Source organism: Pezoporus wallicus, unplaced genomic scaffold (assembly GCF_028554395.1).
Source record: "Pezoporus wallicus isolate ANWC-B61680 ecotype Strahan unplaced genomic scaffold, APGP_CSIRO_Pwel_v1 contig_818, whole genome shotgun sequence".
Classification (NCBI taxonomy): Eukaryota; Metazoa; Chordata; class Aves; order Psittaciformes; family Psittacidae; genus Pezoporus; species Pezoporus wallicus.
Genome location: NW_026636248.1, coordinates 3,179,156 through 3,235,959, shown reverse-complemented (window position 1 = coordinate 3,235,959; position 56,804 = coordinate 3,179,156). Strand labels below are relative to the sequence as shown.

The 56,804-nt window shown below is 40.6% G+C and overlaps 1 protein-coding gene across 4 annotated transcripts; it reads right to left on the bottom strand.

Annotated features, from left to right (window-relative positions):
• Positions 1–9,086: 9,086 nt before the first annotated feature.
• Positions 9,087–38,689, bottom strand: ECI2 (enoyl-CoA delta isomerase 2). 4 transcript variants are annotated; one of them, XM_057399325.1, is made up of 11 exons: positions 38,495–38,677; positions 26,541–26,598; positions 22,077–22,239; positions 20,735–20,833; positions 18,896–19,087; positions 18,463–18,532; positions 16,526–16,628; positions 14,825–14,945; positions 11,511–11,600; positions 10,090–10,233; positions 9,087–9,316 (listed from the first exon to the last, which is right to left on the bottom strand). In XM_057399325.1, the coding sequence occupies exons 2-11, from the start codon at positions 26,549–26,551 to the stop codon at positions 9,161–9,163; spliced, it is 1,149 nt and encodes a 382-aa protein (XP_057255308.1). In that variant the 5' UTR covers positions 26,552–26,598; positions 38,495–38,677; the 3' UTR covers positions 9,087–9,160. The 4 variants fall into 4 exon arrangements, with proteins under 4 accessions (XP_057255308.1, XP_057255309.1, XP_057255307.1 ...); XM_057399326.1 differs by having other exon boundaries at positions 38,595–38,611; XM_057399324.1 differs by lacking the exon at positions 26,541–26,598 and having other exon boundaries at positions 38,595–38,689.
• Positions 38,690–56,804: the final 18,115 nt, after the last annotated feature.

Genomic DNA, 56,804 nt, shown 5'->3' with positions numbered 1-56,804 from the left:
TTGAGGACACCAGAACTGCACACAATACTCCAGGTGAGGTCTCAGGAGAGCAGAGTAGAGGGGCAGGATCACCTTCTGTGACCTGCTGGTCACGCTCCTTTTGATGCAGCCCAGGATACGGTTGGCTTTCTGGGCTGCAAGCGCACACTGAAGCCGGCTCATGTTCATTTTCTCATCAACCAACACCCCCAAGTCCTTCTCTGCAGGGCTGCTCTGAATCTCTTCTCTGCCCAACCTGTAGCTGTGCCTGGGATTGCTTCAACCCAGGTGTAGGACCTTGCACTTGGCATGGTTAAACTTCATGAGGTTGACATCAGCCCACCTCACAAGCGTGTCAAGGTCCCTCTGGATGGCATTCCTTCACTCCAGAGTATCAACCAAACCACACAGCTTGGTGTCATCGGCAAACTTGCTGAGGGCGCACTCAATCCCACTGTCCATGTCACCGACAAAGATGTTGAACAAGACCGGTCCCAACACTGGTCCCTGAGGGACACCACTCGTTACTGGTCTCCAGCCGGACATTGAGCCATTGACCACAACTCTTTGTGTGCTGCCATCCAGCCAGCTCTATCCACCGAGTGGTCCATCCATCAAATTGATGTCTCTCCAATTTAGAGACAAGGATGTCGTGTGGGACAGTGTCGAACGCTTTACACAAGTCCAGGTAGATGACATCAACTGCTCTACCCCTGTCCATCAGTTCTGTAGCCCCATCATAGAAGGCCACCAAATTGGTCAGGCAGGATTTCCCCTTAGTGAAGCCATGCTGGCTGTCACCAAGCACCTTGTTGATTTTCATGTGCCTTAGCATGCCTTCCAGGAGAATCTGCTCCAAGATTTTGGCAGGCACAGAGGTGAGACTGACTGGTCTGTAATTCCCCGGGTCATCCATTTTCCCCTTCTTGAAAATGGGGGTTATATTTCCCTTTTTCCAGTCGTCGGGAACTTCACCTGACTGCCATGATTTCTCAAATATGATGGCCAGCGGCTTCACAGCTTCATTTGCCAGCTCCTTCAGGACCCACAGATGGATCTCATCGGGACCCATGGACTTGTGCACATTCAGATTTTTAAGATGGTCTCGAACCAGTTCCTCTCCTACAGTGGGCACAAGGTCTTCATTCTCACAGTCCCTGCATCTGCCTTCCAAGACTTGGGTGGTTTGGTCAGAGCCTTTGCCAGTGAAGACCGAGGCAAAGAAGTCATTCAGAACCTCAGCCTTCTCCAAATCCTGTGTAGCCAGTTCTCCCGAGAGCTTCCGGAGGGGGCCTACATTCTCCCTAGTCTGTTTTTTATTTGCTATGTACTTGTAGAATCCCTTCCTGTTATCTTTAATACCTCTAGCTATGTTTAATTCTCTTCACAGGCATATGGCTTGTGTTGTGGGTGTCTCAGAGCTCATGGGAGCACTGTGGGATGCTCTGACTTCTCTTGCAGCTGAACTGCCAGTGCTGGGTGTTCCATTATGCACCTGCCCATCCCTCCGGAGTGTGAACACATTTTGAACAGCTATGCTCACATGCACAGTAGCTGGAAAGTTTTGTCACTTAAAAGCTGTCTGAAGACAGGAAGAAGGAGGTAGCCCTGGCTGAGCAATGCATGGGCTTTGAAGAAATAGGATGTTGCTGACAGCCATCAGGGGGAGAAACTGCGAGGTCTTGGTCTTCTCATGGAATGTAGTCAAAGACTTCATTCCTTCCATTTCCTGTAGCTGAGAGAACAGTGTCCCTCCAGAGCCTTCTGGAGAGAGATCGAACCCTAACTTGTGGTTATCCTGTTTTGAAAAAGACTACCTTTTGTAAAGACTAATGAATAGAGGGTCAGGGAGGAAAGAGGAATATTTTGGTTTCATGTCTGGGTATTAGATCCTCCATTAGTTTCTATTGATTACAGCTTTAACTTCATGCTTTAAAATATTTGGGCAAACCATCACTTACCTTTTCACTTTCAGAGATGCATTATTTTCTTCAGTTTCTTTCATTCCTGTGTGTTCTGCCCTGCTGAATGTAGTAAAGATCTTGACCATCATTGTAACCTAAGGGTACAGCTGTTGATACTCCATGTCACAAGAGGGGAAAGCAGTACTCCATAAGATTCATTTGGAATTTGCTGATATTTTGATTTAAGCATATAATAAATGTGGACTAACTGCTCAAATTATTTTTCAATGCCTACAAGCAACTAAAAATCAACTCTACTTCCCTCACTCAAGCACAAATGCAAGATTGGTGTTTTTATTAAAAATATCAAAAGCTGAATGTCACCTGAGTCATAGAATCACCCATCTTCTGTGCGACTCATCCACTCTATTGTCAAAAAATGTAAAAACTTAATGTGAGGTTTATCTAAAAAAATTCAGTCCTCTGCTCTTTACCTTCTACATGAAAATGGGTGTTCCCAAAGGGAACATTCATCCTTGTAGTCTACGTGAGCTATGTTCAGCTCCAAGGACTGAAACCAGTCCTGAGGAACAGACTTCCAACTGGACTCCCACAAGAAGGTGCATACCCAGTTTAGTTTCTTGTGCTCCTAGGGCCAGGAGAGGCTGGGGCAGGGAGAGGGCCTTTCCCATGCTGTTCCTACTGGATTCACAGCACAGTACGTATTTTTGCTTTTCCAATACACCACTTGCAGAACAAAGCGAGCACTAACATAAATCAAGAGCACAAAACACAGGTAACAAACTATGTATCTCTCACCTTCTGGGTTTCCCTGCTTCTTTCTAGCTGACCTTCCAGGTTTTGCTAAAGAATAGTTGCTATTGAAATAGCTCTGAGGTGACAATTTTAGAGCAATTCTGTCAGGTTTTAGTGTATCTAATTTCAGCATCAATAGCAGATAATGTAATCACCAGTAGAATCGCCAAAAGAAGATTCAGCAGCAGTAGCATGAGTGGAAAGGTGCTTCTCATTATTGAAATTCAGCCTGTTCATCATGAACAATCCAACTCACCAAGACATTCTTAAATCTTGGTGTCAGCCACATAATACAATACTCTCTTTTGGCGTCCAAAACATTCATGGACACACTGAGCAAAAGCAACACCAGAATAAACTGTCAGATGCCAGCCTATGCCCTCTCACTTTGATAACCCGGTGACTACTGCTTAGTACAGTGTTTCAGCCAATTCTATAACTCTACACTTGTGATTTAATCCAGATCACATTTCCTAGAATTGTTTATGGCAGCTTCACAGCAAAACAGCACAAAAACCTCACTAAACTTTAAATTACATTCACTACTCTTCAGTTACGCACCAAGCCAGACACACTAATGAAGGAAATTAGATATTGTTTGTCCTTGACATATACAAACTATGTTTTGTTCCATTTTATGATTGCAAAGCAGGGAGACTTCCAAGAAATTCTCTTCACTAACTGCATGTACTTAACTGTACCTTCTGCTATTTCTCCTTGTACAACAGTAGACCTTGATGAAAAATTTCACATTCTGTACTTGTACCACAAAAGAAAGGTAAAATCACACCAAGTTAGAAGAAGATAAGGAATAATGGAACAATATGATCAGGAGTTAGCTTCTGCCCTTTTGTTACTCGGGTACTTTTTAAAAAAAAGGTTTTAAAATGTCACTCAAGTCTAATCACTTTAAATGTCAAAAGGAAATAGAGCAATATTCAGCAGTGCTGTGAGACAGCAAAAATACCCCTTAATCAATGCAAATTGTAACAGCTTACAGATTGTTTTGTTATCTTCTTTTAGGTATGTTCTTACAGACCCCACCAAATTTCTGTAAGTACTTCAATTGGTAAATTTTTTAATCCATGCAAATCTTTTCCAGGTTTTTAAATTAACTTTTATAACAATAGGTAAAGGATTGCTTATTTCATATCTGTTGGATTAGTCGCACTACTTTTATCTAAAATGCCAGGTTAAAAAATACATTTGCAATAGATATTTTACTGAGTGAAAAATATGAAACCCTACGCATCACAAAAGGTTAATTAAAGTGAACATATGCTATCCTGGGGGATACAAACTGGAGATACTATCAGTTTACCTACATAGACATTTAGGGAAGGTATGTAAGTGAATAATTCAAAGGTCGGGTTGCAGTTTTCAATCTGCATAAACACTTCCTATACATTAGAACAGGTGGTGTATAAGAAAAGTAGGTTTCAATTGAAAGTACTGATTTGGTTCACACCAAGAGAAAGCTCAGTACTGATAAAAAAAACCCAGCCAAACAAAAATCGTAGAATGGTTTGGATTGGAAGGGACCATACTACTCCTTTAATAATGAAACCTGCATCAGACAGAGTATATAGAGAATCTGCTGAAGACACTGCACTCACTAACAATGGAGTTAATTAATTGTGCACTTGAATACCTACAAGCATCCTCAGGGTGTGTAACTACAGTTCAAAATAATATGCTCTAGAAGAGACTAAAGGCTTTTACTTGAACATACTGTTTGTTACCTCCCAAGTGCTCTCCCTTAACTTTAATGAAAACAAATTTACATCAATTAACAAAAGCCTTCTTAGTGCTCCAGTTATGAAACATATAAGCTGATAATTACTTGTTGATATTTAATTCAGATTGACAACATGTCTTTGCATGCATTGCCCTCACCTGTTCAGCCTGGTTGGATAGCTATGACATTAACTACTCAATTTAAGTTGATGTAATTATTAAAACATTATTTTACCTGCTCACTGCAATTTTGCTTTCACTATGTGTCTTTTTCCAAGCATGAAACATTATTTCTTTAATGATACTTTTAATTGCTAAAGTAAGGAAGATAGTTTTGTTTAAACATGAGAAACATATTTTAGAATGAGTGCAAGGAATACAAAATAAACCAGGATACCTCATTTATGAAGATAGGCTGACAAAATTGGGGCTGTTCAGCCTGGAGAAGAGAAGGCTGCGTGGAGACCTCATAGCAGCCTTCCAGTACCTGAAGGGGGGCTATAGGGATGCTGAGGAGGGACTGTTCATTAGGGACTGTAGTGATAGGACAAGGGGTAATGGGTTAAAACTTAAACAGGGGAAGTTTAGATTGGATATAAGGAGGAAATTCTTTCCTGTTAGGGTGGTGAGGCACTGGAATGGGTTGCCCAGGGAGGCTGTGAATGCTCCATCCCTGTCCGTGTTCAAGACCAGGTTGGACGAAGCCTTGGGTGACATGGTTTAGTGTGAGGTGTCCCTGCCCATGACAGGGGCGTTGGAACTAGATGATCTTAAGGTCCTTTCCAACCCTAACTATTCTATGATTCTATGATTTGGCAAACAAAGTCCACCTCTGTTGTGCTACACTAATTTTCAGATGACCTAAAATCTAACAATAGGCCTACTGGAAGTCTGTAAGGTTTCTGCAAAAAGAACAAACCAATTTGGGATATAGTGAATGTGAAAACACTTCTTGGAAATTATCACCTAGTTTTTCATTTTGATCTTTTCCCAGAAAACTGTTGCAATCATCTGTCTATTAGTTTCAATGAGCTGAACTTGGCTTTTAACAACATACCTCACATATTGTGTCTGCATTTGAACAAGATGGGGGTTTTAGATAGGGAAAAATAACCGGTAAAACTAACTGCAGTAGTTGGAGAAAAGAAGTGGGGTTTTGAGGACACATGAAGAAAGAACTACGTGCCAGGAAAAAAATAATATTTTCACACTACAGTAACCACTCTAACAAAGGATATCTTCCTACAAACCTTACTTATATTCTCAGCACATGTCTCTAACATAATATAGGTGCATGTAAACTTTGCACTCATGAAAAGCGCTGGTTCATGGGCTTTGCAAGTCCCAGAAAGCACATCTCAGCCCAGAGTGCAGAGCTCAGGGCATCCCTGAGGAATGACTGGAGGGCTCATGCAGGGACAAACACAGCACTGCATCCCCTCTGCAGCAGCACTATGACTGACCCTCTGCACGCAGCTAGGCATTCCTTCAAATGACACTTATACCCACCTGTGGCAGACTAATAGACATGAGGTCCTCATCAGCAACCTACCAGCTCTCAACATCACCTTTGGGTGGCAATGAGAGAAGGCCTGGAAAGAGCCTGTGTGTTTCTGTCAGAAGAGGGACTCTTCCACCCTTTGATCCAGAGAATAGGTACTACCTGACAAGCTGCTAGAGTTTTCAGTCATACAGATTTATGTTTTAATCCCCAAATTTCAGACAATATGACAGCAGTAATCTTAGCCTTTTTGCTCCAGCCCTCTGCAAACCCCAAACTGATTGCTCTGCAAAGCTCTGCAGGCTTTGCTGCCAGTTCTGTTAGTGCTCATCTTGTGCTGCGTAAGCTTCTCTATGAGAAGGTGCTGAACTGCTATCACAGGTGTGTCCCACTGCAACTAATTAAAGTGATATCATGTTAAACACTCTATAAAACCTGCTTTCAACTGTACATGTTACCTATTCCACCTACTTAGGGCTAAAACATATTGACACTACATTTCACCTATTACAGGCGACAGAGTTAATTTTAAAGGTTGCTCTCTTGCAAATCAAAGAGAAAACCTAAAGCTCCAAGAAATCTTTGTGAATGGAAGTATTTGGTTTTGTTTCTACAAGATTACACATGTGCATGACCGTGTGACCGTAAGCACCTATGAGAGTTTGTACGTGTGGGAAGCCTTTTAAGAATGGCCAAGGTTTAGAGTTCTTCATCGTAAATTCTAACTTGTTTGAAAAATTTTAGAAGTCCATGTTTAGATCCGAGGTCTTTTACATAATGCTCATGGAAGCATTCACATTCAGCTGGAACAAGGAAGGGGCACTTTAACACAGCAGTTTTTATGGGATATTTACAACTGAGCTGTACATTCAATGTTAGAAATATAAAAGCATACAAAATACACTTGATGACATAGCTCACGCGCTTCTAAATCTACTAAAAGTTAACATTAATGAAGAGTTTTAAGAAGACTGAACAAATGTTTAATGAAACATTAAACAAATGTTTAACCCTGGCTATGTGATCAATGGCCACCATTACGCCACTGCCACAGTGCTAGAGTACCCCACAGAAGCAGTTCTGGCACATGTGAGCAGTGTGGAAAAACAACCAACAAAAACAGACACGAGAGCCACAAATGCCTTGGCAAGACAAAGTCATCTTGTACTCTCCGGTCCTCTGCGCTGCCCCCAGCCCAGGGGCTCCCCTGTGCCAGGGCCACAGCTCTTGGCCGCTTCCTCACCTCACGCAACTGCCGCCATTTTGCAGCCAGCACCGAGCCTCACACCTTGGGGTGCCCTGGTAATGCCTGCTCAGAGCCAGTGTGGCCCCGCCAGCCAACCTGCTGCCTCAGCATGGCTCCTTGCCCAATGGCTGTCCCATCCACAGCAGGGTGCACGTAGGTAGGATGGTAGAGCCTGCTGCCACGCAGGGCTGGGGCATCATGGTGGCCCTGAGCTTCCCTCGCCTGCCAGCAGTGCTGTCCTCCCCCATACATCTCTGCCCAAGTTTCTTCTCCCATTGTCACTCCTGTCACCATCCCTTGAACCTCAGCCATCCCTCAAGTCCCACCAACCCTGCAGTGTGTCACCCCACAGAGACATCCTTCCTACCACCACCATGCTCTAGGGGCTTGGGTCACATCCCCTCTCCGGGCACAGGGAGGGAAGGGGGAAGAGCCCCACTGTCCCTTGGCTGTTTAACATCTGCTGGAAGCATGCCCTCCCCTTTGTCCATGTTGTTTCATAATAAGACATCATTTTGCTTCCCCTCTCTTTCCTGCAGTTAGATCTAAAGCTGGTCTCAGGTCTCCCTGGCAGACTTGCCTTCTTTCTCCTCTCTACCCCTCCCATGTTTCTGTTGGTCCTGCTTTTGCCATCCTCCGTGTGTGACAGCAGACTTGCTTTCACTGGTAATCATGTATGGCAGCATCAACTACCACAGTTATGGTTAGCCCATCAGAGAGTTAAAGGAGAACCCTAAATATATTTAATACCTCTGTAGCATAGCTAAATGATGCATACCCATGCTTCTCCTTCTTTCTGCTCTGATCCCTTTCTGTTTTATTTTCCCAGTGGTTAAATCCCAATGGCTAGGTACCACATAGGAGGCAAAGTCTGGATTTTAAGACCTGCTTATTGCTATGTGAGGCGGTGCATGTGCATGCCTGTGCCCACGTGCAGGTGACTTTCTGGCAACAGCACCACAAGCCTCAACCAAGGCACAGTGATGGCACCCAAAGCAGTTTGCTTCTGGCAGGAAGCTGCTCTGCTGCAGCAGCTCCCAATACCTGGTGCTGCTGGCACTCACACCCAGATGAGAAACCAGCATCCACCTCAACCTCTGCTGCTATATACATGCCACTGCTCTTGAGATCAGAGTCTAGAGTACTGAAATTAAAGATATTTTTTTTTCTTCACACTTTTCAGCTCCTTGTCATTGAAAGGACATTTTCTTGACAAGTAACTGCTGTTTCTCCATGATCTCCTTTTGTTGGCATGAGCTTCCAGCAGCCTGCCCCTGTCCTCTGCAGTGCCCGGCACACCCTCTACCAGAAGACATCCACCAATAGTGGAGAAATTTTCTCTTCAAAAATAATAATTTTGTTAATTTAACTCCAAAATAGCTACAGCAAAAGGCTATACTATCTTTGGTGGGATTTTTCTGGGTAATCTAAAGCAATTGGTGGAAAAACCTAGTTATGTTTAGAAGCATAAAAATCACAACAAATATCTTTGAGAATCTTCAGGTCAGTCAAGAGAATAGTTTTGTAAGACTATTAAATCAATACACCCTGAGGAACTACTTTCCCTCTCACTGAGGATGTTTAACAGAAGGAATAAGAATCAGCACAACAGCAATTGAATACTTCCATTTATTTCTCCATTAATATAGTATTTCCTTCCCCATAGATAAATAAAAAGAATCATTATAAGACAAGTACTGAAGAACTATCAAAATAGAGTGCAATTGCTTCTTTCGGAAAACAATCTGCCTTAGTATTATTTAGAAATATCACTGCTACCTATAAGGTAATGAACCTCTTTTACCCCAACCTGAATATCCATAATGGATCCAAGGTACATAACACTGTGTTTTAGCCCAGTACTCAGATACATACCACATGAAAAGGTATAAGAATCATATTATTGAAGAGAAAGTTTATTAATGGTAAGGGCAGGTTAAGCCACTGCCAGAAGGTGAATTATTTTACTGGTCAAGATTAGAGTTTTGCTTTCTTCTGAAAGAAGCTGACAATAGCATTTATACATTCATCAGACAACCATCTCTCCTTCAGGACTTCACACTCTTTACTGTTGACTGCATGGAGCTTCTCCTTTTCAATACTTCGTAATAGTTGCTTTGACACTGCCAAGGTCTAGAGGAGAAAAACAGGAACATTAGGAAGTTCTGTTTTCTATACTGTTTCATAAAATGGAATAATAAACACTTCGGAATTCAAACCAGACTGTATTAACACTGCTTTTTGTCACCTTTTTGTCAGAAGTAATTATTGCATTTGATCACCAAGACTGCTAATAAGGTGGAAGTGGTTCAGGGAAAGGAAACAGCAGTCCATAATCAGGAGAGATGGGCTTAAGAAGTGAAACCTGTTCAGCTATTTGCAGTGCCAAATGCAACCTACTTTATCAGCAGCTGGCACGAGTGTCTCCTCTTGTACAATGCAAAGTAATATATTGTGACTCATATAGTTTTGCAAAACCTAAACTAGTGAGCAGAATGACTGAATTCAGCAAAAAGTAAAGCCACCCAGCATCATCTTGAGCACCCACAGAGTGCAATTAATATTGTAGACGCAGTGGTAAGGCTCTTAAAACTAAATCATTGCCAAAATAAACACCTCAGAGGAGACATCCAAGGTGTGCACACAGACTGCAGGAAGATTAATTAATTAGTTTTTAAGGCTTTTCAGCCACTGTATACAGTGCACTGTCTTAGAGTCAGCCAGGATAGAAGAGAAGCATCTGCTCTCCTGTAGCAGAGGGACAGATCTGTGCTTAAAGGAAAATATACTGAGCCCTGTTATTTCAATTAAGGACAAAGTAAACCGAGAAAGAAACAAGATAAGTTTGGCAGGAGGATTGGGAATGCTAGAGGCTTACAAGGTGGAGGAAAATTTAAAATACTGACATTTGGGGGGAGGTCTGCATAAGCTTCTAATCTTGCCCAAACTTCCTTCTGAAAAGTGCTCTCGGGGAAGACTTCAGTCACAAGTCCCTGGGCACAGGCTTCTGCTGCAGTCAGCTTTTTATTGAAAAGCAAAAATTCATTCGCCTATATAAAGAAAAGCAGAAAGAGTGATTCAATGAGACACAGGACTTGAGCAACCTGACAGAAAAAGTACAAGCTTCCAAGTCACATTTATTTTACTCTTGCTCATTAATATCTGCCCTCTGAAAAGAGCAGCACAGAATAGATGAGGCTAGAAGGGATATCCACATCCTGTTTAGTTCAAACCCCCTCTTCAAGGAGAGTCAGCTGGAGGAGGCTGCCCAGGGCTGTGTCCTGTCAGGTTTCAAGTGTCCTCGAGGACACCTCCCCTAGGATAAGTACATTTCCCCAAGGATGAAGACTTCACAGCATCTCTGCACAACTTGTTCCCATTTATCACTACCATCACTATAAAGGTATTTCTTAATGTTCAGATGGAATTTCCTGTGTTTCAGTTTGTACCCCTTTCCTCTTCTCCTCTCAAGACAAGATTGGGCGTTGGTCAGCAGAGGGTGAGCAATTGTGTTGTGGCATCACTTCTGTTTCCAGAGTTTTACTCCTTCTCTCTTTTTATTCCCTATGACTATTGTTGTGGTTATTTCTATTACTATTATATTTTACTTCAATTATTAAACTGCTCTTATCTCAATCCCCAGGTTTTATCTTCTTCCATTTCTCCTCCCCATCCCACCCAGAGTGGGAAATGAGCAAGTGCCTGTGTGTTATTTAGTTGCTGGCTGTGGTTAAACTGCAACACACTTTTTGTAGTTATTATAATATAGTTTCCTTGTTTCTGGAGTAGGCAGAGCAAATAAGAGTATGGACAGAAAGCCAATCTATGTTAGAACATATTAGAAAACAGAAGAGGTCTGGAAGTAAATATATAAGTGGACTGCTTCACACTCACATTTGGAGGAATGGTTGAATACAAGTTTCCCACATGATTGGCAGAAGCCCTACAATACTTGCTCCCTTGCCTGAGAAAGGCAGTCTACCAAGACATTTCTTACAACAGCACTTACTTTCTTTTTCACATCATTCCATCCCATTGTTAGACAAAAGATGCAACCTTTCACCATACAGAAATTGTCTCAAGAAGGTGGAGAAAGCCATGAGAAAAAAAAACCTTAACCAGTTTCACAGTATGGCTTTCGAAGTGGTCACTGCTCTATTATAGTGCCTATTCTGACATTGTCATCGCATTTCTTGACCTTTGGTTCAAAAGCTGCAAACAGGAGCTTTCTCTGAGGACTCTTGCTGTGACTCTACTTGCTCTTACAGCTGGAGGATACCAACACACAAAGGTCAGATGATCCCACATAGAGTGCAGACATTCTTACCTTAGCGAAGCCCATGATTTTTGGAAACAGGTAAGAGGAACATCCTTCTGGGCTCTGTCCAAGTTGACTAAACGGGCTGTGAAATGTAGCCTGGCAAAACAAAACGAAATAAAAAACCGAATCAAGCCTCACAACAGAGCTTAAGACTAAAGTAGTAGGATTTAGTTTTCATTGTAAAGTTTCTACTGTGATGGAGTTTACAAGAAATACATTTGAACTGTTACCACAACAGGCTTTAAACACCATCCACTAACACTGCTTCATCCTCTCAATGTACACAAGATCTGACTTTGTATGTGTAATTCACTTCCCTTCTCATAATAATTGATGAAATTACCTTATTTGAATACAGTGCTCAGAGAAACTAATTTGCATGTGCAAAATCTGAAAAGTTAAATCCATAGCTCAAATAACTTAAAAAGCATTTTGCTTGCTGAAGTAATACTACATTTACTCTACTCCTGAAAATTCAAGTCACTGAATCTTCTTTCCTCAAATGTTATGCAAATTTAAAAAAACTTGTGGCAGAAATGCAGCATGGGATCACACGAAACAGTCTCATAATTGCAAGTCAGCACCAAACTACAGAATGTTGTTCTGACAACTCGTATCAACATTAAGCAAAGAAACGTTTGTCTTTATTTAATTTTCATTTAAAAACATGAACTGACACAGAGTGCAAAAGTTGCACTGTAATAGAAGGTAATAATCTCCTGCTGTACTGCAGAGGGCCATACAGTATGACAGACTAATAGACTTCCTAGCAAGAAAGCGGTATTTATATCCTTGTAAGAAAAGATTAGACAACATCTGCCAGGATACAGGCTAGTATTGGTCATGCTTAAGCAAGGGGAGATTAACTATACTGAACTGGTGCCCCATGAACTGGAGCAAAACCCAGCACAGAAGGCAATGCTAACTTACCACCCAAAACACTGATCTGTTGTCAGACTGGGCTGTGCAGTGTGGCTATGCAATGTGGCTGATAAAGACCTGCTCTAGGAATAGATGGCTGAGAATAAAACCAGATCCTGGATATAGCAAAGCTGGCCACTTCAATGCCTAAGGCACTCCAATCTATGAGAGAATGTGAAATTGAGTATTAATTTGTACGAAAATGACCTTACTGCATGGGAGTTCACAATCCTGGAAAGGGAAGAACAGAGAACAAACACTTCTGAGAAGGTGTCCTGAGTTCAGCAGTAGCAGTCATTTTTCTCCTCAGTAGCTGGTACAGTGCTGTGTTTTTCACTTTCAGCCTGAGAATAATGCCGGTAACACCGATGTTTTTAGTTGTTGCTAAATAAGGTTTTCTCCAATCAAGGACTTTCTGAATCTCATCCTGTCAGGGAGGATGGGAGGAAGCAGAGACAGGACACCTGACCCAAACTAGCCAAAGCAGCCAAACTAGCCATTCTATACAACAGCACATCATGCCCAGTATAGAAACTGGAGACAGTTACCCTGAAGGCCCAGATCCCTGCTCGGGTTGGGCTGGGTATCAGTCAGCAGGTGGTGAGTGGTTGTATTCTCTTCCCTTGTTATTTCCCTTACCGTTATTATTATTGGTGGTAGCAACAGTAGTTTGTGTTATACCTTAGTTACTGGACTGTTCTTATCTCAACCCGTGGGAGTTACATTCTTCCAATTCTCCTCCCCATCCCTCTGGGATGGGAGGAAATGGCAGGGGAGTGAGCTAGCGGCTGTGTGGTTCCGAGTTATCAGCTGGGCTTAAACCATGACAGAAGGCTCCAATAAACTTGAAGTTAACAGTAAAGTTCTCAAGAAGACTAACCTAAGCAAAAGGCTAAGTCAGACCCTGCAGAAGTCCCCACAGACCTGCAACTAAGGGCACAAGCAAAACCTGTCCTAGTGCAGGTAAGAAAAAGCAAAAACTATGTCAGACAACTAAGAATGAAACTAATAAGCATGCAGAAAGTAAAAACAAACAAAAATAGGAAAACAAGGCAAAAAAAAGATACATTTTCCCATGATAGCATATACCAAGTATATGACATGAACAAGTGTTTAATTGGCAACTCTAAAGTTAGGGATCTGGCTAGTAGAGCTGATGACAAGTACATAAATCAAATAACATTGTGGGATGTCAAAACAGTAATACAGCTGGCAGAATGTGGAAGAGTTCTGCTGTACTTCTCATCAGTAAGATGCTGGAATGATGCATCCAGTTTATACCACTATGCTTAAAGAACAACTTGAAGGAGCCTAGAGGAATGTGACTGCAGGCCACATGAATAAAAAACAAATGAATTGCAGCTGTTTAGGTAAAAAGAAAAAGAAAAGGAAAAGACAGAGTGGATGTAAAGCTGAGACATATCTAACAGTCTAAGTACACTGATGGCTAAGCGCACTTACAGCTGTTGTAAAGGAGAATGAAAATTGTCTGTTCTTTAGATTCAGAAAGAATAGGTTCACCCTGCAGCAAAGAAAAAGATCAGATGGGAAGGGAGGAAGAGGGAGAACTCAACAACCTCCTAGCAAAAGATCTAGGAACCGGAGCAGACTGAATAAATCACGCACATTATACAAGCATATCTGAAGAGTGATATGGTCCCAGCTGATCCCATAATGGTGCAAACAAAAGGTTTTGGTCCCTTACAACTCAACTGCCTTTAGTCTCATAGCAACAAACCCAGTCCAGCAGGGATTCCAAAGAAAAATCTGATACAGCGCTGAAGCAGGAGTCAAAGTACCACCCATTACAGACATCTCTTGCAACAGGCAGCTTGCCTAGAATTAAGACCTTGGGTTAAATTTATCTGTTTAATAACTTTATATAAATGAACATCAGAGAACATAAAAAATAAGCCATATAATGGGATTTTGTGCTATGCCTTAATATAGCTTTTGGTTATGCACAAAAAAAGAATCTTAAAAAGATTCTTAAAAAGAATCTTAAGTTGAATAAACAAAAGCTTTTCTAAACTTACCTTAGAATTAAGATTAGATAAAATGCCAGTTTCTGCACTTCCATAGTAATCCCACACTTGAAAGGGGCCTTACAACCATCATTTCACATCAGCTATTCTTTACTGTATTCACTAACACAGTAAAGAGTTTCCAAGCTGGAGTCAGTAACTTGATAACTGTAACTATGGCAGGGAAATTCCGTGCTTGTTAACCACTGGATGATGCACCCCAGTGCTAGTAATTAATATAGGTGTTCCTTGGCATAATATAAAAATACTTTACACCTGCGTGCTCTTTTCTGTGAAATTAACCCAAGCCAAATAATACTAGTTACAGAAAGAGGTGTAAAGACTGCCTTGGGATCACCTATGTAATGTACTTACCCTGTCAGAAGCGTAGATAACATCACACAATCCAAGGACCGTTACAGTGATTCCAATAGCTGGGCCATTTACCACTGCAATCAGTGGTTTCGGAAAATCAATAAATTGACCCACGAACTCTCTAAAGCAAAGGAAAGAGACGTCCTTGTCTTCCATTAAATATAAACAACTTTCAAAACATGTTATTAGATACTGCATACCCCCCCCCCCCCCCCATGAGCCAGATTCTATGTAGCATGTTTCTGACCATTTTCCAGACAAATTCTGACAAGGTAAGATCTGAAATACCTGCATTTCCTTACCAACTAAGAATCAAACACATACATGTCAGCACAACTCTCCTAGTGCCTGCCATCAAGTTATGAAAGTGCTGTCCTCTTCAGCTACAGTTACGGAATACAACTCACTAACAAGAACAGTCTTTTGACCTGTCTATCCATCTGATTATACAGCCATCTTAATCCCACCCATGGGATATCCATTCCCATCACAGACTATTTTACAGTGAAGCCCCAGCAGGCACAAAAATTATGATGCTACCACAACGCAGAATTGCCTCATGCTGTTCTGCATGGGTTTGAGAAACTGTATTTTGTTTCACTTATCAAGAAGTGCAAAACAGATCCTCAAAATACAGCATTTTTTAAAAGTTAACAATGTGGTAAAACTCCACTTCCCTGGCATCACTGTGCAGCAGTTGTAATAAAGCACCCTGCTTGTGTAGTAGTAGCAGTGTAGCAAATACAGTCTTCTCACAAGAGCAAGATAAAAGACCATAAACTACACGTGAGACTATGCATTGTACCTAACACCCTATAAAACACTGCAGGCTGGAACACTTGCCAGATGCCACTGAATAACATCTTTGCAGCAGATTCAGGCTGCATTGTTATCACTTTGTAGGGGCAACTGTGATCCACAGACAGCTGGCCTAAGTGAAAACTGCAAAACTGAGTACTCTGCTTGCAGTTCATCCTTAAAAAATAAATCAAAACCATTGTTGCTTTTTATGTATTTTAGAGTTTCCATCAACTGCAAGTGCTTGAGGAAGCAATACAGCTTGCGAGCATCTCTCAGATGTAATCATCACATAAAGAAGTAAAAGAGAAGACAAAATCTGGTTAAATAGGGAAGAATTGAACATGTTTGTCCCAAAAAAGCATTTCAATCTCTGTGTGAAGTGATGCCCCTGATTTCCTTGGCAGCAGAAAACAAAGTACTTTAACAGGTAGATTCAGACTCTAAGATGGAACAAGCTCATTACACTCAGTCTCTATTCAAAGTAGTCTGACACTGAAGGTATTTTGGCATGACCTGCTAGTGTAGACATCATTGCATAGTAACAAGAAAGAAAAACCCCACAAATTTTTCATTGTAGCATACAAACTATACAGTCAAAATTGTGCTTTTGTCATTCTATCTGCATGTATATTGGGGACTAAAAAATAAAATTGAGTCTTTAGCATCATTGTACTTAAATTTTGCAATATTCATCTCATTTCCTCATTTATTTAATATGATTAATACCAATTCTCCCACATGCTCTTTTTGTTTATGCATACGGCGAGCCCTCAGAGTCATCTAAATGGATGTATTGTAGCATAACTGTGTCCCTGCTGCCATGTTTTCTAATAATGCCCGCAAATTACATTTTACCCATTATGGTAACATATATATATATATGAAATCAAGATGTTCTACTTGAGTAATGCTGCTCCATCATCTGCCATCTTCTTCATCTCACCAGGCTGGACATTAGTAAAATTATTCAGATCATTTCCACTACTATAGTAGTCTCCATTTCCTGCAGAGAACACATGAATAAATACACCAATGGTTTCTGAGTAGGTATGAGAAGCTTCCATTTATTACATTTACAAAAGCATTTTGTTCTAAGTATCTAACATTATTATGTAACTACAGGGATTGTCTCAAAGTATACACACTACCTTAAAGGACATCTACAGTTTAAAAACAAGTTTTGACAATTCACTGAAAAACAATGGGTAGAGAGCCAAAGAATATTAAATCTGAAATATTTGAGAGGGGGGAGGGAATTTCTTTTTTCTGTAACATTGTCCGAGTGAAAATATTTTCTTTCCCTGCATACCGGTTCAGAGATTTTTTTCTGTCAATTCACGATCATTCATGCAGTAAGATGCGAGAAACTAGTGGGGTTTTTTAAACAGGAAGATGGAAATGTAACTTTAAGCATCTCCTTTCATCCCTCTTCAAACTGATGAAGGTATCAAAATTACACAAAATGACCTATTTAATATGTGGCAGAAGATTCATGGGGTTTATGACCAATTAAGGTCATTCTAAGGATAAGACTGACAGCATAGAATTGATATTATTATACTGAAAGGTAGATTCTTCAGAAAGAAGCAGATAGCCTGTTAGTGAATGTATATGTCAGTTTGAGGCACCATCAAAAAAACAAGGAGTATTTAAAAGCTAGACTGCATGATTCGTGTAAATCATTGTATGTTCCATGAGGACATTCACAGGACAGGACCTTGCACAGGTTAGCACATCCACTACTTTATGCAGTGATCTTACTACGTAAAACAGAACTGAAAGGCTTGTGCAGAGGTGTTTGCTATTTAGTCCTAGCTATACATGTGTTAAACATTCCAGTTGTGTCGACCACCCTTCTCATTTTGTAAGGACTGTTGTGCCTAGTTACTGCTCCTGAAAGGAAATTGAGCAAACTCACACCTTGTGTTCTAAGGAAAGACAACCACGGAGAAGACTATGTATGCAATTACCTCAGAAGTAATGAATAAACAGGCTTAAGCACAAATTCACCTTGCTTACTTAGCTTACTTACACTACTTAGCTGCCAGCCAAAGCTCAAGCTTTGGCTAATTTCTTAAATGCACACCTATCTGCAAAGAGGATGTGCCAGATAGGCAGTGCATGCCCTCAGCCTTTCTGTCCCTCCCACCTGCCCTTGCCATAGTCAGCATCAGAGATGGAACAAACTGTCCTCTAGAGAATCCCAATGATATGTCCCTAGAGCAGCTAAATGTCACAGACAGCTGAGTTTGGGCTTCCATTTCACCCTGTTGAGCAGTCATCTAGCTGCACACATCTGGTGATTGCAATGTATGTGGCTGGGCCAGGTTGTAACTTGCCTGACCAACCCTTTTCCATGGCAGCCACAGAAGTCAAACCACCTTTTTTTTCCAATGATCACAGGTAAACATGCAGTGTAAACTCTGCTTGCCATGCCAGTGCAGGACTTGAGGGACTTGATTTTAGTATGTTCCAATGTATCACAGGATGAGATAGAGTTGACTAAACCCATACCAATTAACTCTAAAAACAGTAATGAAGATGCTGTGGAGCAGGTATTTCAGCTACACAAAGTAATAAAGCCCTTCAGGAGTATTCCATGTCTATCTTCTACATCTCAAAGGTTTTGCTATAACATCAAGCTTGCTAAAGAATTTGAAATACCACCTTGAAAGAATATTGCCCAAGTACTTTGGAAAAATCTTAGGTCTATATTAGAGGAAAGAACTTCCTCAAATAATTCTATCTTAGTCTAAATACAGGTAGATAGTTCATGTTAGTACTGTACTTTGGCACAATATAAAACAAAACCAAGAGAGGAATGTGAAGTGTCATACCAGTAATAACTGCTATGGTAGAATCATCTTTTCCAGCTTCTTGAAGTGCTTTGATAATTTCTCTGTACATCTGTATAAGAGAAAAAATAAAAATAAAAATCAAAGTACAGTCCAATCTTGTATCCACAAAACAGGCTAATCTTCCTGCAGTTTGCCATTTTAATTTAGTGCAGACTGTAATCCTATATTAAGTTTGAAAGAAACCAAAAGACACAGAAAATCCCAATCTGTAAAATTTTAGCTGAATGGTTTCATTATATACTGGATATTTATTCCTTAGGTTATCATCGGAGTCAAGATACTAAGCCCTCAAAATTCAGACCACCATGCTTCAGTCAGCTCTGCTAAACCTGTAGTACTGATTCTTTAAACACTTAAGTCATTTACCCAGTAAAGAAAAAAAATATTAGTCCTCCCAAGTTAATTTCTTTACCATATGGTTGATGGCATTTTTCCTATCAGGTCGGTTAAACATTATCTTTGTGATCTTATTTTTGGTGGTAACTATTATTGTTTCATAGCCATCATGCCTGCCCTCTTCTGGGGAAACTTCTTCCTTCTGTGCAGCAGGTTCTGCAGAGACCAGACTTGCGACAAGTTCAGCATATTTCTGTCTGGCATCATCCTGTAAGACAAGAAAAGGAGAGGGGGAGAGGGATGACAAAAAAACCCCACACGAGATCATCAAAAGCTGAAATGGAGACATGTTTGTTATACTATTCATAAAATGGGTACCTGGGGAGTCAGGGACAGGGGTGGGTGGGAAGTGACACTGTGCTTCAGGACAAAAAAACAAGCAAAACTCAGTTAGAAAGCATTCTAATTAGGGAGAGAAGGGGAAGATGCTGTGTTTAAACACTACAGATCATGCTTAAAGTTATCTGGAAAGCAGCAGCCATGGATCTGCAAAATAAAAGTACACATGCCAAGAGGATGACATTTATTTTATTGGAGAAGTGCCCCCATCCACAGCTGAGATTATCAGAGAGATCTTTATCATATTCCCAGCATTTACACATTTCCATGGGTCCTTTGTTTCTACTTTGCAGTTGGTCATCTCTCCAACAAAATGAAAGTTTTTATTTTAGAACACATGCCGCTGAAAACAGGACTGCTGAAATGGGTCTACTGCATTTGAAGACAGTAGCTTTCATTTAGCCCAAACACAACATGCAAAAGCCTGAAGAATCCTGCCTCTGTACTTCTACAGTAAGAAGCAATTTAAAAGAATTTTGAATTTTAAGTTCTTGGTTGTTACAACCTATTTTCTTGAAAGAATAATATACTTCAATCAACTCTATAATTCATGATCTGTAGCAAGTGAAATTGTCTATTCCTTCTCCACTATAATTTCCAAGAGGAGATTCTTTTCTGTAACTATTTCTTGGCTACTCCTAAAAACTGCAAAGCCATCTCAAGAAAAACCCCAACCAAACAACATAAAACATACCCTAGAAACCATAAAGTAGCAAAAGACTATGTTACTGAAATGAAGCAAGCATGTTTTCTTTTAAAAGAAAAAGAAAGCAAAACCCCCTCGTGATTAAGTAATACCTTTTACTGATCTCAGAAACTACTCCTGAACAGCAGGCCTAATGCAGCAGTAACACAGCTGGTTTGTAAAGCTTATGCTTTCTTCACTTAAGAGTAGCAGAAGAAACTGTGGTAGCTATATATAATGTCAGACTCTACCACAGTCTGCACGAAGAAAAGAACACTTATGCAACTTTGTATCTTTATTCTTCCTGCTTGCTTCATTTAAAGTAGACTTCTCTAAAGGTTATGAAAGGTATTAAAGATGTCAAGATACACTGAGAAAGAATGAAGAGAGGCTCTCAATATTCCATTTTTCCCTAGTCTTTCAGAGGCATAAAAGACCAGCATTTTAAAATGGCGAAGTTATCAATATGCTGTATTCACAGATTTGTCCTTTGTTGTAAGAACTGAGAATCTCAATCCATCTTTCTTAAAGAGAACAGCAGAATAGAACACAAGGTGAAAAACAACCTTTTTACTGGAAGTCACCACACACATAAGATCTCTTACACTGACGGAAGCTGACAGTAATATAGAACTAGGCTTACACAGTAGAAAAACCTCCTAAAAATTGAAGCAGTGAAATGACTGTAGAATACAGTGCAAAATATTTTGGCATCTAAAGCAGAGCTACTGAAGCACCATGCAGTATGTTTAGACATCAGGCATTCACTTATAGACCAGGCACTTAAAGGTAATCTAGAAAGCATCTAAGTGAAATGATAGGTATTATCACCTGAGACAAATTGCCAAGAGAATTCCATGCATCCCACTTGGCTTTCTTGACAAAGTCCAGCATACCTGGTTTTGGAGCATTGCAGGGACCTTCAGTAGCCTGAAAAGAGAGTGAAACAACTTTAAACCTTTGATTAAAGTTCAGATGCCTTGGTAGAAAAGCTGATGACTGGTCAGGATACATAAATTCATCTCTGATACAGAAGGCATACCTCAGGTTTGGGCAATATTCAGACAGTTCACATAGCATGAAGTTTTCAGCGTCTGCTATTCCCTGACACCTGGTGCTGGGCTTTCAGAACCTAACCAATATGAGATGCCAAAACACCCACGCATGTTAAGCTCTCCTATCTCAAAAATAGTGGAAGTTTCCTACTTAAAAAGAAAGTTAAAGACTTGCAACCTGTGTGAACAAAGAAAACATTGCATAGGATCTATTAAGTTGGATCTTACTTCAAAGTTGGTCCTATTATGAGCCAGAGTAGTAGACCAGTTAAACTGCAAGAGTCTGAGCTATCCTCAAGTATTCTATGATCAGTTTTCCTGGAAAGCACACCACTGGAGAGAAATATTTCAAGTAGGAGGCAGAAAAGAAAGCATACATTTATGACCTCATTATCACTAACTAATAAAACTACCTGGAACAGTCAGCTGTTTAAGTTTTTATTTCAAGGAGCAATTGATTGCCTTCTTCAGTATAACAAGCAACAGCCTGTACTGACCCCACAGCCAATCTTGACCCACAATTACTTCCCCAAATACCAGTACAAACCCCACTAAGGACTTGTGGCTGTTTCTACAAAGGTCTTCCTTTCTGTAGGCAACAATAACGTTCACTCAAAGTGTGGAGGTACAGTTCCTCCAGGTTTAAAACCAACCAACCAAAGGAGACAAAAAAAACCACCACACCCCTACAATGACCACACAAAAAGAAAACAACCAAACCACCCAGAAATCAACCTGTAGATGTCAACACCCTTATATTACAGGCCCAGCTGACTGACTGTAGATACAACAGATTTAAGAGGAAGCACAAGGCATCTTTCCAGAGGTGTGTCAATATATGCTATTTGGAAAGCATCACACAATGGATGCAATTTGGTTCTATTTCTTTGAATAAAGGTTTCTATTCAAAGCATGATTTATAAAACAGGTTTGGTTTCCCTCAGAATTTAGGCAGAGTTTGAGGGGCTGGCATTTCAAGAACAGAATTTGAGCACCTGAAATGGAGAACTTGTTAAGGCACAATACATTTGAACAACCCTTATTTTAAGCAAATATTTCACAGGTCCATGTTTTCGTATTACAAATGCTCCTTCCAAAACAAAACAAAACAAGCCTACCTGTTTAAACAAAGCATATAGCTTCAACTTAGTTTCATTCCCAGGATCCTTTTTCAAAAGCTTCAGTTGTTCTTGAGCCTTTTCAAAGTCTTTCTGGCTGACTTGCATGGCGGCTGCAGTCATGTGCAGGTGAACCGTTGGAATGCAAACAGCTTGTGTTCGCCTGTTAGTAAGTGGCATGAAAAAACCCATTGCTTAGTTTTTGTGTAAGACTAGAGGAGAAATGAACACGCTGCTTTTTAACATGTTTAAAGTAAATTTAAAACATAGTATTTGTACCCACACTGATCAAAACAGCAACAAGCAGCAAGATACTAAAAGTCATACAGAAGTTGCTTTAGAAGTTTGATTTAGCTGCCACATAATTGACCTTGGAGAACATGATGCTCTCTGCCTAGTATATAAAGTGCTAGATTTAACATTGCTAGATGACAAAGAAACTATGCAGTAATATACCAAATGATCATATTTAGACCACTAAATGGTACTAGTGGTAAACTAACCTTTTACTGTTTCTGGAATAAATCAGAGCACTACAGGGTATAACTATGACAACCAAATAACAAACAGAATATTTTTATTGATTGTTTAAATCTCATCCCCCTGTACTTGGCACTGGTGAGGTCACACCTTCAATACTGTGTTCAGTTTTATGCCTCCCACTACAAGAAAGACAGTGAGGTGCTGGAGCGGGTCCAGAAAAGAGCATGAAGCTGGTGAAGGGTCTGGAGCACACGTCTGAGAAGGAGCAGTTGAGGGAAGTGGGGTTGTCTGGTCTGACGAAATGGAGGCTCAGGGGGGTCCTTATTGCTCTCTACAACTACCTGAAAGGAGGTTGTAAGGAGGTGGGTATTGGCCTCTTCTCCCAGGTAACAACTGATAGGACAGGAGGAAAGGGCCTCATGTTGCACTAGGGGAGATTTAGATCGGATATTAGGAATAATTTCTTCTTGCCAAGCACTGGAACAGGCTGCCTAGGGAAATGGTGGAGTCACCACCCCTAGAGGTATTTAAAAGACCTGTAGATGTAGTGCTTAGGGACATGGTTTAGAGGTAGACTTGGCAATGTTAGGTTAATGGTTGGACCTTAAGATCTTAAAGGTTTTTTCCAACCTAAAAAACAGCTTTATATGTCTATGAATTAACCTGAGTATATACAGCCTGCTTTTCAAGTCGTGATCTTCTATCTCAAGCCACTTCAATCTGAAAGCCCCATTCTCCAATCAGGGCAGCATAAGTGGACACTAATTTCAAAATGTACTTTGGTAAAAGACTGGCTGTGAAACAGCCTGCAAACACTTTGGCAGGAGGGGGAGTGGGAAAAGTGGTAAAATATTCTGGGAGAACAGCTTTCCACTAGGAAAAAAAAAAGGTAATTGCAGAAAAAAAAAAAACAAAAAAAAAACAAAAAACCCAACTTGTAAAAGCAAGTTTACTTCAACAGTTTGGAATCAAAAGCCAAAAAGTCTGATAACTTTGGCTTGTTTCAACAGGAAAAAAGTATGTTGTCTCAACTCTTTTTTCCTAAATTGCAACACAGGTTAAGCATTTTTACTATTTTTAAAATGTTAGCAGTTTACATAAAAAAATTCCATAAAAAAAACCAAACACAAACCCTCCTCCAGCTTTCCTCATTCTAAATTACAGGCACAGTTGTCATGTTAGAACATCATATATGATAGATTTCATAATCAGTCAGATTTGAAAAATTAATGATTATCTCAAATGCAGACTGATAGAATCCTTAATCATTAATTCGTGAACAACTCAGTTACAGAGCCATCATTTAAAAGTCATACTTAGCATTAAAATTTTACTTTTTTTTTTACACACATAATGCAAATTTTAGAGAAATTCTACTGCTTGTTTTCAAAAATAACTTCATTGCTCTTCTTAAATAAAACTTATTTTCTGTTGCAAGCCTAAAAGTTGCAGGCAGATAGTGTGAAGAATGCCAACTGTGCCCAATTAATTTGATTACTCTTACATTTCATACAGATAGAAGGTTTTAGTTGTCTTGTAAAAAAAGTATTTGTAACATCTATTGGTTTTAAGTCCTATTACAGATCTTCTGTGTTAATAAAACCCAAGTTCCTGGTATCATGGGGCTACTGTGTTTGAATGACAGACATGGAAAGAATATTTTCTGTTATACACAAAAATTCTTTCATATAGAACCAATTCCAGATTCTCCTTCAAAAACTTATGCTAGTAAAAACTATCTGAACAATACAAAATGGAATAGGCTCTCAAAAAGGGCTATAGGAACAGAAAGTCTTTTTACTTAAATTGAGCAGCTGTAGGCCTTTATTAACAAGAAATGCATCCAGACAAACACCATTAACCAGCTGCCAGTTTCACTAACATTCAAACTGATGTGTTCAGAAAACTGTGTCAGAGTTTAACAAGTTTATCCCTTAACCATCTGGGAGGCCAAACTTGTGGACTTCATCTCCAGCAGCAAAAAAATACCTTGGACAGGAAGAAAATGTACCTAAATAGTTACAGACTCAAGTTTTTTTTTAACACTGAGTTTCTTTGATTTGTCTATCCTGGAGTCACAGAACATAGTGGTTACTTTCAGATCCTATCTTCAAACATGTTCTTAAAGTCACATTTACAGGAAGAAGAAAGCGAGAGTGCAAGAATCATAGAACAGTTTGGATTGGAAGGGACCTTCAATGGCCATCTAGTCTAACCCCCCTGAAATGAGCGGGGACATCTTCAACCAGAGCAGGTTGCTCAGAGCCCCATCCAGCCTGGCCTTGAATATCTCCAGGTATGGTGCATTCACCACCTCTCAAGGCAACCTGTGCCAGTATTTTACCATGCTCATTGTAAAGAATTTTTTTTCTTCATGTCCAGCCTGAATCTCCCCTCTTTTAATTTAAAACCATTGCCCCTCATCCAACAGACCCTGCTAAAAAGTCTCTCCTCAGCTTCCTTATAGGCCCATTTTAAGAACTGAAACACAGCAATAAGGTCTCTGTGGAGACTTCTTTTGGGTTTGGTTGGGTTTCTCCCTCCAATTTTGCTAGCCATCTTTGGGTTTATTTGAATGCTGCTGTTCCCAAGATTATCTGTGTATCAGGTACAGTTTTATTTGCCAGTCTAGGCAGTGACTATACTGAAGTGGATTCAATGCTTAAAAGGGAGATTTGGGGTTACACCATGTTTGACAATCAAGAATTCACTCCCGCTTGGCTATGGTCAATATTATAAATAGGCTTTAAGAATCTTTTTTATACAAGATTTCATAGTGACCATAAATTAACAAGAGTTGAGGATGGGCAGCTGGGGAGAGGGGAATAGCATATCAGGCAGTCTGAAGGTATGTACACACATTTCCTACAGTTAAGGGGTTTTAGCATTTAGCTAGTCACAAGTACTCTTCCTTATTAACGCAAAGTGAACAACTAAGAAGAGGAACAGAAAACAATTAGCTGAATAAAAAGTCTGATTGGGGGCAAGTGGAACGATCTTTCAGTAAGTCCAGTCTCAGAGCAACTTTGCTTTGCTGTTTGGTCATATCCAGTTTTAATTCTTAACTTACTTCACCCAAATATTTTGTAGCTATCTATCCACTTTTAACATTCCATCTTTGATTCTTCTTTTCCTCCTTACCTCCTGATTTGTGATAGGAGATTGTGCAACTTAGCTGCTTATTGAAGCCTGGTTACAAGAAAAAACCTCTTTCGCTTTCACTTGCTGCTTGCAGCTTAATTCTCTATAGGATAGCAATGATTCACTCCTTGCCATCTGCTTTCTGATCTCTAGAGGACATTTACTACGCAGTGATGATCACCAGTTGCCAACATGCTAAGGCTAAGCTGACTGTTATTATTTATTAAGGATGAAAATGCAAAGGGAACATAAAGCTATTTCACATTTTGTTCATCTTAGGCATTCCTCAGAGGTATATATGAGTATCAGGTAGGAACTCCTTTACCCGAAGTAGACCACAGAGTGAGGACGTAACTCACTGCTACATGTCAGCACACACAACAGCACTGCCATCTCTGGGACTGCACAGTGATGCCATGCCAGAATCCTGAAGACTACAGGGCAAGAAAGGCTGTTGTAGCACTACAGGTATAATTTGTTGCCGTTATCTTGCAAGCCCACTGTTGGCCCTCTTCACATAAACACCTCTTATACTGATAAACATTCAAACATATAAGTAAGATTTGAAAAGTCAATTACACTGAAAGTAGCTTCTCACTGATCATATTAGCAAAGACTACAAAATTTGGTAAAGACAGGACCTTTCATTACTGTGTAGTTCTGTCGCTTGTATAAGGACTTTATGGACTTAAAAATACCAAATTTCCATAAAAAGATGGCTGCTCACTTTCCAACTTCTAAAGCAACTTAGCAGTTTCTTCATTAAGAATACACAGAAGCCAGAAGATCTCAGCACAGAAAATATCAGACATGCTCAGCAAAAGAAAGGGATGGATATACCTGAAATCCATCTTTCATTTACTTAAATAAATGGTTTTCTTTAAAACATTAGTAGATCCTGGGGAAATAAAGCACAGACAGAAGCAGTTAAAAAATGCATTAGGATTAAAAGCAGCGGGTGGTGCTAGAAACATGTGGGTTTAAAACTCCAGACAGAGCTGGAAAATGCTCCTTTCACATTACTGTAACCAGCTTTAGAGACAAGGAAGAAAAAGAACAGGAAGTGTTGTCAGACAGAAGCCAGCAGTACATTAAACTGCCACTCGATGGATCTTGGAACACATGCTTAATAGATGATGTATCTTTTGTACATTCAGTGTAATACTTCAGATAACGCATATGACATCTCTTCTTTGCCACGATAACTACCACTAGGTGCTGTGATCTTTTTTGCTGCTCTTTCCACACATTCCTTATGGGGAACAGTGAGCAGCACAGTAACTGCCTCTTGCCACTTCACACACACCTGGTATGAGATAATTATAAAGTGGCAATTTTTCTTCTGCTCATGTTCCATCTTAAGAGAAAATTTAAGAAAATCCTGGTTTGCTGCTGCTGAAGTGTTTTGGGTTTTTTTTATTTTTTTTTATTTTAAGATAGGATACGAAGCAATCAATGCCCACAAACCTCAAGGTGCCAAATGTTTGGTTATAACCTAAAACAAGCTTCTGATTATGTGCCTCTCAAGAGTCTCTGCTAAGAGAAGACAACATATATTGCCCAGCCCATTACTATTTCCAAGGAACCAGCCAGAGCTTCAGCTGTTCTACAGGGCTCAGGAGCCTGAAACTTACTCAGAGCACTTCATCTGGTCTGCTCTGGCACCAGCAACTGCTGCTCTGAAAGGCTGCTGCCAAGTAAAGCCAGGGTGAAACCAAATGAAACCTCCTTGCTCACTGTCCTCCTTATGCTGGGCCACACACATCCATAGTGGAGGAACCATGAGCCTTCCCTAACAAGGTGACAGGGTAGTCCATGCCTACTGGCACCTGGCCATGGAGTATTCTCGCTCCAAGCAGAGTCTCAGGCTTCAGACCACCCCAGCTTTCAGTAGCACTTCTCCCATCTTGATTCTCCCTCAAAATTACACTGATTTTTCTCCCCAGAGAAGAAAGGGATCTGGAGAAGGAATAGCAACCACTGATCAATAGTTCAGCTACAGCAAGGGATGTAGGAACAGAGCTGGTGGGAAAGGTTGCTACCTTTGCAATTGTGGCAGCTGTTAGGAAATGAAGCATGTGAGGGGAACTGAAACCAGTATTTAAACTGTAAACATGAGAAAGTAAGTGGACCATCTAGAAAACGAAATTCAAGCTGACACTCTGACTGCTCTTATTTCCTTCCCCCTCCCCCAATACTTTATATCAGAATCTTTAAAAATAACATTAAAAGGAAAAAGATTGATAACCAAATAACAATGACCAAAGCATTAGCAGTAACACTACATCATAGCTTTCTCTGTAACTTAGAAATAACATTACAATTTTTCATATTCACTTGCAGTATTTTCTGCATGCAATAAATCTGTACTTCACTGTATTTTGATGAGCCAGAAGAAGCTACTGTCTGCGCTGTTAACATAAAAACCATTAGAAGTTTTAATCTGCAGGTTGCCCAAGTCATCATTCTTCATGCCATTGGTGATATGCTACTGAAACCAAACAGCTATTTACCTACACAATAATGTAACATAAAGGATTGATATATTTTCACATAGCCCAAGCACTTACACAGCAATAAGAGCTTCCCCCACTCAGCTGAAGGTGGAAAGGCCTAATGTCAAACTTCTGTCATACCTCTCAGTCTTCCTATCTGCACAAGCTACCTAGAGCTGAGCTGGGAAGAGACACCTGGCAGTGCTAAAGCAAACTGAGCAACTGTGGCATTTTTGGAGCAACCACTCCTCCACTGGTGTTAGACAAAAAAGGAGTGGTATGTGAAGGGTGGATGACTAATTAATACAGAGATTCTGTGAGGGAGGCCTTCTGGTTGTAAAAGCCAAGCAACCCTCTCTCTTTATGCTATCCTGTTACAGGCTTCTTCCAAAGAAGATTTGACTAAACACACTATTTCTTATCATATACTCTTTTCAGGTTGTTTCATTTTTGTTTGGTTTTAGTGTTTTGTTGTGGTCATCTTTTTCTCTCCCTGCAGAATTATGTTGGTTATCATGGATGTCTATCAAACGACTATGAAGTCTGTTACGATATCTTGTCAGACTTCTAGGTGGAAGCAGTATCCTTGTAACAAAGTTAGTACAACTTACAAACAGGAGTTGGGTAGTATGTAGTGATAATGACTTACTACAGAAGCCTCAGCTTGACAATTTTTACACTAATGAAGTCAAATTACTTCAGCTATTAATTTCTAGTCCTGTCCTTTCAAGTTTCTTCTCTTATACTGGGAAATGTGGAGTAACAGTATCTGACAACATGAACATCTTCCTTTGTAACCTCTGTCATCCTGAAAAAGCCTGCACCTGCTTCCACTACTCTCTCCTGTGAAAACTTCTACTTTCACCTCATTTGTATGCACCTCATTCAAGATCCTCTGCTATTTATTAAAGCTAAACTAATTCAGAACACAGGCAGATGAAATTAATCTTCATTCAGAAGATGGATAAGCAGAGACTACCCCTACCAATTTTTGTCTGTTCAAATTTCTGTAACTGATATGTTTTCTAATATCTAACACTGACAAAAGATGAAAACACAGTTAAAATAATTGAGTTGCTCCTTTGAGTTAAAACCCAAACCCCAAAGTTTTCATGACAGTAACTTTGAGAGCTTCCAACCAACAAGTCAACTAACTTGCATGCAAAGCAGTCTGTACTTCACAAGTTCACAGGCTCACTCTGTTAAGCTCTGCTTTGCTATCACTTACTATCATGCTCTGTGGCATCAGCTGAATAGCAATCCAAGTCAGTAGGTTGCAGCAGGCTAGCATTAGATTAACACCAACTTAGCAGCCAGAGTGATTTTATTTCTTCATGCAGCAAGAACCGGTGCACACATCTGTTTGATAAAGCGAGGCTACTCTTGACTTGGCTACTGCAGAGACCTATTCAAACAAGTGCCTCACCTGTTAGACCAAAAAACAGTAGAATCATAGAATAGTTAGGGTTGGAAAGGACCTTAAGATCACCTAGTTCCAACCCCTCTGCCATAGGCAGGGACACCTCACACTAAACCATGCCACCCAAGGTTCTGTCCAACCTGGCCTTGAACACTGCCAGGGATGGAGCATTCACAACTTCCGTGGGAAGCCTATTCCAGTGCCTCACCACCCTAACAGGAAAGAATTTCTCCCTTATATCCAATCTAAACTTCCCCATTTAAGTCTTAATCCATTACCCCTTGTCCTATCACTACAGTCCCTAATGACTAGTCCACCCCCAGCACCCCTATAGCCCCCCTTCAGATACTGGAAGGCTGCTATGAGGTCTCCACGCAGCCTTCTCTTCTCCGGGCTGAACAGCCCCAACTTTCTCAGCCTGTCTTCATACCTAAGAAAGTCTCATCAGCACCAGAGTTATTCTCCAAAAATCAATGCATCTGTTTCACGTGGGGAAATAAAAAGTTTCATTAATCATGGTGATAACATGGAGGTGTTGATGACTCAGTACAAAATTTTCCTAAACACCAAGAAAACAAACAAAAACCCCCAAACAAGAATACCCGTAAGGAAACAACTACCCCTCTCATTCTACCAGCACAGCCCCTGGTGATCCTCCATTATAATTTAGTTACTCCACACTAACTACAACATATTGCTGTCAGGTATTAGCAATGCTTCTAGTGTTCTGGTATTTCCAGTATCTCTAGCTAGCAGAAAAGATGAGTGCAACCAATTTACTTACTGCTGCTTTCATAAACAGAAACAAAAATGAATGTCAAATTACTTTCTCCTTTACATTAGAACATTTCAATAGTTCTTCTAAACGCAAGTTTGGGATATAAATCCTTATCAGCTTTTACTATTTTACACTCCTACGCTGTTTTGACATATAAGAACTACAGGGTAATGATGTGTCTGTTGGCAAACTGAAGTGCTGAATCTCTGTTGTTTAGTGTAAGTGGCTCAGCTGTGCTTAAGACTTTTTCCAATATCAAAGAATAGCTAAGAATCAAAGATCTAGATTATCATTCAGAGCTCTAAATCAGTCTGCTCTTTATGCTCTATACAGTCACAGTTAATATTCTCTCATCACAGCTGCTAGGAGGGAAAATGGCATTGTTTCCCAAAACCTTCGCAAGTGCTCTCTTTCAAGCAGACTTATCTGGACATGGTGAATAACTATAGTGTGACAACTTCCTGTACATCCTCAGTCCATGTAAAATATCTCTGCAAGCAGGAAGATTCATAGACATCCTCTCAAACACATTTGAAGTTATAACCATGAATTTTAGCAGAAAAATGTAGAGCTGTGATACTCATACATGACACTTGCCAGGAATCACTAAAAATTTACTGTAGTATTTGGAGGGCAGCAAACTCAAATAGGTTTTTTATGCATTCTTATCCAAGGTGACTCTAACAAAACAGTCATGAACAAACACCCAAAATAACTTTGTTGCTAATGGAGAAAGGTAAAGGCTACTTTTATTTTGCTTCTGAAGACAAATCTTGTTGACTGTATGGACAGCAAAGTAGTACACACATCGATGTTAATGGCTTTTGGACAAGTAGGCAGGTTTACGACAAGGACACAACCAGCTGCTGGAGTGTTCTGGGTTCAGCTGCAGCAGTTACTTTTCTCCTTCTTAGTAGCTGGTACAGTGCTGTGTTTTTGACTTTAGTCTGAAAACAACACTGATAATACCAATGTTTTTAGTTGTCGCTAAGTAATATTTACTCTGATCAAGGACTTCTCAGTCCCTCATTCTCTACCAGTGAGGAGGGGCACGGGAAGCCAGGAGGAAGCAGAGACAGGACACCTAACCCAAACTAGCCAAAAGGGTGTTCCATCATGCCCAGTATATAAACTGGGGACAGTTACCCTACCCAGAAGGCCCAGATCGCTGCTCTGGTTGGGCTGGGTATTGGTCAAGCAGGTGGTGAGCAATTGTATTGTGCATCACTCGTGTTTATTGTTTTCTTTTCCTTTTCCCCTTTTAGTTCTATATTCTCTCCCTTTGTTATTTCTCCTAGCATTCTTATTATTGGTGGTAGCAGTAGTGGTTTGTGCTATACCGTGGTTACTGGACTGTTCTTATCTCAACCCATGGGAGTTACATTCTTTTGATTCTCCTCCCCATCCCTCTGGGAGGGGGGCGGGAGGGGGTGAAGGGGGGGAATGAGAGAGCAGCTGCATGGTTCCGAGTTACCAGCTGGGCTTTAACCATAACAACTAGAAAACCACTGACACCCCTGCCAGTTCAGCTGAACCAGTGAAAGGAGACAAACAATTTGTGTGAAGTATACTTTCACTCCAGAATCCATGAGACATGGATACAAAGGGTATGGATACGAAGAACACCGAACAAGCTGTATGACAATAACAAAGCAGTATTTGTCAATGGCTTATCCTGTCCCAATCCAGAATTCAGATAATTTAGAATTCAACAAACAAGGTCTAAACGCAAAGTAACACACTTGGTTGTTTTGGCACTATTTCCAGCACCCACCACCAGACAAACCTACAGATGTCCTGTGAAAACCTGAGCAAATTTACATGACACAAACCTGATGGTAATTTGCATTTAGAGTTAAAGTACTTGCACACATGCAAGACTGGCAACAGTAGCCACTTATTTGTACTGCTAGAGTCAGCTAAGAATCCACAGAATACAATTAATCTAATATTAAAGAAATCATTTTTATTCCAACTTAAGAATGGAATCCCCTCTACTCAGCACTGGTGACACCACACCTGGGTTACTCCATTCAATCCCGAGCTTCCCAGTGCAAGAGAGACATGGACATTCTGGGAAGAGTTCAGTGAGGGCCACAAAGGTGATTAAAGGACTTGTGTATGAAGAAAGACTGAGCTGGGGCTGTTCAGCTTACAGAAGAACAGGCTCAGGGGGATCTCAGTAACATATATGGCATGTTTTGCACCGAGTTCTGATTTCCTGTTATTCAAATATTTTTAATTTCTTTATACATGCAATGTCCCAAAAACATTGCTAGAAATAAACCAACTTCTTGCAGACTGCTATGCAAGAATGAGGTATATCGGTTTTGCTCTCTTCACCAGATCACAGTTGAAGACGGAACATAACTTGCACAAGGACAGAAGTACAAGGGAAGAGAGAAATAAGTAGCTTCTTAGAATGGTACTATTCAAAGACAGTACCATGTACCCCAGCAAGAGCTCAAAGTTCCTAGCACCATATTAAATTAAAAAACAGCCAGACATTTGAAAATGTATTTTCTTTCTCCTCAAGAAACTCATAACTACATTTAAAAATAAGGGTAGAAAGAAACTGGTTGCTCATGTCAAGTGGGAGCTACATGAGAGCCCACTTTGCTAGACTTGAACAGCCATTCTCTCCAAAATTCAGTAACAAAAAGAATAGTTAACTACCACCTTACTTGAATTCATATTATCAGATTCTTTTGAACTCTGCAGCAAAGCTGCTGCAGAAGCACCTAGTGATCACTGACTTCAGCAGGCAACACTGAGAAGGTCACACCAACTTCAATGAAGAGCTGCTTCAAAGCAAATTAACAACAAAAAGCAGTGTTCCAAGCCAATCCATCTTCAAGACTTCCAGACACTTTGGCTTGATATTAGCTGTGAACTCTCAAATTCAGCTCAGTTTCATACAGTTAGTGAGCTTGCTGCTCCGGATTTTGTTTTGTTGATTTTAACTGCTGCATGTATGTCTGCTCAAAACAGTTTAAGACTGTGTTTAAATAAGGACACAAGTCTATTATGACACTTCTCTGGACGACTGCTCAATTATTTCACCACTACGTTTTCTCTTTTAAGCCATATTGGTAAATCAGCATGTGTAAACAAGATGTAGTAACTCAGTATTTGCAGAAAAAGCCTCCCATTAAGAGATTTAATTGTTCATTTTCCATTAACTAGTTAGGGTCAGTAGTCAAAAGACAGTGGATGAATTTACTCTTAACAGCTATGTTTCAGAATCCCAACCCTTAAAGAAAAAAAACAGAAATTTGAAATTCATGGGTGGTATGAAGATCCCTTCAGAAATACTCTGAAAGTTACCTTTCCATCACAATGTTAGGGGAAGCTGATTTTACCAGTATTCTGCAAAAGTCAAACTGAGCAAGGTTTCAAGAAAGAAGGCAATTTTTCTTTTAACAAAAATTATTGCTCCTTAAAAGATAAAGAAAATACAATGAGATCTCTGAATTGTGTATTGATCTGCACCAAGAAATAATGACCAAGCTTGGGGGCAAAACCAAACAAAACCAGGTTTAAAATCAAAGCAGTTATGTACTGTGCCTGATTTTTCTGGTGATCTAGCAAGGATCTGTGGTCCACAGATAAAGGTTGTGCAAGACAACTTGGCTCACAGGCATCAACTAGAGCTAGAAGCCTGGTTTGAAAATATAAGCCCAGTTACCTCAAGCAGGAGGAGGAGAGCAGAGTACTTAAGACCTACATGATCCAGCATAAGACAAGCAGATCTGATAAAGAAATCTGTCACAAGAAAAAAAAAAATGTCTGGCGGATAGAGAAGAGCACAGAGCTGAGCAAGCAAGCTAGTACAACCTCAGACACAGCACCAAAAAAAGCATAACTTAAGAGGCTCTGAAATCAAAACACATGAAAGAGAGCAACAGGAAGTAAAAAGCATATTCCACAGGGCCCCACAGTGTAGGATCAGGGTATGTGTTTTGCACTATGGATAAAACACAACCCTATGCATGGATGCATTTCCTACATCAACATGCCAGGAGGTGTTCCTTCCCAACTGCTAGAAGGTGGGGAAGTTGGTGGGCAGATATTCAGGAGGCTGCAGGGCACCTGCTGCCTATACCACACTAACACTGGCAGAGAAATCATACCCAACTCAGGCAAGCTCTAACAGCTGGGCAAAAGTTTCAAGCATAAAGTAACTTCTACTGCCAGCACCAGAACTTTTGGTACAAACCCACAGAATAACAAGTACTGTTAGCAAATAGATTTTTTAAGAATATATTCCGATAGGTTACGTGAGAGCAATACTACAAAAATCCAATCCTCCTCCTTGTAAAAGGGAATTGGACTGGGACTGACAGTCAGTAGAAAAGAGAAGGAAAGCAGCTGCTGCAATACAGAAATAGCACCTGGCAGCAGGAAAGTGGGTGAGAAGTGAAGAGGCAATAGTGTCTTGTGCCTTCCAGCCTAAGAAATCAGAACAAAGACACTAATATTTGTATGTCTGTACCAAACTACAGCTATCTGAACAGGATTGACAGAAAGGAATAAACATTTTCCACTACAGGGTTACAAGGCAGACTCCCTCTAAGGCCAATCAGCTTCTCATGGCCAAACCTGGAAAAAAGAAACAGGCCAGAAGAAAGGATACCACCAAACTTACTGGTCATCTCCAGGATGATAGTAGGCTTAAAGATGTTTTCCACAAGGCTTACACGCGCTCTGGGTGTGCTGACATCTGCCATTATTCCCAAATGCAGGAAACTTTATTGCATATCTGCAGCAGGGGAAGACTCTGTTTACATCCTCCTCACATATTAAAAATGAACAAACAAAACTCCATGATGCAGTCAACAGACCTTTACCAGCAACAAAGTATTTTACAGAATTACCTGGAATACTGAGCCTCTTCTCACTGACAGAGGCCCCAGAACACAGCCATTCAAGGAAGCCAAAAATAATCTCTCAGCTGCAAGAGTTCAGCTCTTCCTCCACCCTCAACAGAGGCATTTGTCCATAATAAGCACCATTTCACAGCAAGACAGCTCTGCCACCACCACGAACCCCCCCGGCTTTTCCCACGACCTACACCTGACTGGCTTAGTGGGAGAGAAGGCAAAAAAAAGAGCTGTAAGGTCTTCAGTGACAAACAGGAGGCAGAGGAGGAAATGGAAGGGTTATAATGTCCTGCTTTAGCCATCAATGTACCAAAGGGCCCTTGATAAAATGGCCAGCGAATGCAACTGCACTACCAAGCAAAGGATAAGCAATTCAGGGAGCAGATTCCATTAATTCCCAGACACAAGCAGAAAAGGGTTGCAGAAACTGCAAGGACTGTTGCATACTGTTCTGGGACTTAATAATACTTGAGTTCCTGCCATGCAGGTAGTCGGTAAACATGAAGATTTGTCATGAGACAATGAGGAGAAACCAAGAAGAGATTTGGGATGCTATTCAAGAGCCAGGATGGAAGCAAACTCAAACCCTTAAGACTGCTGCCTCCCAAGCTGAAGAGTAGACACTGGAGTAAAAATAGATTTACTGTAAACAGGAAGTATTCCAGGTATAGGCAAAGACCAACAAGGCTACATAAGCAAGGACAAACCAACAGCTTAACAGAAAATTAACTGGTTTTCAATCCACTTCAAAGACCAGCATTTATTAGTGCTCCTCTGAAAAAGGCTCTTTAGAGCTGCTGAGAAATAAAAGAACAGCTCATGGACAAATTGTTCTTGTCAAGATCTGACCTCCTTTACAGTTGCTGAGATAACTATATCAAGGAAAACACGAGGAAGTTAGGGTGTGACTATGCTACTGTCTTGGTTTTGATCAGGAGTGCTCTTGGAACAAGTCTAAGCTGTTGCCAATTCCATTCCCCTGGTTTGTGCTGTAGAGCTGTCCTGGCACATGCAAATTAGATTCCTTTCTAGATTAGATGAAATCACAAGATGCCTTCCAACTACTGATCAGCATTCAGTGCTAGGATCATACTACAACCAGCCCAAAGGAATCCCTGAAACAATTATACCATGGGATGCAGCTTTCCAAGCAGCAAACATTCCGTGCCCAGTGATCTGACTTGCCTTATACACAGATATGGCCTCACAGCAGTAGAGTTGTGGGTCTCCCACTTCAAGCAGCTGAACGCAAAGTGTCAAATGGCTACAGCCCTGGTAAAACTCTTTGAACGTCCATTTGTGTCAGCATTCCACCTCCTCAGACAAATTCAAAGTTGGAAAAATTACATATTGCAACAAGGCAGGATGAGATACTGACATGTGTGAGAAGAGCCTGCAGAACTCACAACTTAGTGTCTGAAAGGACTAGGAATGTCCTGCTGAGGAGGGAAAAAAAAGCAAAACAAAAATCAACAAACAAAAGCTGCTGAGAAGGCAAGAAACATTCTTTCATTATGCACTTCTATTTGTGTAATTTTTCCTCCCCATTACCCATTAGTAATATAGTTTTATGACCTTACTTCACATACAGAATCTTGCTGTTTCAAATACATCTGACTCCACTAGCCTAATGATGTCCAGCAGGTCAGTCTTTTACATGTTCTCCAATTTAGAATTGCTTCCCCTTCCTCTCACTGTAACAACTTAGCTGTATGAAATTAGTATTATTTATCTGTAGAAAACTTGCCTAAAGCATTCTCTTTTTGAAATAAGGGCAGAAGTCACACTGATCATACAATTCATATTCTCTTGGTTTCTCCCTGTATCTTAAGATGTTCAAGTACGTATTTCAAATAATTTCTCACAAAGCTTTGTGAGAAAAATGTTACTATTTAATGCATAAATTACCACAGTTTTCTGGTCAAGATGCACTCATGCTTAATGGAAGTACTGGAGTAAAAGCATTTCTCTTATGAAAATATACATTAAAACAATCAAATATGCATGTTGTTAACAAGCAGGGTATCCCAGGTAGTATCTATTGGTATGATGATACCTGCTTCACTATTTTGCTTAGGAACTTGCTTACCAAGTACACTTAACATACCAAATGCTTACTCCTCTTTAAATATTAAGCTGGTTTTGATAGAGAGAGGAAATTCCACAAATCAACACACTTTGCAATTCTTATTCATACATAAACAACTTTACAGTGGAATTTCCAGTTTAACCATTTTCAACAAAAATGTCAATCCTGCCATTCTAAACCTACTTGCAAGTCAAGCCATCCTTTTGGCTTTCCACAGCCTACCTAACACTGAAGGCATGCAGCTGCTGCATCATACACTAGTGCCCATAGCACTTTATTTGGAAACAGCTTAAGAGCAATATGTGATAAAGACACACCGCGGGAGAAATTATGTGACTATCTGGAAAGCTGTAGTAGTCTTAACAAGAAACCTTAATTATCCAGATATGAAATTAAGCTTGTTTTTTGGGGACTGATGAGGGGCAAAAAAAGGCAAACAAGAAAACACAGAATCATAGAATGGCTTGGGTCAGAAAGGACCTTAAATATAACCTAGGGTCCAAGCCCCTGCCATGGGCAGGAACACCTCCTTCTAGACCAGGCTGCTCAAAGTCCCATCCAACCTATCCTTGAATACTGCCAGTGATGATGCAGTCACCTCTCTGGGCAACCTGCTCCAGCACACGTTTGACCCCATATTTCAGTATGGTTTCAGATACTTTATCCCTAAGCCTAACCAACAGTTTCTTTGGTGGTTAAACATCTGCCTCAGGAAGGCATTAATTCCGTATTTCCCACTCCAACAGTGTACTCACACACTGAAAAGGTGGTTGGCATGGCTGGAAACGCCCCCAGCTCAACAAGAAACTTACCTCTCTCAGCTCAGGATGAGAGCAATGTCGCACTCTGCACATTAACCAGGTCCCTATGGGCTGCATGAAGGCTAACGCAGTCCATCAATACTACACAAGGCAGGAGAGCCCCGAGTTTCCACGCCGGGCTCCCGCGTGACAAAGATGGGACTGCCCAGGCCTGCGGCAAGGCCGGCCCTCCCGCAGCAGCGGGGCACTCGCACCTCAGCCCAGCGCCGGCGGTTCTCCCGACTCCGTGAGGTGCCCCACCGAGCAGCCCCAGAGGAGCAGGTGAGGGCTGCTGGGAAGCCACCCATGGCTTGCTGCCGGCCACTCACCCTGGGAGCACAGCGGCGAGACAGCAGCTCACAGAACGGTCCCTCCCTGGTGCAGGGCAGCGGAGAGTCTTGCCGCTGAGACGGTGCGATCGGAGCTCACCTTATTTCGCAGAGCGGCCGCCAACACAGCCTCCGGACGAAGGTCAGGGCCGCAGACGCCATGGCGGGGCGGGAGGCTAGAACTAAGGGCGGGAAGAAGAGGGGACGGCAAACCCCGCCCCGCCGGAGCAGCCACGCCCTCGGCTTGAGGGGAAGCAGCCCTTAGCTCGCCTCACAGGGAGGTTGCCGCCTCCATCGCCGCGGGGAGGCTTGGCTGCTGCTGGTGGTGGCTTCGCTGAGGGGCCTCGGTGGGAGTTAGGAGGTGAGGGTGTCAGATCTGCTCTGTCGTCTCTTAAAGCAAAACCGTGTGGCAGTGCTCTGTAGCCGAGCCCTGGAAAATGCACTTTGGGGTCAGAAATGGGACAAGCTGTCGTTGGGCAGCAGAAGTCGCTAGGGTGGTCTCCGAAAACTGAACGGGTGTGAAACCAGAGCCTTCATGGGCCAAAGTCACAGACTCGGCTTAGCTCTACAAATGCGCTTTGTAAGGGACATCGTGTTATTAATCAGGGCTATTAATTGCATTACTTATTTTTGCGTGTTAGGGGGCTCTTAAAAAGGTTTGTATTGTTTTCCCACACGAATCACCTGTTAGGCTGCTGAACAGCCCTGCGCCTGTACCTCGGTAGGGTTGGTGCTGTGTGAAGGTGGAGTAAGCGTTAGGGTCTGCCCCCTCTAACCGAAAAGATACCACTACATACTGCTAAGCGTTTGCTCTTTCAGCTTCAGCTCCTGAGGGTGTACTTAATTTTTCCTTGCCGATGTTACTTGCTACGTGAAAGACGGTTTTGTGTTTGTTAGGTGCTGGGAGGATCTTAATGATTCAGATAGTCAGCTCTGTTGGTTTCCTTTCAAAACACATCCACTAGAACAACCTTTTAGTCCTGGGGGTAGGGGGGGGGGGGGGGAGGTTTCTTGATTTGGTTTGGGGTTTTTTCCTCTCCCCAGAAGTAAATGCATGTAGAACTCTGAGTTCTCCCTCAAGAATAACTGTTTCAAAGCTGTTAGTGAACTGTGGGGTTTTCCTTTCTTAAATACTTGATTACAGTTTTCCAGAAGTGTATGTATCCATTAGAGGCTAGCAATTAGGACAGCACTTTTCTGCCCTCATACTGGGAAGGTCATGACGTGTTACTCTGGTCAAATTGCACGTAGCTTTTTTCTAACATGGCCTTGGATTCCAAGTACAGGTGCTCTTATTTGAACGTGATATGCCTTGTGTTTTACTTATGATTACACATCCAAAAGCCTAGCATTTCTTCAATTCAATTTTCTTTGCTGCATCTTAAGCTGACCTACTTAAAAGAGATATTTATTTATATTTTAGCCCCTCAGTGGCAATTTCCTCCTCTGCTACACAGGGCTGAGGGCTGTGAGGTGAAATTAACTCACTTTTGTAGAAGCCTTTGAAAGCACCCTACAAAAGGTGCTGTAGTGAATGCTGTTGTGGATCTATGTCCTTACTTAGCCCTAATCATGCAAAAATCACAGCTTTTAAGTATGTACCTTGTTAGTCAGCAACAGTATTTTTAATGCATAAAACCCAACTATGGTCTAAATTTTGCTCTGAGATACAGGAATGAGACTTTCTGTGAATTAGAAAGAGGAGAATTTGGCTTTAAAATTATGGCATTTGTTTTGCCAGTTAATAACACTTTTCTTACTTAAACCTTATGCACACAACAGTTTTAGTCTTGGAGTTTGAAAAGGCCAGAAAAAATCATTACAGAAATGTAATATAATGAATGCCAGCTGAAAATTTAGTAGTATTGTCCTTACTAATGTAATGAATCTAGAGAGGACTCTCTAGGGATCTCATTTAGTAAGTTGCTTCAGATTTATTGTTTGCCAAATGAGTCCCTAATGACAATGCCTTCTCTAGCATTTTATTGCTAATGGGAAGATGAAGGTTTTTTCTGGCTGCATTTTAATCCGTATGTAAAAATCTCATATTCTTTCCTTTAGTTCAGAGTAGCACAGCTTCATATTTTGTGTCTCCGTCTAGAAAATACAAGAGAAAGGAAAAAAAGGTGCACTTCTGAATTTCTTTGCTTTCATTACCCTCTTTAAAAACAGAAGAGCTTTTTATATATTTGGTTAGTTGAAGATAGCTAACTAATGAAAGAGACTCATTAGACCCAGATCGCCCATTTCAATTCCAAAGCAAAAGTCTCTTTCAGTATGTTTTCTATTGCCTCTATGCAGGTGAATACAAACCATAGCAGCTGTGCATTATTTGGGGACTTCCTTGTCACTCAGTATCATTTGCAGAAAATTTTTGCTGTTACCTATAGAATCATAGAATAGTTAGGGTTGGAAAGGACCTTAAAATCATCTAGTTCCAACCTCTGCCATGGGCAGGGACACCTCTCACTAAACCATGCTACCCAAGGTTCTGTCCAACCTGGCCTTGAACACCGCCAGGGATGGAGCATTCACAACTTCCGTGGGCAACCTATTCCAGTGCCTCACCACCCTAACAGGAAAGCATTTCTTCCTTATATCCAATCTAAACTTCCCCTGTTTAAGTTTTAACCCATAACCCCTTGTCCTATCACTACAGTTCTTAATGAAGAGTCCATCCCTAGCACCCCTATAGCCCCCCTTCAGATACTGGAAGGCTGCTATGAGGTCTCCACGCAGCCTTCTCTTCTCCAGGCTGAACAACCCCAACTTTCTCAGCCTGTCTTCATATGGGAGATGCTCCAGTCCCTTGATCATCCTCGTGGTCCTCCTCTGGACTTGTTCCAACAGTTCCATGTCCTTTTGATGTTGAGGACACCAGAACTGTACACAATACTCCAAGTGAGGTCTCACAAGAGCAGAGTAAAGGGGCAGGATCACCTCCTTCGACCTGCTGGTCACTCTCCTTTTGATGCAGCCCAGGATACAGTTGGCTCTCTGGGCTGCGAGCACACACTGAAGCCTGCTCATGTTCATTTTCTCATCAATCAGCACCCCCAAGTCCTTCTCCACAGGGCTGCTCTGAATCTCTTCTTTGCCCAACCTGTAGCTGTGCCTGGGATTGCTCCGACCCAGGTGTAGGACCTTGCACTTGGCATGATTAAACTCCATAAGGTTGGCATCAGCCCACCTCACAAGTGTGCCAGGGTCCCTCTGGATGGCATTCCTTCCCTCCAGAGTATTAACCGAACCACACAGCTTGGTGTCATGGGCAAACTTGCTGAGGGCGCACTCAATCCCACTGTCCATGTCACCGACAAAGATGTTGAACAACACCAATCCCTGAAGGGCCCCACTTGTTACTGGTCTCCAGCCAGACATTGAACCATTTACCACAGCTCTTTGTGTGCGGCCTATCCAGCTAGTTCTTTATCCACCGAGTGGTCCATCCATCACATTGATGCCTCTCCAATTTAGAGACAAGGATGTCGTGTGGGACAGTGTCGAATGTTTTGCACAAGTCCAGGAAGGTGACATCAGCTGCTCCGCCCCTGTCCATCAGTTCTGTAGCCCCATCATAGAAGGCCACCAAATTGGTCAGGCAGGATTTTCCCTTAGTGAATCCATGCTGGCTGTCACCACGCACCTTGTTGTTTTTCAAGTGCCTTAGCATGCCTTCCAGGAAAATCTGCTCCAAGATTTTGCCAGGCACAGAGGTGAGATTGACTGGTCTGTAATTCCCTGGGTCGTCCATTTTCCCCTGAGGAAATTTCAATTTCCCCTGATCCATTTTTATCTGAGGTTAAATATCTTTCTTAATTTTTCTTTTGAATGTATGTCAGTTTAAATACACCTGCCTTTTTCATAGAGGCACACTGAAACTTCTGAGGGTGAATGAACTGTTTTGCCAGTTTTACCTAAAGATAGCAAACAGTCATCTCTGTGGTTTTAGTCAAAGATGGATTGTGTGCTATAGGAATTAAATACAGACATCAACAGTATTCAGTGCTCACCAGAGAGGGGCGTAGAGAAATAGTAACCACAGTGACTTCTTTTTTTCATCACCTCTCTAAGATACATATCACAATTCATGTACTGTGCCTGTAAGCGTGCAGTTTGCTGTATGTGTCTGTCTCTAGACACCTATGCCTCCTTCCTTTTGTCTTCTCTTGTCTTCCTTTCATCTACTTAGCTTCATCTGACTGCTCTGGTGAGCTGAAATTTAATATTCAAAGCATTTTGTGAGTAGCATGTCATATAAATATCGTTCTAGTTTATTGGTTGTGTTACCTTTTCTTTACATATGTGATATTACTTATTTTCTTAGCATGTTTTTAATAATCTCTTCTTGTGCAAAGCGTTTGACGCTGCCGTGCATGGCATCCTTATCTCTAAACTGGAGAGACCTGGATTTGACAGATGGAACACTTGGTGAATAAAGGGTTGGCTGGATCCTTGCACTCAGAGTTGTGGTCAATGGTTCAATGTCCAAGTGGAGACCAGTGATGAGAGTTGTTTCTCAGGGGTCAGTACTGGGACCAGTGTCATTTAAAATCTTTGTCAGCAACATGGACAATGGGATTGGTTGTGCCTTCAGCAAGTGTGACAATGACACCAAGCTGCGTGGTGAGGTCAACATGTTGGAGGGAAGGGATGTCATCCAGAGAGACCTTGGCAGGCTCAAAAGGTAGTCCCATGCAAACCTCATGAAGTTCAACAAGGCCAAGTGCAAGGTCCTGCACATGGGTCGGAGCAATCCTATGCACAAATACAGGCTGAGTGGAGAAGGGATTGAGAGCAGGCCTGAGGAGAAGGACTTGGGGATGTTGGTTGATGAAAAGTTCAACATAACCTGGATGTATGTGATTGCAGCCCAGAAAGCCAACTGTATGCACGGTTGCATCAAAAGGAATGTAGCCAGCAGGTTGAGGGAAGTGACTCTGCCTCTCTACTCTGCTCTCGTGAGACCTCACCTGCAGTACTGCATTCAGCTCTGGGTTCCCAAATACAAGAAGGATGTGGACCTCCTTAAGCAAGTCTAGAGGAGGGCCATGAAGATGATCTGAGGGCTATAGCACCTTTCCTTTGAAGATGGGCTGAGAGGGCAGGGGTGGTTCACCCTGGAAAAGAGAAGGCTCCAGGAATACATTATAGTGGCCTTCCAGTATCTAAAGGGGCCTACAAGAAATCTTGAGAGGGATTTTTTACAAGGCCATGTAGTGACAGGACAAGGGGGAATGGCTTTAAACTGAAAGAGTGTAGATTTAGATTAGATATTAAGAAGAAGTTCTTTACTATGGGGGTGGTGAAGCACTGGAACAGGTTGCCCAGAGAAGCTGTTGCTGCCCCACCCCTGTCAGTGTTCAAGGCCAGGTTAGATGGGGCTTTGAGCAACCTTGCCTAGTGGGATGTTGGTGTTGGAACGTGGCAAGGGTGTTGGAACTAGATTATCTTTAAGGTCTCTTCCAACCCAAACCATTCTGTGATTATGATTCTTTGCAATGAGTTCTTACATCTGGAGAAGGGATCATGGGGAAGCAAAGTCACATACCTCACAGGATTGGATTTACATGTGGCTTAATGTTACGCACTTATTCTGTCTCTGCAAATGTGTGTAAATTCTTTTCACCATATATGTCCTGTCAAAATAACTATAAGCTATGTGTATGCTAGAGAAACTCTTGTGCCCTTATGAAAGACAAAATTATGTGGTAAGCTTCCAGACCACTGGATCCTGATGTTTTGCTTGGAAAATAAATGGTTTGGCTTTTGTAATGTATACCTGTGTGCTCTGTGTTTCTACATAATTGCAGGTTCTTTGACATGCTGATGCAAGCCTGAACAAGAAGTGTTTTGCATAACTTCATGGTGGAAGGGAGAGATAGTGCTGACATGATTCTGATACATCAAAGTGATCACTATCACCTGCATCTCCAGTTTCTTCGGGGTTGCAAAATATTCTACAATCTGACCAGCACACTAATTTTTTTTTTTCTTTAATAATAATTCCTGCATCTTTGCAGTGATTTCTGCACTCTTTATGTAGAGTGTTCGATGTGTTTCCCCCCAGATTTTCTGAAATGCTATTTGTAATATCACTGAACTGAACTCATTATTAAGGAGTTGAAAATTTGTCCTCCTTTACCATGACAAGGCAGCTGTTCTCTCCTTGGTAGAAATTGTTTATCCAGGAAGCAGATGTGTTGGGTACTTTATTATTCAGAATTTGATTTCCATGTCAAATGGCTTTGCATTATCACTACAGGGAACTTCAATACATATTTAACAAAGTTTTCTTGATGCTTTTTTCACCTTCCCCTTGAAAGTCAATTCCATAAATCCTGCAGGACGTACTTGTGTGATGAAATTATCATGCATTTTGTATTGATGATGACAAGCCATCTCAGATGTGGGAGAGGGGTTTTCATAGTTCTACTGCTTCAGTGTCGGAAACTACAATGTTAGCAAAGGGCATTTGTCACTGACATCTTTGTTAAGCCTGGTTTTGGAAATCCCTGTTTATGTGGACCATGTTCTTACCTCAGCATGAAAGATATGCTCAATTCCCAATACCCAAGATGAAATTAGACTTGGACCTGTTTACTTAAGCAGAAATTTTTACCAACAGAGAAATATAAACAGAGAAATCTAATCAAGAGCTAACTAATTATACAGTGTTCTGCTCTATTTTTATTGACTGGCTTGCTGGTTCATTCTCAGGTAATCAGTAATTCTGGAGGAATAGCCTTTTTGCAGTGTTGTCCTTAGTCTGGATCTAAAATACCAATTTCTTTGTCTGCAATTCTCATTAATCTCCTCCACCGACCACCTAATGCATGCCTTGATCTGTCTCTGTCTTCTCACACTCTGCAATAAAGTTCCGTCCAAAAACAATCTTGCTACTCAAAATCATTGAAATTCTTTTACTATAAATGCAAATTAGTCTACCCATTCAGTTGCAGATTATCTTCATCTAATAAAAACATATTATCGTCTATCTTGAATTGTTAAGCTTTCCAAAACTCTCAGCATTCAGTAAAGTTGGACAACACATCATTTTTACTGAGATCATATGTGCTGGACTACAAGTTTAGCCCTATCTCACTTGAAATATTTTCACAAATGAGGGTATGAAGGGCTAAGCTTCATGTCTGGAAAGTACTGTAATTATTTCGGCACTTTGCTGCTATTAATGGACTTGCCTCAGATGTGCCAGTGTTAGCTGTCACATTGTATTTTTATTGCTTAGTTCTCCTTTCTATGTGCTATAGTGTCTCCCAATCTTTTCTCTCAGTTTTTCCCTGTACAGTCTTTCTGATCCCTTTACAAAACAGCTACAAGTAGGTGTCTCGTGCAGGGTCTAGTACAGTTTTCCTTAGGTGGAACATGGGCATATACTTATTTACTTTGATCATTCACCATTTACTTCCAGTATTCAGAAACAGGAGAAGGCTATTTGTAGTCAGAACACTTTTTGGCTCATCACCAGCGCCTAGCTGCTCTTACAAGTCACTGTTGCATGTTTATTAAATAAACTATTTGGTAACTTTGTTTTGAGGCTTTTCTCTGTAACTAGTGTGTTGGTGTTCAGAAATTGCTATACTTGCCTCAGCAGGTTTCTCAGTGTATTGACCGAACATTTAAACTGCACAGGAATATTATTCTTAAGATTTTTAACCAGAATAAAAACAGAAATGCAATTAAAAATATTTTTTTTAGGAAATAACATAACAAACCTCAGAGATTTTGTAGAGGTTTACCTGGTAACAAACAAATCTGTATATTTAGCTTTTGAAAGATACAGATGTTTTTAAATATGTTGTAGATTTGCGACATTTATTAACAATCTATGGAACGTGTATATTCTTATCCTCCTGTTCTGAAGTGCAACAATTATACGTGAAAGGTTGCACATAATATCCTATGTGCCAGGACTGGGAAGATACCCACTTAAAAATAATGTGCAAAATGCAGGAAATGAGAAAGTACTTTTGAATGCATCTGAAGTGGTATGTTGGGTTGCATTGGTTTTTCACACTAAGAGCACCTGGGAAAGAAACATTATTGGCAGGAGTTCAATCAGGAGATGTGGTTACAGGAGTTTTATTTTACATATGAATCAACTAACAACAGAATTGTTGTTAATTAAAGGAATTGAAATCTTCCTAAACTGGAGTCCTTTTTAGAGTCCTGAACCATTAAATGATGCAGGTGTTGGATGTAGGCTCATCAGACTCTTTTGTCAAAGAACTGGAACTCCTACTTTTTATATTTCACTCAAAAAAAAAACCACAACCCAACAAAAAAAAGTGTTTTGGGCCATCATTTAACAGTTTAGACATGAAGCCAGGATAAGCAAATACTGCTGCTGAAAGGAGCAGTCTTTCTATTTTCCTCAGTCCCTCCCGATTCACTCCCATGCCTTCTTTTCTGCTGACATGGCTGTTTTCATGCCCAAGCATTGAACCAGTTCAGGCAATTGATCTGAGTTACAATTAACCAGAAAAAACCAAGTAAGTAAATGAATAAAGGTTAATTGTGACCCAGATCAAACCTCTTATCCTTTTCATCACTCAGCTGAACACATGCTCACGTTGGTGCCAAAGAGGGAGGTGTAAGGAAGCCTGACAGACAGTAGGATTGCTTCTTTCAGCAGCAGTGCTTTGTTACATCAGCTTATGACATGAAAGAATTAATGAATTGCCTCTCAGGGATTTGTTCTGCTTTCTGTCATAGCCCCTGAGGGATTTGGTATGCTTTTCTATCTTGGACTGTTTATATTGCTAAAATGGTTACTCCCATACAGCAGAAAGTACCTCTATAAATGTGTATAAATGGGGCTGTTAGCTTGCTCTTCTAGAAAGTACACTACAAAGCAATAGTAATGTCCGTCTATTAGAATGTTGAAATAAAAGTTGACATGGGGGTAGGAGAAGATACTAAATTCCTACACATTTTTTTTTTGGCTGACAGAGGAAAATAAAACTATTAATGGTCCCAGTAAGCAAAGGAGTACATCGTGGGCTTTACCCTCTATCAAATGATAGCCATAGAAAACATTTTTCTTACATTTGGGATTCTCTGGGCCTTGATGTATTGTAAGGGGAAGCAATCTGAACCTCCATTTGTTTGTGTTTACCCATGCATAGCCTGTTGTGCTGTGCCAACACCAGTATTTGTGTGGACATTCAGTGAATCAAAGAACTGATCCAGTTAAAAAATAACCCACCCAAGAAAACCCATCAGCTGGACCAGTTTCCCCTTTTGATTTACTCTCTTCACAAAAACAGTGAAACTAACACAGCTCAGAGCATAGTCACTGTTTCTGCTTTTGTCTGGACCAGGATATTCACCTTCCTTGGTAGCATCTCTCCTGCTCCCTTGTACAAGTGGTTTTGGTTAAATTAGTTAGTCAAACTAACACAAACAACGTCTGTGAAAAATCGTAATTATTAGTGTAAGTGATTTCGGATTTTTTTTCAGAAATAATGTTTGTCAGAATGTTTTGGGTTTATCCACCACAGTGCAACTTACTGGAGTCCAGCCAGTTTGATGTTTATTAGTTACCAATGGTCTTGAATGGCAGTGCATTTCTGGTTAAGGAATGTATTTTTTTTTTAATGAAGTGCTCTTCCTTATTTTACTTCTTAGGATTTAAGTGATTGTTAATCACTCCTTGATTTATTCAGGTGCATGCTTAAATCATCCCTTGTGGTCAATACATATGCATGGTTTAGTTTGTGTTAATCACAGAAAAGCTGTGAATTTCTAAAGGGGACTATGTGGAGCATTCATCCCTTCTAGACGGTTGTTAAGCACAAATTTTGTTTCTTCATTTTTGAACAGCTGTCTTGTCGTAGCACGAGTCATAGGCCTGCTCCCCACAGTGATAACTTTTGTAAGGATAAAAGACAAGAAGACTTTCCATGTCAAAATGAGTAAGTTTTACAATTTCTTGTAAGACTAAATAAAGAGGCAACATGAGTGAGACAAGACATAGCAGTGACAATACTGGTCAAAGGAGCAGGCAATGGTCTTAGTGTGTCAGGTAATTCATATTTGCCAGGTACAAAACAGAGTATTAAAATACTTACATTTTACAATTTTTGTAGCCTCAATCTGTTTTACATTGAGAACTGGATCTATTCTGAGGCATACTGGTGGTGACACTAGGAAAGGTTAGTAAAACAATGACTCTGAGGATGTGGTGGTAGATATGCCTGAACTGTCACAGATTTTTAACCAGATGGAAAAATAAAAAACTCAAAAAAATAAATTCTAGTCCCTGATCTAAAACATTCTCTGTGGAAAACCATCTATAACTACAGTGGCATATTCTGCTGATAGGTTCAGCATCCAGAAGTGGCATATAACTTGCTTTCGTTTTATTTGAGATCTATACCTCAAAAAGATTGAAGGGTCTCTAACTGTTGCCCAACTTTTTATTGCCCACGCACTTGTACAAGAGAAAAGGCCTCAGAAGGATGACATTAAAATTTATCAGGTGTTTTGGGAGCTGCCTTAAGCTCACCATATTAATGAATTGGTGAATTGCTGAGTTTAGGGGAATGCTTTCAGTCTCATTTCTCTCTAGAGCTGACACAGAATTGCAGACAGAGTGACTCTCCCATGAGGGATGGTGTCCATAGGATTCCCTCAAGGATACACACCTATCTTCATTTTTTGAGACAATTTTAAAGAGCTAGTACTTATTTTATCATAGGAATGAAGGAAATGGCAGGGAAAGAGACCGAGCAAGAAAAGTAGGCATTGCCCATCTTTTATACATTACCTACAGATGAAAACACCCAGTCAGGCCTTGAGAAGCTTAGGTTAAATGACAGAATGGTTTGGAAGGGGCCTTAAAAATCATCTAGTCCCACGGGCAGGGACACCTTCCACTAGGCCAGGTTGCTCAAAGCCACATCCAACCTTGCCTTGAATACTTCCAGGGACAAGGCAGCCACAGCTTCTCTGGGCAACCTGTTCCTGTGCCTCAGCATCCTCATTGTGAAGAATTTCTTCCTTGTATCTCATCTCTATCTACCCTCTTTCAGTTTAAAACCATGCCCCCTTGTCCCATCACTACTTGCTGTTATAAAAAGTCCCTCTCCATTGTAGGTCCTCTATATATCTTACAAGCCAGTATCTCTTACAAGCTAGCCTTAAATTTATGTAAGTATTACTTTTCTAGCATTCTTCAGTTTCCACAGCACCGAAGTCATGCACAGCCTATCCTCTAACACTGATTTTAATGGCAATAAAATTAGCATAGAGCAGATAGAAAACAGAGCCAGGCAGCTTTGTATCTTGAGGTAGCTGCAAATGTGTTTTGAGCTGTCCTCTCAGCCTTGACTTCCCCAGGCTTCCTGCTTGCAGAAGGGGCCTGGTTTCTGCAAGATGCTTGTGGCTACTGACCTGGCTCCTGCTGGCTAATTGCTGTTGCACCTGTGACAAATTCAATTACCCACAGCTGGGCTGGCTGGAGGCCACGGCAACAAGTTATCACTCAGCAATAACTGGTCCAAATTTGGCTTGGGTCACAAGCTCAAGAGAGCATACTGTTTCTTGTTTTTTTTCCAGGTAAGGATTTCTATATTAGTTAAATAATCAACATTACCACAGGATCTTTGCTAAGCCTTTGTCACTGATAGACACCAGTCTTTCCTTTTGATTGTAATTGTGCTGTATAGCTCATAATTTCCAATTGATTAATTTTCCTAAGTCATCAGTTCCATAAGCTATAGATCTGTAACATGCTTTCTGTTTTTGCTGATCTCAGTGGGACTGTTCAGCTGAACAGATTATAATATTAGATTGGATATAAGAAGGAAATTCTTTCCTGTTAGGGTGGTGAGGCACTGGAATAGGTTGCCCAGGGAGGTTGTGAATGTTCCATCCCTGGCAGTGTTCAAGACCAGGTTGGATGAGGCCTTGGGTGATACGGTTTAGTGTGAGGTGTCCCTGCCCATGGCAGGGGGGTTGGAACTAGATGATCTTAAGGTCCTTTCCAACCCTAACTATTCTAGGATTCTATGATTCTATATACCAAGCATCCTTGGTATAGGTTTATCTAAGTGTTGGTTTGCAATCATGTTCTCTCATGCTTATTGTTTATATTAATATCATTCTCTATATTTATCCAGAAGTGTAAGAATCACCTTCCAGTATAGGGATGTTGATCTTTCTATGACTGTAGTCATGTATCAAAATCTTCATATAGCTAAGAGCTAGAAGATGGATATCAGCAAGCTAGGGAAACACAGAATTTTAGCAGTAAATCCTTCACAACTGGGTTGGAGGTAAGTGCAGCAGGGCATTTGTCTAGGAGCTGGTCTGATTTGGAGAATAGCTCCTGCTGATTCAGTTCTTGCTACAGCCCAGGGCTTAGTTGTCCCAGCAGACTCCAGGCCACTACAAGCCTGTTGACAAGGGTATAATGTAGGCCTGTGTCAAGAGCTGTGCTTGAAGTGCTTGAAAAGTTCAGGTGTCAGGTTGGTCACCCCTCTTCAAATGTGAGTTAGTAATTTTTTGGGGTGTTGATGATGTTCTTGGAAGCTACCCTAATACATAATGTTTTTCCCTTATAATCCTTCTTTACATTGTCTCTGTTTTAAGGCAAGCTTAATTTTGAAATGCAATTTTAGTCATGTATTAAAAAGACCTCTTAATTATGTGAGATTGATAGACATTATTACAAAAGAATAGAATCTGTCATGACATCAATGAATATTATATATTCTTTTGGCGTTTTTTTTCTGAAGCGTCATAGAATTATTAAGTTTGGAAGGGACCTCTGGAGATCATCCAGTCCAAGTACCCCACTCAAAGCAGCATAAATTTAGAGTAGGTTGTTCAGGATCGTAAACTTTTGGCAGTGTTCTGACCCTCCATTGCTACTATGATCTGACCCTTCATTGTTACTTCCCTTTTCATTGCATGGAAGCACCACTAATGAAATCAGGAATCTCATGATTATGAATGGAGTGAGAACTTGGGCTCCAACCTGATTACAGAATGAACTGGGGCCATCCTGGGGGACTGTACGTCTTATCGAGAGAACCTAAGTATCTCCAAGTAAATGGCCTTGAGTTGTAGGTGAAATGAAAGGCAAGTTTGCTTCACTCAAAAGGGAAACCCAAGCTGTACGAAATGGATTTGGAATATCTGAGAGTAGAAGTAGTTATCATTTTTCAGTCTAACATCACCTGGTTTGTTTCTATAAGTAAGACTGTTTCTCAAACAACTAGGTTAAGTTTGCTGAAAACCACAATGCCTCCTTCCCGCACATATGTACTCAATCTGTGCATCCCACCAGTGCTATAAACACTGTGAGCCATAAGCATTGACTCATTCTTAAAGGGGCAAACCATGCCTGACAAAGAATTCAGTGTTGCACTAAGTTTGTACAATTTTATACGCTCTGTTGTGGTAGAAATACTTGGTTGAGGAAAAGATAATGGCTTTCTTCCTCCAATATACAGTGGATACCCTTTTATTGTCCAAATCTAGAACATGCTTTTAGTCATTTGTGAAGAATGTTTTCCAGTTATTTACCTTAATATTGAACTATTATTTATTTGAAAGGTGCAGAACCATAGTATGCCTCAGGCAATTTGAACTTATTCATCTTTGGGGGCCCTAAATATTTCTGTTCTGGATTTCAGATATGTTTTGGCAATACACAAAGAAAATAGAGCATTAGTGTATTGAAAGAGTACGTGGTGTGTGCAGTTATATTCATGACAGCAGCTTTTTATGTATAGCTCCAATTCATACGAGAGTCTAGACACCCTTGAATAAGTGATGAAAACTGTTAGTAAAGTATCTCAGTGCTCCAAATTATCCTGTTTATTTTATCACTGAAATCAAAATTGCAAAGTTCCTGCAATTAAAATGAAACTTCATAATTGACTGTATGTCCTGGGATGATATACTTGAACCACATATCAAGTCTGGAAGTGGACATTTCTTTTGCAAAGTAGAATGCAGTCCTAAAGAAACATAAAATGGAATTGGATCAAGCTTGCTTCTAATTCCTAGTAAATAGGTGTCCAGATCAGAACAGTCACTAGCACCAGTTGTCATGCTAGTACACAGCAGCATGCAGTAGAGAATGAAAAGGATGAACAGTTTGAAGAGTGAGCTAATTTCTACTGATCATACATTGAGAGAAAGCAAATGAGAAGGAAAGGTAGGGACAGAAGAAATACCAGTAAATTATACTGAATTATCTGATTCATGATAGAGAAGGATAGATGCTGAAACACAGCAAAGGGCATGAAAAGAAGGAGGATATAGTTGTATTATTTAATTAATATACTTCTCATTAATTGGTAAAAAAAAAAAAAAGGTAATTTTCTCATCCTTTTCTGTTCCATAAAGTAATGTGTCATTAATCTGAGTTAGGAAAAAAGTTGAAGCATGTCAGAGTATGATTGGCTTGGAAAATATTTGCTGTGACTATTGTTTTGAATACCATGTTCACAGAATGCTATTGCTGTTTTACATCTCTATAGCTAAATAGAAAAGTTGCTGTGAAATTGAGCAGGAAATAACATAAAATTCCATAGGCTTCAAACAAAATTCTTGGCTAATTTCTCCTCTGGGATTGAAAAATAACTTTTACACTAAATTTTTAGAAGACATTAGAATGCAGTATATGCTAATCCATTCTCCGTTCTCTGGAGACAGCTCAGCGAGTTAATGTAGGCTTCAGCTTGTGGTAGACTTGCCTGCTTGGAAAAAAATTAAACCAAACAACCCTCCCATACAGAAGACAGCTTTGCAGATACACACACGTGACTATGCATGAGTCCTTCTGCCAACAGTTGGTTCCACTCATCCTGCATTTGGAAGAAGAAGTGGAAGCTAGGAAAAGTAGCTAACTTCTTATTAGTAACCTAAAAGTGCTTTTTAGAAGAATAGAAATTGCATTGGATAAATTTAGGAGACAAGAATCTAGTGTAGCCTTGCATTTTCAGCTATGCTAAGTATTCTGATTATAAATGTTGTCGTAAGCAGTTGCCTGAAATACTTGTTCCAGTAGTGGCTGAGTCTGGAGCATATGCTTGCTACGTCTGTTTCAAAGAGAAAAATTTCCGGGAGTTTTCTACCTTGTTACAAGGCACTTTACAGCTCCTCCTGGTGGCAAAGCATTGCAAAATGAGGACAAGAAAGTTAAGACAGTACCCTTTGTACTGCAGCCCAGATTATCAAATACAATATAAACAAACCCACTGATCAATTGATTCATAGCCTTCCAAATGCTTAAAGTAACCGAGTGTGGAGAAATCAGAGTGGTGCTGTGTTTCCTGTAGAACACCTTTCAGATGCAAGCTGCAAAGAATGGAAAATGTAGGACTGAGTGCAATGCCAGTAAGTAAATGAAGCAAGATCAGAAACATTAGCCTTTGGTGATCTGGAACGTAGCAGCATTGATGTGTATTTTTAATTACATTACTCTCCCCTCTATTGGCGAACACAGGTTGAGCCTCTATGTGCAAACACATGCTTAAGCCATGGTTCTTTAGCAATTAAAGATTCTTAACACAATCAACAAAATATATATGTGTTGCTTTAAAAATAAACACATGATCTTTTGCCTTGGAGAAAGGCCACTTTATGTACTGTAATCTAATTATAGGGAATTAACTGTAGACTTGAAACAACCTACTAATTCTCTTCCCACCAATCCACTTCAGAATGATCTTTAGCACCCATTACTTCACTAATCTTTTGAACCCTGTAAGTTGATAGCTAATACAGCTCTGTATTCTAGGTAATGTGCTGCAAGCCAGCCAGCTGTTTGTCTGGAACTGATACCATGAGCCAATATTGAAGAAATCTCCCAAATACTTTATTTTTGCATAGAGTACAAGCTGGTACAGGTAGCTTTCGCACAGCAGGAGCTGTTTCAAGTGAAATGGCAGCTTTCTGGAGCAGAACAACAGCAAATGTTTTTCGGTAATATCAGATGCTGCAGTTTCAGGGAAATGGCTTTAAAACGAAAGAGGGTTTTAGGTTAGATATAAGGAAGATTTAGGTTAGATATAAGGAAGAAGTTCTTCACTGTGAGAGCAGTGAGGCACTGGAGCAGGTTGTCTAGAGAAGTTGTGGCTACCCCATCCCTGGCAGTTTTCAAGGCCAGGCAGGATGGGGCTTTGAACAACTTGGTCTAATGGAATATGTTCCTGCCCATGCCCAGGGGATTGGTACTAAAATCTGTAATATCCCTTGCAACCTAAAGCATTCTATGATTCTATGATAGGTGCCATGTTTGTGAGACAGAGCTGGGAAAACATCCGACTTGCTCAAGCCCAGAAAAGTTCTGCTGATATATTTGCAAATGCCCACTTGCAAAAAACTACGTTGTTTTCATTTTTCCCCTTGCACTGCTGATGCAAGTTGTAAACAGGAATCTTGCAAAGGCCAGTCACTGGTTTGCCGGTATTGATTCTAAAGGAGGGTACTCTCTTATTAAACTTTGTTTTGGTTTTTCCCTCACTTCCTCATTTTCTGGTATGTTGTGTAGGATTTTACTGCTATACTCCCTAGGCTGGAGTGTCTCCCTAGCATGTTTGTGTCTTCAGAAATGACTGATTTATTTGTACCTACTGAGAGCGAAATAACAGGAGTACATCTCTCTTCCACAGATAACCTGAGGAGTGAGGCCTGCCAGAGTGATCTTTGGCTAGCTTAAAGCAGAGGAACTGCTATGAGTATTATGGAAGTATTATGGGTAACTTTATCAGGATTATGCTTGTAATATCTTTTTAACTGTCTTTTTGGTCAAGCATTTAATAAAATGCAGTTTATTGATGAAGCTATGCAAAAAGATATTGATCTTTCATATTGTGTTCTGCAGCTGTGTTTTTAAATGCTTTTGTAAGTCTCTGTTGTACCTGTCAGCACCTTTTATTGCTATGCCCCAGCACGTATGGATTACCACATCAGTTCTAGGGTTTTGTACCATTTGCTTTGCCAGTGACCAGGCACTTTTCAGAAACTGCAAATTACTATTAGCAGTGCTTTCTTTGTCTTAGGCTTACACCAGCAATAATACCAACCTGGCCTGGGGCTGGTTTTAACATGGCTTGTGTTCTTTGCTGCTCCTTCTCTTGAAGTTGCTTCATTACATTTTTTTAACCATGGCCTATAGAAATTGAGCCTAGTATAGGGGAAAGAGGGCAGTTCTCGGAGCAAAAGTAGGACATAAGAGCAACACTTAATGGTCCAAATAAACCTGTCTTGTTTTGACTATGACCTTATTTCCCAAGAGCTCTGCACCCTTTTCTTTCCAATGAGATCCAAAGCCGTGAAAAGTTACAGTAGATATATTACTATGACATTTCTTTCAAGGCTGATATGGAAGCTGCCTTCTCTTTGCTTTGAAGAAATACATGGTGAGACTAGTTTCACAGGCTGACAGCCACCTGATCACTGCTTGCTGGATCCATCCAGTTGCTCTTGAGTGTTTTGAACAAGACTACAACATCCTCTTGTTCTCTTTGAATCCTAGACCACTATCATCTGCAACAGATCAGACTGATCTGTGTTTATCCTCCTGTGAAACAAAATCCTTTTAGAACTCCTGAAGTCTGAGAAGCATTATTTACCACCTGGATTAAGGAACTACTTTTGAAAGGGCTTTGAAATACAATCTGAACAAAAATCTTCTATTTTGATATGTGTGTAGGCAAGCGGATAGCTAGCTGACGAAGGTATTGTATATGCACTGCAGACAGACAGATCATGCACAGTTGTCTGCCCTTCTGTGCCTTGAATCTCTGACCCCTTAGTAATTACACTTGTAGCATTCAGTTCCTTTTATTAGGTCTGCTACTTGTGTGGACATGATGGGCATTATACAAAGGAGAAGCATCCAAAAAACTATTAGATTTCCATTACTATGATGTCGTGGGTAAGCAAAGAATGCTTCAGTAAACATACGATTTGTGAAAATGAATAAATGAATACAGAAAGATTGTATTAAATATTTCTTGGTGGATGTCATAATAAATACTGCTGATTGGTTGAAGTACCCACTTCAAGTAGACAATATGTGACATGGTTTAGTGGTGGTCTTGGCAGTCCTGAGGTAATGGTTGGACTTGTTGATCTTAAAAGTCTTTTCCAACCTAGTTGATCCTATGGTATCAGAGAATTAATCCTTCATGATTCTTTTGTGCCTTGAAGAATTTGTTTCTTGTCTGACAAAAGAAACTTTCTGCCTCTGTATTATTGTTTTGCATGAAATTTGTCACTTCCTAGAAATTTATTCCTTGCTGAAAGTCCTTGCTCTTTTGAC

Excerpts from the sequence above, each read along its gene's own strand:
- ECI2 (XM_057399324.1), bottom strand. The coding sequence starts at position 38,656 with ATGGCGTCTGCGGCCCTGACCTTCGTCCGGAGGCTGTGTTGGCGGCCG. Across the intron at positions 18,533-18,895 it reads AAAATGCCATCAACCATATG|ATGTACAGAGAAATTATCAA; the intron begins GTAAAGAAATTA and ends TCTCTTATACAG. Across the intron at positions 10,234-11,510 it reads AAATCATGGGCTTCGCTAAG|GCGAATGAATTTTTGCTTTT; the intron begins GTAAGAATGTCT and ends TTCTTTATATAG.